This window comes from Ranitomeya imitator, chromosome 1 (assembly GCF_032444005.1).
Source record: "Ranitomeya imitator isolate aRanImi1 chromosome 1, aRanImi1.pri, whole genome shotgun sequence".
In the NCBI taxonomy this organism is placed as follows: domain Eukaryota; kingdom Metazoa; phylum Chordata; class Amphibia; order Anura; family Dendrobatidae; genus Ranitomeya; species Ranitomeya imitator.
The window spans coordinates 986,099,657-986,171,745 of record NC_091282.1 but is presented as its reverse complement, the minus strand read 5'-3'; positions in this window follow the sequence as shown (position 1 = coordinate 986,171,745).

Sequence of the window (72,089 nt, the reverse complement as noted above, 5' to 3'; positions counted from 1 at the left end):
CTGGGGAACACCTTGGAGTGTAACACACCATCTCTCTACACCCCATACCCAATTTGTAGGCCTAATGCAGTGTAGTTTTCTACAACTACTAAATGAGAGTCAGAAGACCGAAGCAATGTGGACGAAACCTGGGGCACACCTTGGGGCGGCAGACACCGTTAGTAGGCCCTACCAAAGTTGTACCCCCAATGCAGTTTTAAAATTCCTAGAGGCCGAAAACAAGACTATTGACGCTCAGCTTTTTTCAAAGGAACACAGCTGAATTGAGTGGCGCAGACAGACACAGGTAGTAGGCCTTAAACCAAAAATGTGGCTCACTGCAGCTTAAAAAAGGTTACAGGGGTACACAGGCAGCATTGCTCTGGGCAGTGGAGGACAATTTCAATAGTGGACCGAAGACAGACTTTGTACGCCTACTATTAAAAAAAGGATGCTCTATGCAATAAAAAATAGGTTCCAGGGGTACACGGGCAGCAGTGGTCTGGTCAGTGTAGGAGTAGTAGAAAGAACGGGCCGCAGACAGGCTTCGAAGGCCTAACATAAAACAATATTGGACTGTAGGCACTTTAACAATGGTTCCAGGGGTACACGGGCAGCAGTAGACTGGTCAGTGTAGTAGTAGTAGAAAGAACGGGCCGCAGACAGGCTTCGAAGGCCTAACATAATAAAATGGGCTGGCTGTAGGCAATTTAAAATTGGTTCCAGGGGTACACGGGCAGCAGTAGACAGGTCAGTGGAGGCCTAGTGGAAGGAGGGACCGCAGACAGGCTTCGAAGGCCTAACATAAAAAAATATTGGACTGTAGGCACTTTAACATTGGTTCCAGGGGTACACGGGCAGCAGTAGACTGGTCAGTATTGTAGTAGTAGAAAGAACGGGCCGCAGACAGGCTTCGAAGGCCTAACATAATAAAATTGGACAGGCTGTAGGCACTTTATAATTGGTTCCAGGAGTACACGGGCAGCAGTAGACAGGTCAGTGTAGTAGTAGTTGAAAGAACGGGCCGCAGACAGGCTTCGAAGGCCTAACATAATAAAATGGGCTGGCTGTAGGCAACTTAAAATTGGTTCCAGGGGTACACGGGCAGCAGTAGACAGGTCAGTGGAGGCCTAGTGGAAGGAGGGACCGCAGACAGGCTTCGAAGGCCTAACATAATAAAATTGGACAGGCTGTAGGCACTTTATAATTGGTTCCAGGGGTACACGGGCAGCAGGAGACAGGTCAGTGGAGGCCTAGTGGAAGGAGGGACCGCAGACAGGCTTCGAAGGCCTAACATAATAAAATTGGACAGGCTGTAGGCACTTTATAATTGGTTCCAGGAGTACACTGGCAGCAGTAGACAGGTAAGTGTAGTAGTAGTTGAAAGAACGGGCTGCAGACAGGCTTCGAAGGCCTAACATAATAAAATGGGCTGGCTGTAGGCAATTTAAAATTGGTTCCAGGGGTAGACGGGCAGCAGTGGTCTGGTCAGCGGAGGCCGATTGTAATGAGTGTCTGCCAGTTAGTAGTCCAAAACAATAAATAAATGTGAATGTCTCGCATTAAAACAAAACGAAAACACTAAAGGGTGCAATCATTAGGTTCAGGGGTGGGATCCTCTGCGTAGTTTCAGACCTACTAATTTAGCGCAAAGTATTTACTGTGGTAAATAGAGGACACTGCCCCTGACTATGTTAAGTACCATCATACATGTCAACACAATGGTATTGTCAGTGGCAGGAATGGAAGGATGTCAGCGCATAGACTAAACATTGGTGGAAGTGTGAGTGATAACTGTGGAAGTGGTAGAGCAATGTTTGACCTGGGGTTGGGTGAACTCTCTTGTGGCCGGCGGTACAGGCCCAGGGCCCCTCATGTTACAACAGTGTGTCTGACGTTGGGTGCGCACCACCACCGCCAGAGACACTTTATTGTACTATGAGGGACCCAGTGGCAGTGCCGTCGACCAAAAGCGGGCACACCCACCTCTTCAGACAAACAGCACTCTCACGGGTGCTTGCGCCAAGTCGCGATACCACGGCCCCGTGTGGGGAGTTTGGCCATTTAGGGAGGTGTAAACATGTCGTATGCTGGACAATCAGCTGCAGCAAATTAGACATTCGAAAAGTAATTCACAGTAGTCCACAGGCAAGAGCTTTTCATAGGAAAGCTAGGTGTCTGCCGGGCAAGGTGGGGCAAAAGAATTCGAAATCCAGTTGTGGTTCATTTTAATGAATGTTAGATCATCAACATTTTGGGTAGCCAGACGAGTCATTTTTTCGGTTAATATTGAACCTGCAGCACTGAATACTCTTTCTGATAGGACACTAGCTGCCGGGCAAGCAAGCTCCTGCAATGCATATTCTGCCAATTCTGGCCAGGTGTCTAATTTTGATGCCCAGTAATCAAATGGGAATGACGGTTGAGGGAGAACATCGATAAGGGATGAAAAATAGTTAGTAACCATACTGGACAAATGTTGTCTCCTGTCACTTTCAATTGATGCAGCAGTACCTGTCCTGTCTGCGGTCATAGCAAAATCACCCCACAACCTGGTCAGAAAACCCCTCTGTCCAACGCCACTTCTGATGTGTGCACCCCTAACACTCCTGGTCTGCTGCCCCCTGGAGCTCGTGTGAGAACGATCACGTGCGCTGTGTGCTGGGAATGCCTGAAGCAAACGGTCAACAAGAGTTGATTGTTTGGTTGCTAATATTAGTTCCAAGTTCTCATGTGGCATAATATTTTGCAATTTGCCTTTATAGCGTGGATCAAGGAGGCAGGCCAACCAGTAATCGTCATCGTTCATCATTTTAGTAATGCGTGTGTCCCTTTTGAGGATACGTAAGGCATAATCCGCCATGTGGGCCAAAGTTCCAGTTGTCAAATCTGCGGTTGTGATTGGTTGAGGGGCAGTTTCAGGCAAATCTACGTCACTTGTGTCCCTCAAAAAACCAGAACCCGGCCTTGCCACGCAACCAATTTCCAGTGCCCCCGGGAAAGCTTCCTCATTCAAAATATACTCATCCCCATCATCCTCCTCGTCCTCCACCTCCTCTTCGCCCGCTACCTCGTCCTGTACACTGCCCTGACCAGACAATGGCTGACTGTCATCAAGGCTTTCCTCTTCCTCTGGTGCAGAAGCCTGATCCTTTATGTGCGTCAAACTTTGCATCAGCAGACACATTAGGGGGATGCTCATGCTTATTATGGCGTTGTCTGCACTAACCAGCCGTGTGCATTCCTCAAAACACTGAAGGACTTGACACATGTCTTGTATCTTCGACCACTGCACACCTGACAACTCCATGTCTGCCATCCTACTGCCTGCCCGTGTATGTGTATCCTCCCACAAAAACATAACAGCCCGACTCTGTTGGCACAGTCTCTGAAGCATGTGCAGTGTTGAGTTCCACCTTGTTGCAACGTCTATGATTAGGCGATGCTGGGGAAGGTTCAAAGACCGCTGATAGGTCTGCGTACGGCTGGAGTGTACAGGCGAACGTCGGATATGTGAGCAAAGTCCACGCACTTTGAGGAGCAGGTCGGAGAACCCAGGATAAGTTTTCAATAAGCACTGCACCACCAGGTTTAAGGTGTGAGCCAGGCAAGGAATGTGTTTCAGTTGGGAAAGGGAGATGGCAGCCATGAAATTCCTTCCGTTATCACTCACTACCTTGCCTGCCTCAAGATCTACTGTGCCCAGCCACGACTGCATTTCTTGTTGCAAGAACTCGGACAGAACTTCCGCGGTGTGTCTGTTGTCGCCCAAACACTTCATAGCCAATACAGCCTGCTGACGCTTGCCAGTAGCTGGCCCATAATGGGACAACTGGTGTGCAACAGTGTCAGCTGCTGATGGAGTGGTTGGCCGACTGTGGTCTGTGGAAGAGCTGTCGCTTCTGCAGGAGGACGAGGAGGAGGAGGAGGGGGTGCGAACGCCTACAGCCAACTGTTTCCTAGACCGTGGGCTAGGCACAACTGTCCCGAAATTGATGTCCCCTGTGGACCCTGCATCCACCACATTCACCCAGTGTGCCGTGATGGACACGTAACGTCCCTGGCCATGCCTACTGGTCCATGCATCTGTAGTCAGGTGCACCTTTGTACTCACAGATTGCCTGAGTGCATGGACGATGCGCTGATTAACATGCTGGTGCAGGGCTGGGATGGCTTTTCTGGAAAAAAAGTGTCGACTGGGTAGCTCGTAGCGTGGTTCAGCGTACTCCATCAGGGCTTTGAAAGCTTCGCTTTCAACTAACCGGTAGGGCATCATCTCTAACGAGATTAGTCTAGCTATGTGGGCGTTAAAACTCTGTGTACGCGGATGCGAGGATAAGTATTTCCTTTTTCTAAGCAGAGTCTCATGTAGGGTGAGCTGGACTGGAGAGCTGGAGATCGTGGAACTTGCGGGTGTGCCGGTGGACATGGCAGACTGAAAGACGGTTGGAGACGGTATTGTTTCCACCAGTGCCCTAGATGCAATATTTCCTCCTACAAAACTGGTGATTCCCTGACCCTGACTGCTTTTGGCTGGCAAAGAAACCTGCACAGATACTGCCGGTGGTGCGGAAAATGGTGGCCTTACAGTGACGGAAGGGATGTTGCGTTGCTGACTAGCTTCATTGGCCGAGGGTGCTACAACCTTAAGGGACGTTTGGTAGTTAGTCCAGGCTTGAAAATGCATGGTGGTTAAATGTCTATGCATGCAACTTGTATTGAGACTTTTCAGATTCTGACCTCTGCTTAAGCTAGTTGAACATTTTTGACAGATGACTTTGCGCTGATCAATTGGATGTTGTTTAAAAAAATGCCAGACTGCACTCTTCCTAGCATCGGATCCCTTTTCAGGGATTGCAGACTGAGCTTTAACCGGATGGCCACGCTGTCCTCCAACAGGTTTTGGCTTTGACACGCGTTTTGTGCCAGAGACGGGCCCGGTAGATCGAACCTGTTGCGATGTTGATGCCTGCTGCGGCCCCTCCTCCACCTCCGCTTCTCAACTACTGCCGCCTGCACCCTGTTCCCCCAATGGCTGCCAATCGGGGTCAACAACTGGGTCATCTATTACCTCCTCTTCTAGCTCGTGTGCAACTTCGTTTGTGTCACCGTGTCGGTCGGTGGTATAGCGTTCGTGACGGGGCAACATAGTCTCATCAGGGTTTCATTGTGGATCAGTACCCTGAGAGGGCAATGTTGTGGTCTGAGTCAAAGGACCAGCATAGTAGTCTGGCTGTGGCTGTGCATCAGTGCACTCCATGTCAGAATCTACTTGTAATGGGCATGGCCTGTTAAGTGTTTCACTTTCTAAGCCAGGGACGGTATGTGTAAAGAGCTCCATGGAGTAACCCGTTGTGTCGCCTGCTGCATCCTTCTCTCTTGTTGTTGTTTTTGCTGAAGAGGACAAGAAAGCGACTTGTCCCTGACCGTGAACATCCACAAGCGACGCGCTGCTTTTACATTTACCAGTTTCAGAAGAGGAGGCAAAAGAGCTAGAGGCTGAGTCTGCAAGGTAAGCCAAAACTTGCTGTTGCTGCTCCGGCTTTAAAAGCGGTTTTCCTACTCCCAGAAAAGAGAGCGTTCGAGGCCTTGTGTAGCCAGACGACGAACCTGGCTCCACAGCTCCAGACTTAGGTGGAATATTTTTTTTCCCACGACCACCTGATGCTCCACTACCACTACCATCATTACCAGCTGACAATGAACGCCCACGGTCACGACCTCTTGCACCAGACTTCCTCATTGTTTTAAAAACTTAACCAAAGTAACTTTATTTGTTGCTGTCAAACAACTTACACGGTGACCTATAACTTCAGTATGATTTCAATATCCCTTTACAGGTTGGTGAGACCACAAGGAAAATCAGGCACAATGTTACACACTCTGTTTTCTGTGGCACCAAATCACAGAGATGCCACACACGCAGGACTGTCACTCAAGCACAAATATCAATATTAATCTCCCACCTATTTTTTTTTTTTTTTTTTTCAGGGAGACTTTATAAACAAAATAAAATAAAATGATTTTTTCAGGAAAAATTTAGAAACCAAATAAAATAAAATGATTTTTTCAGGGACAATTTAGAAACCAAATAAAAAAACACAAAAAGGCTTTCTATGGCCCACTGAGTGAGAGATGGCACACACAGGAGTCAGGAGAGGCACACAAGCCCAGAGGCCAATATTTTTCTCCCACTGATTGATGTAGTGATTTTTTCAGGTAGATTTTGGAACCCAAATCAAGCACAAAAAAAAATAGGCTTTTTATGGCCCACAATTTGAGAGAGAGAGAGATGGCACACCCAGGAGTCAAGACTGGCACACAAGCAGAAAGGGCAATATTAATCTCCCACTGTTTTATTTTTTTTTATTTTTTTCAGGGAGACTTTAGAAACCAAATAAAAAAAAAAAAAAAAAAAGCTTTCTATGGCCCACTGAGTGAGAGATGGCACACACAGGAGTCAGGAGTGGCACACAAGCCCTGAGGCCAATATTTTTCTCCCACTGATTTATTGATTTTTTCAGGTAGGATTCAGAACCCAAATCAAGCAAAAATATAAATAGGCTTTCTATGGTCCACTGAGTGAGAGATGGCACACACAGGAGTCAGGAGTGGGACACAAGCCCTGAGGCCAATATTTTTCTCCCACTGATTGATGTAGTGATTTTTTCAGGTAGATTTTAGAACCCAAATCAAGCAAAAAAAATAAATAGGCTTTCTATGGCCCACTAAGTGAGAGATGGCACACACAGGAGTCAGGAGTGGCACACAAGCCCAGAGGCCAATATTTTTCTCCCACTGATTGATTTATTGATTTTTTCAGGTAGGATTTAGAACCCAAATCAAGCAAAAAAATAAATAGGCTTTCTATGGCCCACTGAGTGAGAGATGGCACACACAGGAGTCAGGAGTGGCACACAAGCCCTGAGGCCAATATTTTTCTCCCACTGATTGATGTAGTGATTTTTTCAGGTAGATTTTAGAACCCAAATCAAGCAAAAAAATAAATAGGCTTTCTATGGCCCACTGAGTGAGAGATGGCACACACAGGAGTCAGGAGTGGCACACAAGCCCTGAGGCCAATATTTTTCTCCCACTGATTGATGTAGTGATTTTTTCAGGTAGATTTTAGAACCCAAATCAAGCAAAAAAATAAATAGGCTTTCTATGGCCCACTGAGTGAGAGATGGCACACACAGGAGTCAGGAGTGGCACACAAGCCCAGAGGCCAATATTTTTCTCCCACTGATTGATTTATTGATTTTTTCAGGTAGGATTTAGAACCCAAATCAAGCAAAAAAATAAATAGGCTTTCTATGGCCCACTGAGTGAGAGATGGCACACACAGGAGTCAGGAGTGGCACACAAGCCCTGAGGCCAATATTTTTCTCCCACTGATTGATGTAGTGATATTTTCAGGTAGATTTTAGAACCCAAATCAAGCAAAAAAATAAATAGGCTTTCTATGGCCCACTGAGTGAGAGATGGCACACACAGGAGTCAGGAGTGGCACACAAGCCCCGAGGCCAATATTTTTCTCCCACTGATTGATGTAGTGATTTTTTCAGGTAGATTTTAGAACCCAAATCAAGCAAAAAAATAAATAGGCTTTCTATGGCCCACTGAGTGAGAGATGGCACACACAGGAGTCAGGAGTGGCACACAAGCCCTGAGGCCAATATTTTTCTCCTACTGATTGATGTAGTGATTTTTTCAGGTAGATTTTAGAACCCAAATCAAGCAAAAAAATAAATTGCCTTTCTATGGCCCCCCTGAGTGAGAGATGGCACACACAGGGATGGCACTCTAGCAGAAATGCCAATCTTAATCTCCCACAAAAAAAAAAAAAAAACAGGGACTGTCCTACAATTACTATCTCCCTGCAGTAATCTCAGCCAGGTATGACAGGCAGCAATAAGGAGTGGACTGATGCACAAATTAAATAAAAAGTGTGGACAAACAAACAAGATAGCTGTGCAGAACGGAAGGAACAACAGGATTTGTGCTTTGAAAAAAGCAGTTGGTTTGCACAGCGGCGTACACACAGCAATGCAGCTATCAGGGAGCCTTCTAGGGCAGCCCAATGAGCTACAGCGCTGAGAAAAAAAAAAATGTAGCTTCCACTGTCCCTGCACACCGAAGGTGGTGTTGGACAGTGGAAATCGCTACAGCACAAGCGGTTTGGTGGTTAATGGACCCTGCCTAACGGTATCCCTGCTTCTGACGATGCGGCAGCAACCTCTCCCTAAGCTCAGATCAGCAGCAGTAAGATGGCGGTCGGCGGGAACGCCCCTTTATAGCCCCTGTGACGCCGCAGACAGCAAGCCAATCACTGCAATGCCCTTCTCTAAGATGGTGGGGACCAGGACCTATGTCATCACGCTGCCCACACTCTGCGTTCACCTTCATTGGCTGAGAAATGGCGCTTTTCGCGTCATTGAAACGCGACTTTGGCGCGAAAGTCGCGTACCGCATGGCCGACCCCGCACAGGGGTCGGATCGGGTTTCATGAAACCCGACTTTGCCAAAAGTCGGCGACTTTTGAAAATGAACGACCCGTTTCGCTCAACCCTAGCCCCTGCTCCTATCTGCCGTATTTTACTGATCAGTATTATACGGCTTTCTACGGCCGTAGAAAATCGCAGCATGCCGCGTTTGTCACTGTATTGCGCAAATAAAACGCCAATAAAAGTCTATGGAAGCCCCAAAAATACGGATTACACACGGACCAGCAGTGTGACTTGCGAGAAATACGCAGCGGTGTTAGAGAGAAAAGCCGGCAATTCAGCGCGGTGTACAGTAAAATCACACTGACAGCTTACAATAGAATAGGTATAATAAATGTGTACACATAGAATACGTATACATATATATAATGTCAGTGAGACACATATATATATATATATATATATATATATATATATATATATATATTAATATTTCATCCAGCGCGATATAGCAGAAAGCCGGTAATTCAATTACCGGCTTTTGCTATCTCCTTCCTAAACCCGACATGATATGAGACATGGTTTACATACAGTAAACCATCTCATATCACCATTTTTTTTGCATATTCCACACTACTAATGTTAGTAGTGTGTATGTGCAAAATTTGGCCGTTCTAGCTATTAAATTAAAGGGTCAAATGGCGGAAAAAATTGGTGTGGGCTCCCGCGCAATTTTCTCCGCCAGAGTAGTAAAGCCAGTGACTGAGGGCAGATATTAATAGCCTGGAGAGGGTCCACGGTTATTGCCCCCCCCCCCACCCGGCTAAAAACACCTGCCCCCAGCCACCCCAGAAAAGGCCCATTCCCGTGTAGCGGTGGGATATGGGGTGATGAAGGGTTAATGCCACCTCTCTATTGTAAGGTGACATTAAGCCAAATTAATAATGGAGAGGCGTCAATTATGACACCTATCCATTATTAATCCAATACTACTAAAGGGTTAAAAAACACACACACACATTATTAAAAATTATTTTAATGAAAAAATCACAAAGGTTGTTATAATAATTTATTCTACTCTCAATCCACTCACTGAAGACCCTCGATCTGTAACAAAGTCAAAATAATAAACCAACAATATACATACCTTCTAAAGATCTGTAAAGTCCCACGATGTAAATCCATCTGAAGGGGTTAAAAAATTTTGCAGCCAGGAGTTCTGCTAATGCAGCGCTGCTCCTTGCTGCAAAACCCCGGAGAATGAAGGTAAAGTAGGTCAATGACCTATATTTACCTGCATTTGCGGTGAGGCGCCCTCTGCTTGTTGTACCTAGATCGTGGGAACTTTCCTAGAAAGCTCCCAGGCTCAAGTTCATAAGAGGGCGCCCTCTGCTGGTTGTCCTCATATGAACTCGAGCCTGGGAGCTTTCTAGGAAAGTTCCCACGATCTAGGGACAACCAGCAGAGGGCGCCTCACCGCAAATCCATCACTATTTATCGAGAAACATGACAAGAAATCGAGCCTCCTGATGAGCCAGAGAGGCGAAACGCGTTGAGGCTAAGCAGACAACAGGCGGGCGGCAGTGCATCAGACCGATGAGCATTAAACATTGATGGCTTGGTGGGCTTTTAGCCCTGATAATACATAATGTATCCATAACGCATCAAATTGGTTTGAAATGGGATGTGTACCATTACATGTATGTATAAATTGATGCATGGTGTCAAATATGTGCAAGACACCGAAGTGGCAACCAATAACCAATACTATAGCCATCTATGCTAAATAATGGTGCCTAAGAGTTAATAATTCATCAAGGGACTCTAGAATATAAGACTTTATTACCATATGTAAAACAGTCGGTCTCTATTTCAGAGTTGGGACCAAAGATACTATTAGTATCCATATGCGGGCATTTCTTGCCTAAGTATACTCATTATTAGGCCCATTTGTGCAAAACTCTGCCACCGATATGCCTAAGTTCACATGTTCTCTTGCTGTTTTTAATATGCACAGTGTGGGGTGTAGGTCTCCCCAGATACAGGATTGGTCTCTGTATAGCTCATAGGGGTACCTTCAGTGCTACTTTGTTTCGGTAGTGGGACCCAGCGGGTCAATCAGGGTCGATCTAGGGACCCCAGGGCCAGCCATCGCGGAGCGGGGGCGCCACAACGTTTCCCCTAGGGTGCCTACCCCCGCAGATAGGCAGCTGTACAGTATAGACATGTACTAGGGATTTTTCTCTCGTCCCCCCACTATAGTTTTTTTCACGGTGTGTTGTTGTTTTTTTTGGTGTGCCATTGGTTGTTGGCATTTTAGATTTATATTTAATAAAATTATATTTTTAGGGTACTTTATGATTACACATGAGAATTTAAATCTCCCTTTTTTGGGGGGAGACTGAACCAAAACTCAGACCCTGTGCATAAAACAACACAATGTAAGTGGCAGAAAGTGGCTGGCTGATATACGACAAACTAACAGGACTGAAGTATATCCACTTTGTGAGAATTTGAATCTCACTTTTTTGGGGGGAGACTGAACCAAAACTCAGACCCAGTGTATATAACAACGCAATCTAAGTGGCAGAAAGTGGCTGGCTGACATACGACAAACTAACAGGACTGCAGTATATCCACTTTGTGAGAATTTGAATCTCACTTTTTTGGGGGGAGACTGAACCAAAACTAAAACAACACAATGTAAGTGGCAGAAAGTGGCTGGAAGATATATGAAAAAATACAAGGACTGTAGTACAATTTAAATCTCCCTACAATGATCTCAGGAAAAGTATGGCAGCAATAAAAAGGACTGCTGCACACAAAAGTGTGGACAAATAAACAAGATAACTGTGCAGAAAGGAGCAACAGGATTTTTGCTTTTAAAAAAGCAGTTGGTTTGCACAGCAGCATGCAAACAGCAATGCAGCTATCAGGGAGCCTTATAAGGCAGCCTAGTAAGCTACAGAGCTGATGCACAAAAATATAGCCTCCACCGTCCCTGCAAAAAAATGGTGGTGTTGGACAGTGTAAATCGCTACAGCACAAGCAGTTTGGGGGTTAATCTTCCCTCCCTAACTATATCCCTTCTTCTGATGAAGCTGCAGCAACCTCTCCCTATGCTAAGATCGGCAGAAGTAAGATGGCGGCCGGCGCGCACGCCCCTTTATAGCCCCTGTGACGCCGCAGAAAGCAAGCCAATTACTGTCATGCCCTTCTGTAAGATGGTGGGGATCGAGACCTATGTCATCACGCTGCCCAAACTCTGCGTCCTCCTTCATTGGCTGAAAAATGGTGCTGAAAGCGTCATACGAAACGCGACTTTTGCGTGCAGATCGCCGACCTCATGGCCGATCCCACACTAGGATCGGGTCGGGTTTCATGAAACCCGACTTTGCCGAAAGTCGGCGATTTTTGAATTTGTCCGTTCCGTTTCTCTCAACCCTAGCAGTGGGGTGACCAGAGGGAGAAGGCAGGAAACTGTCCTGCAGAGTAGCGACATTCTTGTATTTCTCCCTCAAAGAGTTAAGTGTTCCCAAGTCTGGATCTTTTTTAAAGAGAGTTCAGAGACAAGCCAAATAGCCATTTGCAACCTGTGTCATGCAAAGATCAGCATGGGCCTGACCGCTAGCTGGAACTTCACACTGCACATGCTGGCAAGGCATTGCGAGCAGAAGAGGCCAGTGGTTGAGTACCAGCTCCAACATGCCTGTCAGTACTCTGCTCAGCCTCTGCACATAACAACTGAAGAGTTGGCTTGGATATCTGACATTTGTTTGTATCTCCAAGACTTTGAGGACTCCACAAACATGGTGAGTGGCAATGCAGACACAGTCAGCATAATAATCCCGCTTCTATGCCTACTTAACTGCTCACAATTAAACATGAAGCTTTGCATGTGGACCAGGTGGGAATGGAGGAATACATAACACAGAGAGATTGTAGTCAGCCCAGCCTAATCTCATCTGCTCAGCATGGATTGGGTGACAATGAGAAGGTCAAAGCTGAAGAGGAAAAGGAGCTGGTCATTACGGCAACAGAGGAAAGTAGTCACACAACCTTCATCCTGTCTCTCCTACATAGATAGAAGGAGATGGAGAGTTGTCATCATGGTGGAAACAGAAAAGTGTTGGCTGTATGGTTGTTCACCCTGCTAGATCCACGCTACAAGGAGAACTTTACATCTCTTCTTCCTGAGGTGGAGAGGTTGTCTAAAATAGTGCTATACCCGAAGGCCATTGTAGAAATTATGTTGAAAAAGTTCCCATCAGACAACGCTAGTGGCAAGGGGCAAGCTTCCTTGCCCAACCAAGGAGGAGAGAACAAGTAGAAACATAGTAGAGGCAGGGGTATACTGTCAAAGGTGTGGGGCAATTTCATGACACCAGCCAAGGACCTTATGACATGCACCGTGGACTGGTAATTGGCTTCTATGCAAAACAGTGGAAGAAGCAGTGGTGTCACCTGAAAAAAGTGTTCATGTAGCCTGGGTTTCGGCCCACAAAGTCGGGTGCTTTGTTGCCATGTGCCTGATCATGCTGGTGGTGGTCAGGCTAGTAACTTTGCTACTCCTGCTGATGCGGGCATGGCAGATACTGCAAATGGCCTGTTTGGGTTTTTTGGCAGAGTCTTTAAAAAATAACCAGATGCATGTAAAGAAGCTGCGGAGACACTGCGGGCCAATCATCTGTGCCTTTAAAAAATAACCAGACTCGGGAAGATCTAACAGTTGGAATGGCAATTTCCGTCATGCTGGTGTTACTGGGAATGGATGCATGCCTTCTGACTGTGGCCACCACACTGCTTCTTCCTGCCTGTTGGGGTGCTATGCCTCCTTCCCCATGTGTGCTTCTGCCTTGCTCTGCATGTCCTCCTGCCAGACTGGATCAGTTACTATGTCAACCACCCCCTCGTCTTCCACACCCTGCTCCTCCTCCTGACTTTCTGGCAGTTGTGTCTCATCATCGTCCACCTCTTGTGACACTTTCCCACCATCGCCTTCATGTAACCGTAGCTACTCAAATCTTTGGGCATCGCTACATGCAAACTCATCTTGCCCCACTTCAAGTTGACCAGCCGAGAGTCCGGAATCTTTAAATGAAAAAGTGAACAGCTCTTCGGAGTGTCCAAGAGTGGGATCAGTTGTCTCAGGGCACTTGGCATGGTTGGAGGAAGGAGGATCAGGGTGAGTAATATGTGGTCCACACTCACAGCTACTCAGACTTGACCGTGTGGAAGACGTGGTGGTGGTGGCTAGAAGACTGGAAGCATTATCCGCCATCCAACCAACAACCATTTCACACTGCTCTGGCTTCAATAGTGGTGTGCTGCCGTCCCCTGGAAACTGGGACAGGAAGGTCAAGTGAGAAGATGTTCGTCTTTGTTGTGGCCCACTTTTAGCTTGGCCATGGCCTCATCCTCTGCATGCACCATCAGCATCACATTCACTTAAATGGACTACTGAAATATTTTAAAAGTTCAATACAAAGGGATTAATTTTGAGAAAACTTATATGTGATTAGGGTGCAGAAAAAACACACTTTTAATTCAATGGAATGTTGCTAATTTTTTTTATTTTGTTTTTAACAAATTGTATTAATAGCTAGGGTAAGACACACCAAAACCAGTTCAAAGGAACACTCAAATGCAACAATTTTTAAAACACTCATAGATGAGGCGTCTGACAGAAAAACCACATTGTTCAATATGTGGCCTTTTTTTATTTTTTGAAAAGACAATTACTGTCACGAAGTAGGCTAACCCAACGCCAAGAAAGTGGAATGTATGCCTGAAAAGCAAGGATTTGGACACCACAGATAGACCGGGCGTCTGACTGAGATAACAGACTGTTTCTATATGTGGCCTATATTTTTAAAAAATTTTGAGCCACAAAATAATCTATGGACCAAGGGTAGCAGACAAAAAACTGGAATGTATGCCTGAAAAGCAAGCATTTGGACACCACAGATAGACCGGGCGTCTGACTGAGATAACAGACTGTTTCAATATGTGACCTTTATTTTGTAAAAATTTTTCAACCAGATAATACTGTATAGACCAAGGGTAGCAGAAAAAAACTGGAATGCATTCCTGAAAAGCAATGATTTCAACACCATAGATAGACCAGGCGTCTGACTGAGATAACAGACTGTTTCAATACATGTCCTGTATTTTAAAAAAAAAAATGTAACCACAAAATACTGTATAGACCAAGGGTAGCAGATAAAAAACTGGAATATGTGCCTGAAAAACAAGGATTTGGACACCACAGATAGACCAGGCATCTGACTGAGATAACAGACAGTTTCAATATGTGGCCTGTATTTTAAAAAAAAAATTTGCCACAAAATACTGTATAGACCAAGGATAGCAAATGAAACACTGGAATGTATGCCTGAAAAGCAAGGATATCGACACCACAGATACACCAGGTGTCTGATTGAAACAACTGACTGTTTCAATATGTGTCCTGTATTTAAAAACAAAAATGTAACCACAAAATACTGTATAGACCAAGGGTAGCAGACAAAAAACTGGAATATATGCCTGAAAAGCAAGGATTTGGACACCACAAATAGACCAGGCATCTGACTGAGATAACAGACTGTTTCAATATGTGGATTGTATTTATAAAAAAATTTTGAACCACAAAATACTGTATAGACCAAGGGTAGCAGGCAAAAAACTGGAATGTATGACTGAAAAACAAGGATTTCGAAACCACAGATAGACCGGGCATCTGACTGAGATAACAGACTGCTTCAATATGTGGCCTGTATTTTTTTTTTTAAATTAAGCACAAAATACTGTATAGACCAAGGGTCGCAAACTAAAGACTGGAATGTATGCCTGAAAAGCAAGGATATCGACACCACAAATAGACCAGGCGTCTGATTGAGACAACTGACTGTTTCAATATGTGTCCTGTATTTAAAAAAAAAAAAATAACCACAAAATACTGTATAGACCAAGGGTAGCAGACAAAAAACTGGAATATATGCCTGAAAAGCAAGGATTTGGACACCACAGATAGACCAGGCATCTGACTGAGATAAGAGACTGTTTCAATATGTGGATTGTATTTATAAAAAATTTTTGAACCACAAAACACTGTATAGACCAAGGGTAGCAGGCAAAAAACTGGAAGGTATGCCTGAAAAACAAGGATTTGGACACCATAGATAGATCAGGCATCGGACAGAGTTAACAGACTGATCAAAATGTGGCCTTGATTTTTTTGGGCCCACCAAAATTGTGTGAATAAGTAGGCTATGACACTAAAAAAAATTGGAGAATGAAAATTGTAAAATATTTAGCGCAATGATATGCGATGCGTGTGGCGTACAAATCACAGTGATAAATATAAGAACTGTAACTAAATATGTTTGGCCAAGCTCAGATTTTTTGGTCAGCTAAATGGTGTCCAAAAATGTTGTAAGACACTCCAAAAAATACTATAGTACCAAAAAAAGGCCAGAATTTTCTGTGCACTCACATCTGATGCCTGGGACAAAAAATTTTTGTTAAATTATTCGATTTTCATCTGTTTTCACCAGCTGTGCTGTTGTTTGCTATGCTGCAAGTCTGTTCTTTTTGCATGTACCATTTTTTTGATCCTCAATGATGCTGACTTTCTGTAGCTTTTATTTTCTACCGTTTGTGATGTATTGACATGAACAAACTTGTTCGGAAAACATTCGCCAATCACAAAGTTGGCACGAACGTTGCACATTTGGATTCGTTTTCGGATTCACAAACATTTTCCTCAAAATGGGCAAAATTTGGCCAAAGTTTGGTAAATGATCGAGTTTCCACTAAGGCTGTGTGCAGTGGCATAACTACAAAGTTATGGGTCCAGATGCGAACTTTCAAATGGGCCCCCCATGCCAAAATATTTTCCACCCGAATTCACATTTTCCCTTTTCATTTCACACACTATAGTTTTGTTGCAATGTTTTATAGTGCAATATTTAATAAATATAGGCATAGTTAACAAATACAGTATTTAAAGCAAAAAATATTCAAATTATACAGAAACAAAGGACACACACCCTGGCACTGCCTGCCACCATGCTGCTCCAGGTCCCCTCTCACCTGCTGGCTGCTGCTGGTCACAGACAGTGGCACTGCCTGCCACCATGCTGCTGCGGGATAGGAAAGACAAATGGTTATCACTTGACTTTTTGTAAAATGGTGCTAGTGAAAGGCACCAAAGGTCCAATAGGCATAAGTTCAGAAAAAATCACTGCACGCGTACAAGAAAAATTATGCTTCAGGTGAGTATTTATTTGATGCTGATAGGTGAAGCGACAATTTAATGCTCCTGTACCTTGAATATATTGGCCATTTTTTACCCTTTCTCCTTGTCTTAGATGCCTCTATCTGGGTATACTACCCTGTCGCATCAATACAATTTCTTAAGTATCAACCTACATTTTGGAGATACCTTTTATAAATAATCTTATCTATAAATATTGTATATTTTCTACTATTGTTATATTTTTCTTATGGTTGTTGTATTTTCTTTTTTCCAGCGACTATATCATAAAGGCCATTAATTAGCCCGAAACATCTCATTAAATTGTCGCTTCACATATCAGCATCAAATAAATACTCAAGCATTATTTTTCTTGTACGTGTGCAGTGATTTTTTCTGAACCATGCTGCTCCAGGCTTCCCCTCACCTGCTGGCTACTGCTGGTTACACACCCTGGCACTGCCTGCCACACCAAGGCTGCCACTAGGAATTTTTGGGCTTCATACTGGCAACATTTTCGGGGCCCCCATTGAGACTCCACCCAGGCTTTACCGCTCGAACAGTCCACAGCCCCACCGCTCTCTCTTGGATAAACTCCACTTCTCACCAATCACACATTAACAGTACCCATCACCAGATCATATATACAGTCAGCAGCTTTTATTTTGGCCAAAAGATATTTTAAGCCACCACCACGACAAGGTAGACTCTTTTGGCCGAGCTCTACTCTACTCTATCCTATTAATCATTTGTTAAAATATCCAATACAATTTAGGTATATTTTTATTTATTTTTCAATTTTTCAAATGACCAATAATATCACATATAAGGGACAAATACCACCGCATCATTACCAGACACTATATTACCACCACATAGAGACCTATAATACCACGTACAAGGAACAAACACTGCCAAACCATATCCAGACCAGATATTGCCACCACAGTGACCAAATAATATCACATACAAGGGACAAATACCACCACAACATGTCCAGATCACATATTACCACCTCATGGTGACCAATAATACCACATACAGGGAATAAATACCACCACACCATGACCAGACCACATATTACCACCACATAGTCACCAAATAATAGCAAATACAAGGAACAAATACCGCCACATCATGGCCGGACAACATATTACCACCACATAGTGACTCAATACCACAATACTGTAGTATACTGTAATAAAAAAAACACAATACTAATATCACCATAAGTGCCATTATACACAGGAGATCTGTAGTTAGTATGCAGTGTCTGTGTACAGGTAATACAGTGATTACCAGTGACATTATACACAGGAGCTCTGTATACAATGTATAGTGTACAGGTAATACAGTGATCCAGGTGACATTATACACAGGAGCTCTGTATATAGTATTAGTGTACAGGTAATACAGTGATCAACAGTGACATTATACACACAAGCGCTGTATATATTGTACAGGTTATACTGTGATCAATGACATTACATACAGGAGCTCTGTATTTAGTGTCAGTATAAAGGTAAAACAGTGATCACTGGTGACATTGTACACAGGACCGCTGTATATAGTATACAGTGTATAGTGGCAGGGTACAGGTAACACACTTACTCACCAGTGAAATCTCTAGGTGAAGTCCTTCATCTTTGCTTTTCATCTTTATCTAGCACAGACCGCCATCACTTCTGCCAGCCAGGGTTCGTCTCTGCAGGAAATAACACAGTTAGCTAATAGCTAGAGCAACGCTTGCAGAACACATTACTTAATTTTTTCCCAACTCTTAAACTACACCAGATGAAGAAAAAAGGTGACAAAGTGTCGCTCTGCACAGTAACAGGACCACCTCCCACATTTAAAACAGTATCCTCAAAAAATAAAATAAATACATCACTGCAGTAATAATATCCCTTATTTAGCCTTTATGGTAATAATATCCCCCATCCTGGCCCCCATGTGTCTCATTACTGGCTGCAGCCATAAGTTCTCCATCCTGGCCCCATATGTTCTGCCATCCTGACCTTATGAGTATCCATTTTGCCCCATGTGATGTTCCATCTGCCTCATGATCCGGCCCCATCTGTCCTGTGATCCTGCCCCATCTGTCCTGTGATCCTGCCCCATCTGCCCTTTGATCCTGCCCCATCTGCCCCATGACCATGCTCCACCTGTCTCCATTGTATTTAGCCTGCCCCATGATCCTGCACCATGTGTCTCCATCCTGCCCCATGATCCTACCCCATCTGTCTCCATCCTGTCCCATGATCCTGCCCCATCTGTCTTCATCCTGCCCCATCTGTCTCCTTCCTGCCCCACCTGTCTTCATCCTGCCCCATGATCCTGCCCCATCTGTCTCCATCCTGCCCCACGATCCCACCCTATCTTACTCCATCCTGCCCCCTGTGTCTCCATCCTGCACCTGTGTCTCCATCCTGCCCCCTGTGTCTCCATTCTGTCCCCTGTGTCTCCATCCTGCCGTCGAAGCATATTGCAGCTTGCTGCTTTAAATAAAAATAAAAAACCTCTCTCCTTACCTGACTGAATCATCTGTCTCCATCCTGCCACATATTTCTGCCCCATCTGTCTCCATCCTGCACCATGTCTCCATCCTGCCCCCTGTGTCTCCTTCCTGCCCCCTGTGCCTCGCATCCTGCCCTCTGTGTCACCGATCCTGCCACCATGTCTCCCATCCTGTCCCATCTGTCTCTTACCTGCCCCAATCTGTCTCCATCCTACACCATGTCTCCATCCTGCCCCCTGTGTCTTCATTCTGCCCTCTGTGTCTGCAATCCTGCTCCCTGTGTCTCCCATCCTGCCCCCTGTGTATTCTATCCTGCCCTCTGTGTCTCCTGTTGTGAATTCTGTTGTCGGGCTCCCTCCTGTGGTCATGAATGGTACTTCGGCTGGTTCTGTCCATGGACTTCCTCTGGTGGGTGTTTCTGAGTTTCCTTCCACAGGTGACGAGGTTAATTCGTTAGCTGGCTGCTCTATGTAACTCCACTTAGATCTTTGCTCCATGCCACCTGTCAATGTTCCAGTATTGGTCTAGTTCACTCCTGGATCGTTCTTGTGACCTGTCTTCCCAGCAGAAGCTAAGTTCCTGCTTGTATTTCTTTGGTTTGCTATTTTTCTGTCCAGCTTGCTATTTTTATTGTTGTCTTGCTTGCTGGAAGCTCTGGGACGCAGAGGGAGCGCCTCCGCACCGTGAGTCGGTGCGGAGGGTCTTTTTGCGCCCTCTGCGTGGTCTTTTTGTAGGTTTTTGTGCTGACCGCAAAGCAACCTTTCCTATCCTCTGTCTGTTCAGTAAGTCGGGCCTCACTTTGCTAAATCTATTTCATCTCTGTGTTTGTATTTTCATCTTTACTCACAGTCATTATATGTGGGGGGCTGCCTTTTCCTTTGGGGAATTTCTCTGAGGCAAGGTAGGCTTTATTTTTCTATCTTCAGGGCTAGCTAGTTCCTTAGGCTGTGCCGAGTTGCATAGGGAGCGTTAGGAGCAATCCACGGCTATTTCTAGTGTGTTTGATAGGATTAGGGATTGCGGTCAGCAGAGTTCCCACGTCCCAGAGCTCGTCCTTTATTATCAGTAACTATCAGGTCATTCCATGTGCTCTTAACCACCAGGTCCATTATTGTCCATAACAGTACAGGTGGCCCAAAGTACTAATGCATCTCAATAGAGGGATAAGAGAAGTTCTGAGACCATTTTTCTTTCTTTGCAGTGTGTTTTGTCTCTCTTTTCCCCTTTACCTCTGGGTGGTTCAGGACACAGGTGTAAACATGGACATTCAAGGTCTGTCCTCTTGGATGGATAATCTCACTACAAGGGTACAAAACATTCAAGATTTTGTGGTTCAGAATCCGATGTCAGAGCCTAGGATTCCAATTCCTGATTTGTTTTTTGGTGATAGATCTAAGTTCTTGAATTTCAAAAATAATTGTAAATTATTTCTTGCCTTGAAACCTCGCTCCTCAGGTGACCCTGTTCAACAAGTAAAGATCATTATTTCTTTGTTACGTGGTGACCCTCAAGACTGGGCATTTTCCCTTGCTCCAGGAGATCCGGCATTGCGTGATGTTGATGCGTTTTTCCTGGCGCTTGGATTGCTTTATGACGAACCTAATTCAGTGGATCAGGCAGAGAAAATCTTGCTGGCTCTGTGTCAGGGTCAGGATGAAGCAGAGATATATTGTCAGAAGTTTAGAAAGTGGTCTGTGCTCACTCAGAGGAATGAATGTGCCCTGGCAGCAATCTTCAGAAAGGGTCTCTCTGAAGCTCTTAAGGATGTCATGGTGGGATTTCCCATGCCTGCTGGTCTGAATGAGTCTATGTCTTTGGCCATTTCGATCGATCGACGCTTGCGTGAGCGTAAAGCTGTGCACCATTTGGCGGTACTATCTGAGCGTGGGCCTGAGCCTATGCAATGTGATATTACTTTGACCAGAGCTGAACGGCAGGAACACAGACGTCGGAATGGGCTAAGTTTTTACTGTGGTGATTCCACTCATGCTATCTCCGATTGTCCTAAGCGCACTAAGCGGTTCGCTAGGTCTGCCACCATTGGTACGGTACAGTCTAAATTTCTTTTGTCCGTTACTCTGATTTGCTCTTTGTCATCCTATTCTGTTATGGCATTTCTGGATTCAGGCGCTGCCCTGAATTTGATGGACTTGGAGCATGCTAGGCGCTGTGGTTTTTTCTTGGAGCCCTTGCAGTATCCTATTCCATTGAGAGGAATTGATGCTACGCCTTTGGCCAAGAATAAGCCTCAGTACTGGACCCAATTGACCATGTGCATGGCTCCTGCACATCAGGAGGATATCCGCTTTCTGGTGTTGCATAATCTGCATGATGTGGTCGTTTTGGGGTTGCCATGGCTACAGGTTCATAATCCAGTATTGGACTGGAAATCTATGTCCGTGTCCAGCTGGGGTTGCCAGGGGGTACATGGTGATGTTCCATTTTTGTGTATTTCGTCTTCCACTCCTTCTGAAGTTCCGGAGTTTTTGTCGGATTATCGGGATGTATTTGATGAGCCCAAAGCCAGTGCCCTACCTCCTCATAGGGATTGTGATTGTGCAATTAATTTGATTCCTGGTAGTAAGTTTCCTAAGGGCCGATTGTTCAATTTATCTGTGCCAGAACACGCCGCTATGCGGAGTTATATAAAGGAATCCTTGGAGAAAGGCCATATTCGCCCGTCGTCATCACCGTTAGGAGCAGGGTTCTTTTTTGTGGCCAAGAAGGATGGTTCTTTGAGACCTTGTATTGATTACCGCCTTCTTAATAAAATTACAGTCAAATTTCAGTATCTTTTGCCGTTGCTGTCTGATTTGTTTGCTCGTATTAAAGGGGCTAGTTGGTTCACCAAGATAGATCTTCGAGGGGCGTATAATCTTGTGCGTATTAAACAAGGCGATGAATGGAAAACAGCATTTAATACGCCCGAGGGCCATTTTGAGTACCTGGTTATGCCATTCGGGCTTTCCAATGCTCCATCAGTATTTCAGTCCTTTATGCATGACATCTTCCCTTTTTTTTTTTGCTTTGCATTGGTATGTGGCTGACCACCACTGTTGCCGCGCACGCTGGGTTATGTGCGCCATTCTTTCTGTGTTCACTGTGATTGATAGGCTGCTGTGCACACACACAGCAGCCCTGCCCCGCCTTAGGCTCAAGTTAGTTGTGCACCTGTGTCTCAGCCTGTCTCACCCTTCATCTTTGGTGCGGGTTTGGCAGTGTGGAAGCCAGATCTGAAATGTCCGCACTGGACCTGATCGGCCTTTACCTGCGCTTGCCTTTCCTGGCACCAAGGGAGTGATTCTGAAAATGCTCCAGGTACAGTTCGCATTTAATGTGGTCCTTTTTTTTTTTTTTTTTTTATTATACATTCAGGAAGCCATAATGGCACAACGTAAATAAAATACGAAGATTAGGACTGCCCCATTATGAGATTGCCGTGAAGTGGCGGGGTAGCTCAAAGAATTGATCAATTGTTTGCTAAATGTCTCATATTTGAAATACAGTTAGAATTTATGTGCAATTGCACTTCAGTTATTGCGTTCTGACCATAAGCAGTGCTGGCTTCTTCCCTTTTTTTTTGCTTTGCATTGGTATGTGGCTGACCACCACTGTTGCCGCGCACGCTGGGTTATGTGCGCCATTCTTTCTGTGTTCACTGTGATTGATAGGCTGCTGTGCACACACACAGCAGCCCTGCCCCGCCTCAGGCTCAAGTTAGTTGTGCACCTGTATCTCAGCCTGTCTCACCCTTCATCTTTGGTGCGGGTTTGGCAGTGTGGAAGCCAGATCTGAAATGTCCGCACTGGACCTGATCGGCCTTTACCTGCGCTTGCCTTTCCTGGCACCAAGGGAGTGATTCTGAAAATGCTCCAGGTACAGTTCGCATTTAATGTGGTCCTTTTTTTTTTTTTTTTTATTATACATTCAGGAAGCCATAATGGCACAACGTAAATAAAATACGAAGATTAGGACTGCCCCATTATGAGATTGCCGTGAAGTGGCGGGGTAGCTCAAAGAATTGATCAATTGTTTGCTAAATGTCTCATATTTGAAATACAGTTAGAATTTATGTGCAATTGCACTTCAGTTATTGCGTTCTGACCATAAGCAGTGCCGGCTTCTTCCCTTTTTTTTTATCTTCCGAGAGTACCTGGATAAATTCCTGATTGTGTATTTGGATGATATTTTGGTCTTTTCGGATGATTGGGAGTCTCATGTGAAGCAGGTCAGAATGGTGTTCCAGGTCCTTCGTGCGAATTCCTTGTTTGTGAAGGGGTCAAAGTGTCTCTTTGGAGTTCAGAAGGTTTCATTTTTGGGGTTCATTTTTTCCCCTTCTACTATCGAGATGGACCCTGTTAAAGTCCAGGCCATTTACGATTGGACTCAGCCGACATCTGTGAAGAGCCTGCAAAAGTTCCTGGGCTTTGCTAATTTTTATCGGCGCTTCATCGCTAATTTTTCTACTGTTGCTAAACCGTTGACTGATTTTACCAAGAAGGGTGCTGATGTGGTCATTTGGTCTTCTGCAGCTGTAGAGGCTTTTCAGGAGTTGAAGCGTCGTTTTTCTTCTGCCCCTGTGTTGTGCCAGCCAGATGTTTCGCTCCCGTTTCAGGTTGAGGTTGATGCTTCTGAGATTGGAGCAGGGGCTGTTTTGTCGCAAAGAAGTTCTGATGGCTCGGTGATGAAGCCATTTGCTTTCTTTTCTAGAAAGTTTTCGCCTGCTGAGCGTAATTATGATGTTGGTAATCGTGAGTTGTTGGCTTGAAGGAGCCAAGCATCACGTGGTGGTCTTGACAGATCACAAGAATTTGACTTATCTTGAGTCTGCCAAACGGTTGAATCCGAGACAGGCTCGATGGTCGTTATTTTTCTCCTGTTTTGATTTTGTGGTTTTGTACCTTCCGGGCTCTAAGAATGTGAAGGCTGATGCCCTGTCAAGGAGTTTTGTGCCTGACTCTCCGGGTGTTCCTGAGCCGGCGGGTATTCTAAAAGAGGGGGTAATTTTGTCTGCCATCTCCCCTGATTTGCGGCGGGTGCTGCAAAAATTTCAGGCTGATAGACCTGACCGTTGCCCAGCGGAGAAACTGTTTGTCCCTGATAGATGGACTAGTAGAGTTATCTCTGAGATTCATTGTTCAGTGTTGGCTGGGCATCCTGGAATCTTTGGTACCAGAGAATTGGTGGCTAGATCCTTTTGGTGGCCGTCTTTGTCACGGGATGTGTGTTCTTTTGTGCAGTCCTGTGGGACTTGTGCTCGGTGCTAAGCCCTGCTGTTCTCGTGCCAGTGGGTTGCTTTTGCCCTTGCCGGTCCCGAAGAGGCCCTGGACGCATATTTCCATGGATTTTATTTCGGATCTCCCCGTTTCTCAAAAGATGTCGGTCATTTGGGTGGTTTGTGATCGCTTTTCTAAGATGGTCCATTTGGTACCTTTGTCTAAATTGCCTTCCTCCTCTGATTTGGTGCCATTATTTTTCCAGCATGTGGTTCGTTTGCATGGTATCCCGGAGAACATCGTTTCTGACAGAGGTTCCCAGTTTGTTTTGAGGTTTTGGCGATCCTTTTGTGCAAGGATGGGCATTGATTTGTCTTTTTCCTCGGCTTTCCATCCTCAGACAAATGGCCAAACCGAACGAACTAATCAAACTTTGGAAACATATCTGAGATGCTTTGTTTCTGCTGATCAGGATGATTGGGTGTCCTTTTTGCCGTTGGCTGAGTTCGCCCTTAATAATCGGGCCAGCTCGGCTACTTTGGTTTCGCCGTTTTTCTGCAATTCTGGTTTCCATCCTCGTTTCTCTTCAGGGCAGGTTGAGTCTTCGGACTGTCCTGGTGTAGATACTGTGGTGGATAGGTTGCAGCAGATTTGGACTCATGTGGTGGACAATTTGACATTGTCCCAGGAGAAGGCTCAACGTTTCGCTAACCGCCGGCGCTGTGTGGGTCCCCGACTTCGTGTTGGGGATTTGATTTGGTTTTCGTCTCGTTATGTTCCTATGAAGGTTTCCTCTCCTAAGTTTAAGCCTCGTTTCATTGGTCCGTATAAGATTTCTGAGGTTATCAATCCTGTGTCATTTCGTTTGGCCCTTCCTGCTTCTTTTGCCATCCATAATGTGTTCCATAGGTCGTTATTGCGGAGATACGTGGCGCCTGTGGTTCCATCCGTTGATCCTCCTGCCCCGGTGTTGGTTGAGGGGGAGTTGGAGTATGTGGTGGAGAAGATTTTGGATTCTCGTGTTTCGAGACGGAAACTCCAGTACCTGGTCAAGTGGAAGGGTTATGGTCAGGAAGATAATTCCTGGGTTTTTGCCTCTGATGTTCATGCTGCCGATCTGGTTCGTGCCTTTCATTTGGCTCATCCTGGTCGGCCTGGGGGCTCTGGTGAGGGTTCGGTGACCCCTCCTCAAGGGGGGGTACTGTTGTGAATTCTGTTGTCGGGCTCCCTCCTGTGGTCATGAATGTTACTTCAGCTGGTTCTGTCCATGGACTTCCTCTGGTGGGTGTTTCTGATTTTCCTTCCACAGGTGACGAGGTTAATTCGTTAGTTGGCTGCTCTATTTAACTCCACTTAGATCTTTGCTCCATGCCACCTGTCAATGTTCCAGTATTGGTCTAGTTCACTCCTGGATCGTTCTTGTGACCTGTCTTCCCAGCAGAAGTTAAGTTCCTGCTTGTATTTCTTTGGTTTGCTTTTTTTCTGTCCAGCTTGCTATTTTTATTGTTGTCTTGCTTGCTGGAAGCTCTGGGACACAGAGGGAGCGCCTCCGCACCGTGAGTCGGTGCGGAGGGTCTTTTTGCGCCCTCTGCGTGGTCTTTTTGTAGGTTTTTGTGCTGACCGCAAAGCAACCTTTCCTATCCTCGGTCTGTTCAGTAAGTCGGGCCTCACTTTGCTAAATCTATTTCATCTCTGTGTTTGTATTTTCATCTTTACTCACAGTCATTATATGTGGGGGGCTGCCTTTTCCTTTGGGGAATTTCTCTGAGGCAAGGTAGGCTTTATTTTTCTATCTTCAGGGCTAGCTAGTTCCTTAGGCTGTGCCGAGTTGCATAGGGAGCGTTAGGAGCAATCCACGGCTATTTCTAGTGTGTTTGATAGGATTAGGGATTGCGGTCAGCAGAGTTCCCACGTCCCAGAGCTCGTCCTTTATTATCAGTAACTATCAGGTCATTCCATGTGCTCTTAACCACCAGGTCCATTATTGTCCTGACCACCAGGTCAACAGTCTCCCACCCTGCTACCATGTCTCCCATCCTGCCCCATTTGTCTCCATCCAGCCCGTGTCTCCCATCCTGCTCCTGTGTCTCCCATCCTGCCACTGTGTCTCCCATCCTGCCCCCTGTGACTCCCAAGCTTACCCCCTGCATCTCCCATCCTGCCCCCTGTGTCTCCCATCCTGCCCTCTGTGTCTCCCATCCTGCCCCCGTGTCTCCCATCCTGCCCCGTATCTCCCATCCTGCCACTATGTCTCCCATCCTGCCCCATCTGTCTCCATCCTGACCCCTGTGTCTCCCATCATGCCCCCTGTGTCTCCCATCCTGCCCTCTGTCTCCCATCCTGCCCCTATGTCTCCCATCATGCCCCTGTGTCTCCAATCCTGCCCCCATGTCTCCCATCCTGCCTCCATGTCTCCAATCCTACCCTTGTGTCTCCCATCCTACCCAATCTGTCTCCATCCAGCCCCTATGTCTCTCATCCTGCCCCCTGCGTCTCCATCCTGCCCCGTTTCTCCATACTTCCTCCTGTATCTCCAGTCTTCCCCTATGTCTCCATTCTTCCCTCTGTGTCTCCATTCTTCCCCCATGTCTCCCATCCTGCCACCATGTCTCCCATCCCACCCCCATGCTACTTTCAATGAAAATAAAAATAACCTTTCTCTTTACCTGGCTGCACTCCTGCGGTGATGCTCCCTCTATGCAATTCAAGCGCGTACTCGCCAGCGAATGACAATGAGATCATACGCCGGCGATGTGTGCGCTGATATCAGCTGCCATCGTCTGATTCTCTGGCGGCTTTTAACTATTGCCGTGCGGGCCTACAAGGCAATAGAGTTTAACTGAACCTGCGTCTCAGATGCATGTTCAGTTACTGCACTGGCAGAAGCCTGCCGCTGGGACCTGATAAGCAGAAGAGACAGGGCCAGATGCAGGCTCTTCTGCTCATCAGGCTCCATATGCCAGTCAGAGCAGTAATGCCCTGATGGTGGCCCTGGCCCGGCGGGCCCCTAAGCACTCCGGACCCCTTCGCAGCTGCGACCCCTGCAACCGTGGAAGTTGCGCCAGTGAGTGTGTGTACACGATGGCTCTCATTGGCTGTAACATTACAGTGGGTAACATCGTTACTGTCGGTCAAAGCATTATGGGGTCACACTGTCATATGTCAGCGTGACCCTGCAGCTGTGACTGGGGCCCATGGTAAAAAGCATACCACAGGTCACAGGCGTCAGCTGAGGAGAGACTACTATTCCAATCAGTCTACTCCGAAGTTAAAAATAAAGAAATAAATATTGAAATAAAAATTAAAAGCACAGTATATACTCACCTTACACAAAATCCTTGAAGCCCTTGATTCCTGTAAAAATTAAAAAAAAATATATACTCACCTTAACTCCTAATCCCAGATGCCCATGTCACACGGAAAAGAGGAAAAATAATAAACCATCCTATTCCTCAATTATCCGCCGTAATCCATACTGTCTCAAAACTATTCGGATCATTTGTAGAGCAGTCACATCAGCTGATGCGACTGCTCTACCCGGCAGCCGGCAACACACTGACATGAGTGTTTAATCACTCCTGCAGTGTATAGTGCTGAGCTGCTGTAAATGAGGTCACTGGAGTCTATCAGTTGATGAGGCCCGGTGAAATCACTTATGGCACCGCTGTATGAGAAAGCAGAGGTGCCGTAAGTGAGATCATCAGGGCTCATCTACTGATGAATTCCAGTGAACTTTTTCACTGCAGCTCAGCGCTACACACTGCAGGAGTGATTGCACACTTCCGTCAGTGTGTTGGTGGCTGCCAGGTAGAGCCCAGGGTTTGGACAGGTGAGGAATATGGTTGCTTATTTTTGAAAATTATTTTCAGGTGATTTGGCTTCAGTGGACTGGGCAATGAAGTGAGTATGGTTTAATTTAGAGTCTTTCAAATAAAGGAATTTAATTTGTGTGTGTTTTTTTATACAATATCACTATGGGGTTAGTAATGGGGGCATCTTATAGACACCTCTCCATTACTAACTTCTGGGCTTGATGTCACCAGACAAAACAAAGGTGACATCAATCCCACAAATATGACCCCCACTTGCTACCGCTACAGGGCAATTGGGAAGAGTCAGGCCAAGCATCAGATTTTGCGCATCTAATAGATGTGCCATTTCTGAAGAGGCTGCAAACTACTATTTTTAGGCTGAGGGGGCAATATCTGTGGCCCTTTATCAGCCTGAGAATATCAGCTCCCAGCTGTCTGGTTTAGCTGGGCTGACTGTCAAAAATCGGGGGGACCCCACACTGTTTATTTAATTTATTTACCTAAATGACAGCTGACAGCTGAGGTTGCATCCCAGCTGCCTGGCTGGTTATCAAAAATACAGATGAACCCACATCAATTTTTTTTAATTATTTATTTAGAGTGCAATTGATGGGTCAATTGATGCCACTTTTCTTGGTGTCACCCCGCTAATTTGAGCTGTTTTGGCACCATTTGGGCCCCCCTAAAGGTGTTGTCTATGCGGTTGGTTTTGCCTCCCATTGAATTCAATGGTGTTTGGATATGTTCAGTTAACTGTTTGGCAAAAATCGGGAAGTTCAGCGAACATAGCTGAATCAAACCTTAAAAAAAGGTTCACTCCTCTCTAGTGACATATATCTGTTATTTCATCTTTAAGACCACCAAACTGTACACTCAAAGAAGAAGTTTTACAATGTACCACTGCCATGAAAATGTCTTTTAAAGTAGGTTCCTCAGGTAGCTGCATGTCCCCTTGGTGCAGATTAGGCTGCGAAGTAGAGAATACTGTTTCACATGTAGCTTTTCAGTCTTTTTACCTCAAAATCAATGCAGCTTACTCTCCTATCTCCTCCTCACCTAATTCCTCTACTCCAGAGTCAGTGCATAGCTGCAAAGTAGCTGCTGTATGAAGGCCCCCATCACCTGCTGAGACCTGCGCTTCTGTGCAGTCAAATCGCACCAGTCTCTCCACTATGTCCCTCCTACTTGTCTCCCCTGCTCATTCTAACTCCAGCATGATGATTGCAGCACCATTTTGGAGCTGAGGGCCCGCTTCTCACTCCATCTTTTTGTTGCTCTTTCTGGTAATTTGTTTGCCCTGGGCAAGGTACCTCCACACTCGGCAAGTTATCCGGTAGATGTATAGTGATTTTCAGAGTGATCTTCAATTCCTATGTCAAAAAATAACTAGATGCTCTGCAGGAGCTCCTCCATCTGCTTGCTCTCACATGCTGCGATTGGCCATGCCCCCAAGAAATATTTTACTTAGTAAAGAAAGTAATCTGAATATTGACTTAGCCCCCTGGCTAGCTTTTTATTAGGTACAATCCTAATATCCGTAAACCCCCTTATGAAGCTAAGAGACTGTACAGGCAATAGGAGATCTTTTTTTAGCATTTCTTTATTATTTAGCATATTTCTTCTTCAGGGCAAGAACAAGATTCTTGATTAAACTTGTTTCCTTTGAAACATAAATATTAGGAGGTAAGTCTTGCTTGGCTCTGTTTCTTTATGTACATTAACAACTTTTCTTTTAGTCTATATTTTACTCCTTATAAGATACTTAAAGGGAACCTGTCACCCCGAAAATCACGGGTGAGGTAAGCCCACCGGCATCAGGGGCTTATCTACAGCATTCTGTATTGCTGTAGATAAGCCCCTGATGTTACCTGAAAGAGGAGAAAAAGACGTTATATTATACTCACCCAGGGGCTGTCCTGCTGCTGGTCAGGTCAGATGGGCGTCTCCGGTCCGCTGCGGCGCTTCCCATCTTCATTACAAGACGTCCTCTTCTGATCTTCAGCCACGGCTCCGGCGCAAGCGTACTTTGCTCTGCCCTCTTGAGGGCAGAGGATAGTACTGCAGTGCGCAGGCGCCGGAAAAGGTCAGAGGCCCGGCGCCTGCGCACTGCAGTACTTTGTCTGCCCTCAACAGGGCAGAGCAAAGTACGTCTGCGCCGGAGCCGTGGCTGAAGATCAGAAGAGGACGTCATGGAAAGAAGATGTGTCCCGTAGCTCCAAGGCAGAATCAGCTGCCATTTTCCGATACTCGTAGCGTCTCCATTTTTCGTGATCTGGGGTCGGTTGAGGGCTTATTTTTTGCGTGCCGAGATGTCATTTTTAATGATAGCATTTTGGTGCAGATATGTTCTTTTGATCGCCCGTTATTGCATTTTAATGCAATGTCGCGGCGACCTAAAAAACGTAATTCTGGCGTTTTGAATTTTTTTCTCGCTACGCCGTTTTGCGATCAGGTTAATGCTTTTTTTAATTGATAGATTGGGCGATTCTGAGTGCGGCGATACCAAATATGTGTAGATTTGATTTTTCTTTATTGATTTATTTTGAATGGGGCGAAAGGGGGGTGATTTAAACTTTTATATATTTTTTTTTCACACTTTTTTTGACTTTTTTTTTTACTTTTGCCATGCTTCAATAGCCTCCATGGGAGGCTAGAAGCAGGCACAACTCGATCTCCTCTGCTACATAGCAGCGATCTGCTGCGCCCAATCAGAAGCCGCGACGTCATTCGCAGGTCCTTAATTCCTAGAATTAGGAGTTTTGTGAATGAGAATGACGTCGCGGCTTCTGATTGGTCGCGTGCCGGTCACATGGGCGACCAATCAGAAGCCGCGACGTCATTCGCAGGTCCTGAAGGCGCTCATTTTAAACAAAGAAGCCGGCCGGTTACCAGTGTGATGTCCAGGGGCCGCCGGAGAGGTGAGCATATCAATATTTTTTATTTTAATTCTTTATTTTACACATCCCTACTGATCCGATACCGATACCCGATACCACAAAAGTATCGGATCTCGGTATCGGAATTTCGATACCGCAAGTATCGGCCGATATCCGATACTTGCGGTATCGGAATGCTCAACACTACTAGTGACCAAAGAGTTTTTGGAAATGCCTCGCCAGATTTATAGAGATAATCTTACAAGGGAGGAAAAGGGGCGTCTGCATGTCCTACGGAGTCTCCCTGATGTGGTATTTAAACCAGCGGACAAGGGGGGAAATGTGGTGATTTGGCCAAAGGTTCTCTATGATAAAGAGGCCTACCGCCAACTCAACAATCAAACATGCTACAAGAAACTCACTTTTAACCCCTTGTCCGCTTTTTCCCATCAACTAAATGATATTCTAAACGGTGCAAGAGAGGAGGGGACAATTACTAGTGAGCTGGCTTCAGCCATGGTGATCGTTGAGCCCACTATCCCCACATGACTTTTGGATATGGGATGGACCCCACTCCTTCTTAAAACCACCATAACTACTGTAAACCTAGGTACTAAAATAAATACACAAAACACATTATTTTGGTTGTCAAAATGGCCACAGCTTTTATTCAAATCACAGGATTAAATAATCACAGTAGGAGTCAGGTGGAGTGCTAGTACATTGGGATTCACAAGTACTGCGATATCCCCAGCTGTCTGACATACAGCACCAGGACAGACAGCCATAAAGGGGCGGCACGCACTGGCTTGCCATTCAAGCAGAGCCAGTAAACTTTCAGGGCACCAATGACCCTATTATCCTCACTCCTGTGCTTAACCACTGTGCCCGCCCCTGATTGATGTTACCATTACAACGTCCTTGAGGCTGGCCACCAAAGCCGAGCCTGCTCACCACCATGAGGTTTTACATCCTCTATTAGTTAAAATGAGTCCACCTTAACTGGTCTGCAACTTCCACCTGACTCCTAAACCGCAAAGCCGTGACAGGTTATAAATTTCAAGTCTCATTTGACACTTTTTTTTTTTTTTTTTTTTTATAATTAAATCATTTTTGCAAACTTAAAAATTAGGAGTCCCTGCAAAAGCATTAATGGGACTAAACTTGGCAAACCCCCGACTCACAAAGAGTCATCCTACAGCGCTCAGGAGAGGAAAAACCCCCTGTGGAGGAAACCTCCAGGGAACCATGGCTGAAGGATTGCCCTTCCCTTGGGCTTAGAAGGTTGCCACAAATAATAACTCTTTATAGCCAATATACAATTGAACCTGGTACAAGATATACAATGACAAATTCAAAAATACAATAAAGCATTTATCATTATACAAGCAATAATTAAAAAGTTTAAGGACAGAGATTATAAACAGGGCGGGAGGGCGGGTAATGTTTCCTCCTGTCCATCGTGTGAGAGAAAGAGGGAGAGCCAGAGTTGCCTCCCCTATATAAGCCCCACCCTCCTCACAGTAATACACCAGGCACAAACATCTAAACTCCTTCCTCTTAAAGCAACATCACTCTTGTTTAAAATCTACACTGCAATACAAACAAAGGCTGCAGGAGTTCTCAGTCCACCCATCCCCAAGTCATGTCCACCTCCATCTAGTCTCCGGTGGTTTCTTGACTTTTGGATATGGGATGGACCCCACTCCTTCTTAAAACCACCATAACTACTGTAAACCTAGGTACTAAAATAAATACACAAAACACATTATTTTGGTTGTCAAAATGGCCACAGCTTTTATTCAAATCACAGGATTAAATAATCACAGTAGGAGTCAGGTGGAGTGCTAGTACATTGGGATTCACAAGTACTGCGATATCCCCAGCTGTCTGACATACAGCACCAGGACAGACAGCCATAAAGGGGCGGCACGCACTGGCTTGCCATTCAAGCAGAGCCAGTAAACTTTCAGGGCACCAATGACCCTATTATCCTCACTCCTGTGCTTAACCACTGTGCCCGCCCCTGATTGATGTTACCATTACAACGTCCTTGAGGCTGGCCACCAAAGCCGAGCCTGCTCACCACCATGAGGTTTTACATCCTCTATTAGTTAAAATGAGTCCACCTTAACTTGTCTGCAACTTCCACCTGACTCCTAAACCGCCACCAGCGAGGCCATTTGACACCTTGAATGGACTCGACCCCCATCACCCATGCCTAATAAAGTCATCAACCAGATCTGCATGCTATGGAAAGACTGTGCATATAAGGAACAAACTTCCAGGACTGCAACAGATTAATTTTAACAATGCAACACTACCAAATTATGATCGATAATATGGTAACTACAGCAAAATACCAGCCGCTAAACATCCTGCAATGTGGATCCTATAATAGGGAATGCAGAAACTAAACCATAACAAAGGGGTAGCCACAGTCTGACTACCTGTATAATGACATCTGTGATGCCTCAAAAACTATTATACTGCATGTATTGTAGCCAACTCTAATAACTCACTAATTCACAGATTTCAGTTCAAGAAACCACCATTACATACAGTAGCTGGGCTGTGCAGTAACCAATTCTTAAACCCACTTACTATTACTACCCAAAAAGTGATGAGTGTATATAAAGAGAAAGATACTATAAACAAGGAGTAATTAAAAGCTATACACAATATAAAATCGACATTATAACCGATCATTAAATAATTTAAATAATTTCTGCAATATTTGGACATGGTAAATGAAATAAGCCTATTGCAGAAAAGTCTACAAAGACATTATTAATAACCTTGCCACGCCATTGTTAATTGCTTTACAGGCACTTGATAACATATACCATTAACCTTCTCCAACTGGGACAAAGGCATTGGGAATAGGCACATTGCCCTTCGTGTTAATGCACTTGATGTCTTCACCCCTAGCCGCTCCCACTGGCTCAAGGGCATCGGGATGCACTTTATTACTTTTCTCTTAGTCACTCCCACTGACTCCAGGGCACCCATATTAGGTACATTGCTCTTCAGTTTGATGCCCCAGATTACTGCATTGTCCAGACAACAACCTTGAAAGAAATAGGAGTTGGTCAATATAAACAGTCAAAATCTGTGCCTCAGCATTCTCAAGTCACAGGTACTATTCAGGACCTCGTCCAACACCCCAGGCATATGACCTGTCCAGGTGCTATTCAGGACGTCAGTCCAACACCCCAGGCATATAACCTGTCCAGGTGCTATTCAGGACATCAGTCCAACATCCCAGGCATATGACCTGTCCAGGTGCTATTCAGGATGTCAGTCCAATACCCCAGGCATATAACCTGTCCAGGTGCTATTCAGAACGTAGTCCAACACCCCAGGCATATGACCTGTCCAGGTGTTATTCAGGACCTCGTCCAACACCCCAGGCATATGACCTGTCCAGGTACTATTCAGGACCTCGTCCAACACCCCAGACATATAACCCAATTTGTATGCATGTAGAATATGATTGCCATGACCACAGGGACTTTACCCTAACAGGGTCTTGTAAGATATAAATGCTTCTGGAGACCGGGGGGCCATACCGTGATGGTCACTCCTCTACACCAGGGGGCCATACCAAAGATGGTTACATCTCCATTCCACGGGGTCATACTAAGATGTACACCCCTCCATCCAGGGGCCACACCCGAGATGTTTACTCCTCCACACAAGGGGTGATACTATGATGAACACCCCCCCTAAACAGAGGGTCCATACCTGAGATGGTTACCCCTACTGACCAAATTATAATTAGCTTCAAGGACCCACTAAAAAAGAAACAAATAAGTGCTTTTTTTTTTTTTTTAAATACACACCTTTATTAATACAAACATACAATAACCCAACAAAGCATAAATAAACTTAGCTAGCTGGGAGGAGTCCTTGAAGCTCATAAGATCTGGAGATTACCAAGCATAAAGTGAACATTAAATGTACCAACAATTACTCCCAGCCGTTACCCCACTAGCTCGGGAGCACCATAACCACAGGGTTCCAATGTTCACTTGAACTTCCTGAGGATCCGACAAACCTTTGCCGAAACTCCCCTCCACATTTCACCAGATCCGAACCATATTTAATACCAAAAGGAAGAATCCATATCCCAATGGATCCCCCAGACCAATTTGTAACGAACTTCAATGAACCCCCCAACTGCCCGGCTCCAGGTAATCCACTTAGTCTGTGCTATCCACCATCTTAGGTAATATAAAATTTAGCACTCAGTGGATATACACCATTCCTGCAAATATATGAAGGGGACAATATAAGAATTAAAAACAGCATAAGATGTGTCCCGTAGCTCCAAGGCAGAATCAGCTGCCATTTTCCGATACTCGTAGCGTCTCCATTTTTCGTGATCTGGGGTCGGTTGAGGGCTTATTTTTTGCGTGCCGAGATGTCGTTTTTAATGATAGCATTTTGGTGCAGATATGTTCTTTTGATCGCCCGTTATTGCATTTTAATGCAATGTCGCGGCGACCTAAAAAACGTAATTCTGGCGTTTTTAATTTTTTTCTCGCTACGCCGTTTTGCGATCAGGTTAATGCTTTTTTTAATTGATAGATTGGGCGATTCTGAGTGCGGCGATACCAAATATGTGTAGATTTGATTTTTCTTTATTGATTTATTTTGAATGGGGCGAAAGGGGGGTGATTTAAACTTTTATATATTTTTTTTTTTTCACACTTTTTTTGACTTTTTTTTTTACTTTTGCCATGCTTTAATAGCCTCCATGGGAGGCTAGAAGCAGGCACAACTCGATCTCCTCTGCTACATAGCAGCGATCTGCTGCGCCCAATCAGAAGCCGCGACGTCATTCGCAGGTCCTTAATTCCTAGAATTAGGAGTTTTGTGAATGAGAATGACGTCGCGGCTTCTGATTGGTCGCGTGCCGGTCACATGGGCGGCACGCGACCAATCAGAAGCCGCGACGTCATTCGCAGGTCCTGAAGGCGCTCATTTTAAACAAAGAAGCCGGCCGGTTACCAGTGTGATGTCCAGGGGCCGCCGGAGAGGTGAGCATATCAATATTTTTTATTTTAATTCTTTATTTTACACATCCCTACTGATCCGATTCCGATACCCGATACCACAAAAGTATCGGATCTCGGTATCGGAATTCCGATACCGCAAGTATCGGCCGATATCCGATACTTGCGGTATCGGAATGCTCAACACTACTAGTGACCAAAGAGTTTTTGGAAATGCCTCGCCAGATTTATAGAGATAATCTTACAAGGGAGGAAAAGGGGCGTCTGCATGTCCTACGGAGTCTCCCTGATGTGGTATTTAAACCAGCGGACAAGGGGGGAAATGTGGTGATTTGGCCAAAGGTTCTCTATGATAAAGAGGCCTACCGCCAACTCAACAATCAAACATGCTACAAGAAACTCACTTTTAACCCCTTGTCCGCTTTTTCCCATCAACTAAATGATATTCTAAACGGTGCAAGAGAGGAGGGGACAATTACTAGTGAGCTGGCTTCAGCCATGGTGATCGTTGAGCCCACTATCCCCACATTCTACCTCCTGCCAAAAGTCCATAAGGACATGCGGATGCCCCCCGGTCGCCCCATAATTTCTGGAAGAGGTAATTATTTAGAAAAAGTAAATCAGTGGATTGATTCAAAGTTACAGCCCCTAGCCGAAAGCCTCCCCTCATTCCTCAGGGATACTGGTGACCTATTAAGGCGAGTTGATAGTATTCACCTTGAGGAAGATGAAATACTGGTGACAGCTGATGTTAAATCACTGTACACCAGTATTAGACACCAGGATGGATTACGGGCCATAGATTTCTTCCTGGGGATATCTAATCTACCCAGGAATTTGGCTACTCTGGTTTATAGGTTATTGGAATTTTCTCTAACTCATAATTTTTTTGTCTTCAAGGGGTCCTTCTTCCTGCTGCTCCAGGGGACAGCCATGGGAGCTCCCTTTGCCCCGGCTTACACCAAATTGTTCCTGGGGCTGTGTGAGGAACCTCCCCCTGCCAGATCAGTTGTCGTTGATGGGCCGCGTCCTCTTCTGGGCGCGGTACATCAATGACATACTCATGATCTGGCAGGGATCAATGCAAAGTCTTCGGAATTTTATGGTATTATTGAATACCAATGATCTGAATATTGCACTAACCTATAAGTCTGACAAAGATACTATCGAATTTTTGGATGTCATAATTAAAAGGGAGGATTGTGGGGAATTGCAGACAGACATCTACAGTAAGCCCACATCTACGAATTCATTATTGCATGCCTCCTCCTCCCATCCAGGTCACGTGATACAAGCTATTCCCACGGGCCAGTTTCTCCGTTTACGTAGACTATGTTCAACTGACAGGGCCTTCTCTATCCAAGCTGAAGATCTGAAGCAGAGGTTACTGTCACGGGGATATAGTAAACGTAGTATCAAAAAAGCATTTAATAGGGCGAGGCATACCTCGAGACATTTTTTACTCTATGAAACTAAAACCGCTAAGGATCAGGAGATTTGTGCGGTTTGTGACAACCTATCATTCTTAGTTTCCCCTCATGAAACAGATTCTGGCCAAATCATGGCATGTCCTTAGGGCTGATCCTATAGTGGCACGATATCTCCCTAAGAATGTGGCGATTGCTGTGAGACGCTCTAAAAATTTGCACGACATGCTGGTGCACAGTCACTCTAGGGGCATGCCTGGTAAAACGTTTTTGGATTCCACAACCAGAAACGGGGTTTGTGGCCCATGCGGCCGCTGTGTCGCATGCCCTAATATTGAACGTATTGATGTTTTCTCTAACTCGGATGGATCTCGCCAATTTACAATCAGGCAGCAGATCACGTGCACTAGTAAGAACGTTATTTATTATGCTGTCTGTACATGCAATAAAATATATGTGGGCATGACGACAAGGCAATTAAAGATACGAGTGAGAGAGCACGTATGGGGTATCGGGGCAGCGGCCCGGGTGGATGACATCTCTTCGTTAAAGACGTTGCCGCGTCATTTCAAGAAATTTCATGACTGCGATGCCAGTTTTCTGAGAGTGAGAGGTATTGACTTACTGGAAGTGGAAATTCGGGGTGGTGGTACCTTTCAACGCCTCTCTCAAATGGAATCAAGGTGGATCTGGACCTTAAAAACAGTCCATCCAGCAGGACTGAATGACAATATCAATTATGCCCCATTTTTGTAATCACGTTGGTCCTGCAGCGTATCAGAACGTCGTCCTGAGAGTGCTGTTTTAGCTATTGTGTTTTTATTGTTCGTTTTCAACTGTTGTACTTTCTCTTCTAGTTTCGGTAATGGTTTGACCCCGTGGTTAGTGTTTCTGATGGAAGTTATCTGCCTGATGTCCGTTCCTTGCTGGGCCAATGCCGAAGATCCTGAGGGATTTTTTGTTTAATATGGACTATAGTTATCGTACCTGATGGATACCGCTCTTTGATTGCGCTAGTATTAATGCTATATTATACCTATGTGTTACACTCTAGTGTATCTCTATGCATTATTCATCCTATATCATATAGTGTAAATATACCTGAGTTTACATATGCGGCAATTACTAAGTGTCTTATTGGGGTATTATTTCCACTCATAATTGGAGGGATAGTGAATGGGGTATGTAATTGCTATTTGTGTATACTCAGGTATATGTTCCCAGATGTATTTATATATTTTTATTGTAGTTTGTTACTATACTTTGGTGAATATTGTACCCCAAGAATATGGCTATTCCCCTTTATGGGTGGTGGTTTCCTGAGTGGGCACCTACTGGTGTGACCGATAATTGGTAATATCCAGTATTGTATGATAATAGTTGTAGAGAATTGTGTTCCAAATCAAACTTTATTGTACTGGCGGGGCATGGACGGTTATATTTTGGCAGCCACACTTACACATTCCCTCATCTGCAGTAATCGGCCCTTTGCGCCTGCGCGGCCCGGGTCTCAGCTGGGTGGTTGGCGGTCACGTGGGGCCCCCGTGATCGCTCTCCTCTGGCCGCAGTATCTGTGTGCACGCAAGCGTTCTCAGTCGTCATGACAGCGCCATGTCATTTCTGGGTCAGGTTTGGCAAGCACTTCCGGGTTCAAACCTTTTTAAGACACAGTCCAGCATAGTTTCGATGCCCCATGACAAAGGTTGTTTTGCCGAAACGCGCGTTGGGGTGGAGGCGTGTTGCAGGAAGGTCCATCTACACTGCGGTGGGTACATGCTGACAATTGCCGTATCTCTGTATCTTTAATCTTGGGAGGACTATTAGTAGCATTATAGCGGTTACACATAGTGAGGAGTTATTATTATCTACAGCCCTCTCTGACAGCAAGTTGTAGTAATTGTTGGTTAACCCCTGATTTGCAGTGAACCCATTTTGGAGATTTATGTGTCCACGCTAATTCATGGTTCCAAATCAGTGCAGTATGATTATTGCAAATCATTTATGTGCTTTGATTATATCCTTATAGATTGACCTTCTGCCTACATGCCTCTTGCTAATTTGTTTTTCACAGCACTGTTTTAGATTTCGCTCTGTGTATTACCTCTGTACACCTATGGTCATTGTTTTAATAATAAAGTATTGATATTTTATATCGTATATCTTTACCTAGTATCATCTTTTCTTTTGGGCATATGATCAGGGGTTACTATGTCTGTCAGAGCCCAAAGGGTTCATCACTGGGCGTATTGTGGTGACAAACCTCCCTGCTCACAAATGTTTGACTTGTTGCATCTGGTCCAGAAATGGTTGCAGCCGAAGTCCTCCACTCCAGCCCAGATGGTATAGAGGGTCATCATGAACAAATTTATTCGCTCTCTTCCCAGGCCAATACAGACCTGTTGTGCCCAAGGAGACCCCCGGAATGTGGATGACCTGGTCTGCCTTGTAGAAAGGTACCAAGTGGTCAAGATGTACCTGGGGAAGCCAGGGGGTGGTACATATCCATACTGGGATGCCCAGCGGGAGCCTGAGTCCCAAAAGAGGGCTAACAAAGCCACCACTGGTGGAAGTCCGAGGTCCCTAGGAGCCGCTGAGGGGCTACCAAAGGCTGCTGGAAAGACCTGACCTGCTGGAGGTGTCAAGGTCCTGGACACATAGCTGCCCATTGTCCTATGTCTGCCGAACAGATGGATTGTAGCCTAGGCAGGCACTGCTCGTATTATCCCTACTCAGCCTGCAGTGTGGGCCATCAGCCGAGAGACGGGCCGCAGTCATGCCCCGTGACCATAAGCGGAGTACTGGTATCAGGACTTTTAGATGCTGGGAATTTGGTGACCCTGATAAGTGCCATGCTACCCAACTGTTGATCCCAGGGAAACATATGGGTGTACGCTGTATCCAAGGGGATGCCAAAGACTACCAAGTTGCCAGAGTGTTGATTAAAACAAGCCGCGGTACAGATTTCCATGATAGTAACATAGTAACATAGTTAGTAAGGCCGAAAAAAGACATTTGTCCATCCAGTTCAGCCTATATTCCGTCATAATAAATCCCCAGATCTACGTCCTTTTACAGAACCTAATAATTGTATGATACAATATTGTTCTGCTCCAGGAAGACATCCAGGCCTCTCTTGAACCCCTCGACTGAGTTCGCCATCACCACCTCCTCAGGCAAGCAATTCCAGATTCTCACTGCCCTAACAGTAAAGAATCCTCTTCTATGTTGGTGGAAAAACCTTCTCTCCTCCAGACGCAAAGAATGCCCCCTTGTGCCCGTCACCTTCCTTGGTATAAACAGATCCTCAGCGAGATATTTGTATTGTCCCCTTATATACTTATACATGGTTATTAGATCGCCCCTCAGTCGTCTTTTTTCTAGACTAAATAATCCTAATTTCGCTAATCTATCTGGGTATTGTAGTTCTCCCATCCCCTTTATTAATTTTGTTGCCCTCCTTTGTACTCTCTCTAGTTCCATTATATCCTTCCTGAGCACCGGTGCCCAAAACTGGACACAGTACTCCATGTGCGGTCTAACTAGGGATTTGTACAGAGGCAGTATAATGCTCTCATCATGTGTATCCAGACCTCTTTTAATGCACCCCATGATCCTGTTTGCCTTGGCAGCTGCTGCCTGGCACTGGCTGCTCCAGGTAAGTTTATCATTAACTAGGATCCCCAAGTCCTTCTCCCTGTCAGATTTACCCAGTGGTTTCCCATTCAGTGTGTAATGGTGATATTGATTCCTTCTTCCCATGTGTATAACCTTACATTTATCATTGTAAATGTAAATGATGTTGGGGTAGTCATGAACTTACTACAACCTGTTATTATCGGGCAGGATTTCAGCCACTTCTGGGACTTGTTGGAAAAGGCAGGGTTGCCCAGTGGCTCCAGCAGGAACCAGCGTCACCCTGAAGAATGCCTTTCGCAGTTGGGGGTGGAGGAGATCCCCTTGTGTGTCCTAGGTGGTGATGATTTCGAAACGGTGACCAATGAGGCCAAGGTTCCTGAGCTGGGTGTTTCTGGGGAAAATTTTGGGACTGCTTAAATGCGGGATCTTACCCTAAAAGGGGCCTTTGAAAATCTGTCTGTGATTGATGGGGTTGCTCAAGAGCCGGAGGCTGACACCAGGTACCCACACTTTGCAGTCAACAGCGAATTGCTGTATGGAGTGACTACACTGAAGGGAGGTGAAATAGTGGAGCAGCTGTTGGTTCCAGGCCCATACCGGCAGAGGGTTCTAAACATGGCCTATTCGCATGTTTTGGGGGGACATCTGGGGGTGGAGAAAAAACAGGAGAGAATAACGCAGAGGTTATATTGGCCGGGATGTTATTGGGAAAACCTGAATTATTATAGGTCCTGCCTCACCTGCCAGATAGTCCCTCCCTCTGCACACTTCTGATGTCCTCTAGTCCTGTTACCGGTAATAGAGATCGTGCAGCATGTGCATCCATACAGTGGTCAAAAAGGTAAGGTACCCACATTCAAATCCAAAGCAGCAAGCAGCTTCTGTCATAGACGGAACTGTAGAGCTACAAACGATCCAGATACTGTTCTTGTACGGGAGTACTTTTTTTTCTGGGATCCATAGGCTCCCTGCCGAACCAACCTCTGCCTTGTAGGTCATAATCTGCCGTACTCTTATAGCCTACAGGATGTCAGTGTTATGGCGCATATGGCACAATGACATCACTTTGTGTGCAGAGAATTGTACTCCATCACTCTGATTCAAATTTTATTTTTTTCCAGAGTATACCACTTAGTGTGGCCTAATTACTTTTAGAGGGAGCATCACTACTTTAGTGGGGCACTAAGAGATAATTAATACTTTTACAAGTGGCATTCAGGAGGCATACAAATGTATGTATGTAGGTATTTCACAAATCCGTTCATTCCTCAACCATGAATCTGCAAAAACCCTAGTCCATGCCCTCATCATCTCTCGCCTTGACTACTGCAACCTCCTGCTCTGTGGCCTCCCCTCTAACACTCTCGCACCCCTCCAATCTATTCTAAACTCTGCTGCCCGACTAATCCACCTGTCCCCCCGCTATTCCCCGGCCTCTCCCCTCTGTCAATCCCTTCACTGGCTCCCCATTGCCCAGAGACTCCACTACAAAACCCTAACCATGACGTACAAAGCCATCCACAACCTGTCTCCTCCATACATCTGTGACCTCGTCTCCCGGTACTTACCTACCCGCAACCTCCGATCCTCACAAGATCTCCTACTCTACTCCCCTCTTATCTCCTCTTCCCACAATCGTATACAAGATTTCTCTCGCATATCACCCCTACTCTGGAACCCTCTACCACAACACATCAGACTCTCGCCTACCATCGAAACCTTCAAAAAGAACCTGAAGACCCACCTCTTCAGACAAGCCTACAACCTGCAGTAACCAACGATCGACCAAACCGCTGCATGACCATCTCTACCCTCACCTACTGTATTCTCACCCATCCCTTGTAGATTGTGAGCCTTCGCGGGCAGGGTCCTCATTCCTCCTGTACCAGTTATGACTTGTATTGTTTAAGATTATTGTACTTGTTTTTATTATGTATACCCCTCCTCACATGTAAAGCGCCATGGAATAAATGGCGCTATAACAATAAATAATAATAATAATAATAATTCTGTCATGTGCACAATCTCTAAATGAATCTATTAACAATGGTTCCACTCTTGTTAGTTATCTATGGTAACCCATAGATTTTGTATCAATGTAATTTAAAAAGGCTGATTTGCATCAAACCATCATTTTAACTAATAAATGATGTTTGTAAACTTTTGCAAGTGAACGGATCTGGCATGTTGGATTTTTTCACCCGATGATCTACACTGTAGATCAAGGGTCCCCAACCTGTAGCTTGGGAGCCACATGTGGCTCGCGGTCCAATGAGTTGTGGCTCACGGCTGTCTGCCAGCTTTGTGCATTAGCTCCAGATTTAGTAAACGGGTATGAAGAGCACATCACGAAATGGTGAAATTTGTGAGTAGCCCTGCACAGAAGAGCAGGTTTGGGTACACTCCTACTGGTCTTGGGGGTTTAGAGATAATTTAAGTATGGTACGCTGGAGACAGGATGATACTACCGGTCAGAGGAGGTGCTTGAAGTTGAATGCGATTGTGTTGGGAGTGATGGAAGAATGCTGAATGGGGGTTTGGTGGAAACCCCTGGATCTTGGTATGCTAATTCAGAGTGATTTGTGTGGAAAAGCTTTGGTTATCATTATACCCATAATGGGGGCTTTGGTTGCCCCCCTTAGGTACCGAGATGAGATCCTCAGACCCCTTGTGAGACCATATGCTGGTGCGGTTGGCCCTGGGTTCCCCCTAATGCAGGACAATGCCAGACCTCATGTGGCTGGAGTGTGTCAGCAGTTCCTGAAAAATGAAAGCTATAGACTTGCCCACCCATTCCTCAGACCTGAATCTAATTGAACACATCTGGGACATCATGTCTTGCACCATCCACCAATGTCATATTGCACCACAGACTGTCCAGGAGTTGCTGGATGCTTTAGTCCAGGTCTGGGAGGAGATCCCTCAGGAGACCATCCGCGCCTCATCAATAGCATGCCTAGGCATTGTAGGGAGGTCATACAAGCATGTGGAGGCCACATATACTTCTGAGCATCATTTCATTGTCTTGAGGCATTTTCACTGAAGTTGGATCAGCCTGTAACTTCATTTTCCACTTTGATTTGGAGCATCATTCCAACTCCAGATCCCCTTTGGATATTAGTTGTGATTTACATTGATCATTTTTAGGTTTTATTGTTCTCAACACATTTCATTATGTAATGAATATAGATTTACAACTGGAATATTACCTTCAAAAAGAACCTGAAGACCCACCTCTCCCGACAAGCCTACAACTTGCAGTAACCACCGATCGACCAAACCACTGCACGAAAAGCTCTATCCTCACCTACTGTATCCTCACCCATCCCTTGTAGATTGTGAGCCCTCGTGGGCAGGGTCCTCTTTCCTCCTGTACCAGTTGTGACTTGTATTGTTCAAGAGTATTGTACTTGTTTTTATTATGTATACCCCTCCTCACATGTAAAGCGCCATGGAATAAATGGCACTATAATAATAATAATAATAGTAATTCAGTGATATCTAGGATGTGGGATTTTAGTGTTTCCTTTATTTTTTTGAGCAGTATATATATATATATATATATATATATATATATATATATATATATATATATATATATGTGTGTGTCAGTGACACATATATATACATAGATAGATAGAAGAAAAGCCAGCGATTCAGCAGCCGTGATAGTGTAAAATCACTGCAGGAGTCGACAGGGTAGAAGAGATGGATTACATACTGAAATTACAAATAGAATAGGTAGATATATAGATGTCAGTGACAAATACAATTAGTGCAGTGTGTGTAGAGCTTGCTGTGCATGTATTTAATTAAAAAAAGATTATTTTTCTGAAAAAAATGTAGTGTGCTCCCGCATAATTTTCATAACTAGCAGAGGGAAAGCTGACGGCTGGGGGCTGATGTTTACAGCCTGGGAAGGGGGTAATACCCATGGAGCTTCCCAGGCTATTAATATCATCTCACAGCTGTATACTTAGCCTTTACTGGCTATTATAATGGGGGGTCCTAAAAAAAATGACGTAGGGTCCCCCTATAATTAACAACCAGCAAATGCAATGCAGATAGCTGCGAGCTGATATTAATAGCAAAAGAAGGCCATGGATACTGCCCCCCGAGGCTAAAAACTTCAGCCCCAGAAAAATGCATCTCTATGATGTTCCAATTCTGGCACTTAGCTTCGCTCTTCCCACTTGCACTGTATTGGTGGCAATTGGGGTGATAATTGGGGGGTTGATGTATTTGTATTGTCAGGTGACATCAAGCCCCGAGGTTAGTAATGGAGTGGCATCAATAAGACGCCCCATTACTAACCCTATAGTCACATTGAATAAAATCACACACACCTAGAATAAACTCCATTAATTGAAAAAATGACACAGACTCCTTTAATAATCTTAATTAATTCATACTTACAGCCTTGCCTAATTCCACTAAAATAAAAAAAACAACAATATACCACAATTGTCTGTTTTTCTATCCCACTGCGTAATCCATGTCTGGGGAGAAATAGTTTTCAACATGGATGGTGCCATGATGTACATGTCCAGCCTGAGAACCACTAGAGACTGAACTGCTGCTCTGGTCACTGAGGCTGCGTTTCCAGCTGGGCTGAATTACAGTGACCTCGGCAAGATCCCTGCTAGCACCGTGAGAAAGTGGCACGGTGCAGAGGCGAGTTCACCGGCAGAATTTCATTGCAGTGAATTTCAATTTTGGTGAACCGCCTCTGCTTCGATTTTCTCATGGTGCTAGCGGGGATCTCACCGAGGTCACCACAGTTCAGCTCAGCTTGGAACGCAGCCTCAGTGATGTCACCGCTAGTCACTGAGGCTGCGCTCGCTGCAGTTTAGTCACCAGTGGTTTTCAGCCTGAACATCTTGGCACCATGCTGTCTTCTGATGGCGTGGGAACCGTGGCTCTCTAACCGGCGGGGATGATGTCACCGCCAATTAGAAGAGCTATGCCAGTGTTTCCCACGCTGTCACACAGCGTGGTAAACATCGGTGTTTGTTTTTGTGCTGTCTATGTTCGGCTATATATTGCAAATTTGGTGATCATGAGCCGAACCGAACATTGAAATATTCGCTCACTTCCAGTTGAGGCCAGAGCAGTGTCAGAGAGGCAGCACTGGAATAGGAGAAAATGAGCAACAGCTGATTTTATGATTTTGCTAAGCAATGTCCATTAGAGCAGAGGTCCCCAACTCCAGTCCTCAAGGCCCACCAACAGGTCATGTTTTCAGGATTTCCTTTGCATTGCACAGGTGATGCAATTATTACCTGGGCAAGACTAAGGAAATCCTGAAAACATGACATGTTGGTGGGCCTTGAGGACTGGAGTTGGGGACCCCTGCATTAGAGGCCAGAGAGCTATAAGGGTAAAATCCCTTTAATAATCATAGCAGAGGCATTATATAAATTCTCAATTTTCTTAAAACTGTGCATGTACAGTGGTTATAAAAAGTGTATACACCCCTATTAAAATGCCAGATTTTTATCATGTAAATCATACCATGAAGAATCATTTCAGAGCTCTTCCACCTTTAATGTCTCCCATAAGCTATACAGTTCAATTGAAAAAAATCAGAAATATTTTCGAATTGAAAAAAAAGACACACTCTTCAACTAGCACTTAGCGTTGGAATTTATGACAATATTCAAGCCTTTTGAATAATCACATGGTTACTGTGCACTTAATCCCTTTTTTCAGATTTACTTGAGCGAGGAAAAAAAGTGATTTTGAAAATGGCGCCAGGGGCGCCTGCGCAGTAGCAGCTATCAGTTTGGATAGATTCAATAGCTGCTGTTGCGCAGGCGCCGGTGGTGCCATCTTGCTGGAGAAGAAAAAATAATGTCCTCCACCAAGATGGCGCCGCCCGCCCATGCGCAATGGCAGCTGTTGGCGATCTCCGAGAGCTGCTACTGTGCAGGCGCGTGCGACACCGTGTTTGTAGAGAACATTTTTTTTCCTTCTCCTGCAAGTTGGCGCCGCCGGCGCCAACGTAACGGCAGCTTTCGAATTATACAAACCGATAGCTGCTACTGCACAGGCGCTCTGGGCACCATTTTCAAAACGATTTTTTTTTCCTCGCTCAAGTAAATCTGAAAAAGGGATTAAGTGCACAGTAACCATGTGATTATGCTGCAGCGCAGTTGCCACAGCCAGCACCTGTCTGCAGAAGCTTTATTTTTTTTGTTCAGTATGTGATGGTATTTATTATGAAAACTACTAGGCAGATCAGTGAGAGATCAGTGACCAGTCAGCAGTCTACATTATGAATATCTAATCAGAGCAGCACACTCACCAACCCCGCTTTAGGGCACGAGAATCTCATTAACACAAAACTGAGAATAAAGATTAAGAAACAGCCACAGGACGGATTTCATCAACCAAGGTATCATTTTATTCAGTATAACGGTGCCGACCTGGGGGTGGCTCAATCATGCTTTGGGGTTGTGTTGCAACCAATGGCAAGGGGAAAATTTCATGGGTGCAGAGAAGAATGGATTCGTTTAAATGTGAACAAATTCTTGATGCAAACATAACACCATCTGCAAAAAAAGCTAAAGTTGAAAGGAGGATGGCTTCTGCAAATGAATAATGATCCTACACACGTCAAAATCCAACTATGAAAATTTTTATTATTATTATTATTATTTGTTGTTATAGCACCATTTATTCCATGGCGCTTTACATGTGAGGAGGGGTATACATAATAAAAACAAGCACAATAATCTTAAACAATACAAGTCATAACTGGTACTGGAGGAGAGAGGACCCTGCCCACGAAGGCTCACAATCTACAAGGGATGGGCGGGATTACAGTAGGCGAGGATAGAGCTGGTCATGCAGCGGTTTGGTCAATCGGTGGTTACTGCGGATTGTAGGCTTGTCAGAAGAGGTGGGTCTTCAGGCTCTTTTTGAAGGTTTCAATGGTAGGTGAGAGTCTGATGTGTTGTGGTAGAGGGTTCCAGAGTGGGGGTGATACGCGAGAGAAATCTTGTATACGATTGTGGGAAGAGGAGATAAGAGGGGAGTAGAGAAGGAGATCTTGTAAGGATCGGAGGTTGCGTGTAGGTAAGTACCGGGAGACGAGGTCACAGATGTATGGAGGAGACAGGTTGTGGATGGCTTTGTACGTCATGGTTAGGGTTTTGTACTGGAGTCTCTGGGCAATGGGGAGCCAGTGAAAGGATTGACAGAGGGGACAGGCCGGGGAATAGCGGGGAGACAGGTGGATTAGTCAGGCAGCAGAGTTTAGAATAGATTGCGAGAGGGGTGCGAGAGTGTTAGAGGGGAGGCCACAGAGCAGGAGATTGCAGTAGCCAAAGCGAGAAATGATGAGGGCATGCACTAGGATTTTTGCAGATTCTTGATTGAGGAATGTACGGATTCGTGAAATATTTTTAAGTTGAAGTCGGCAGGAAGTGGAAAGGGCTTGGATATGTAGTTTGAAGGAGAGATCAGCATCAAGGATTACCCCGAGGCAGCGAGCTTGTGGGACTGGGGAGAGTGGGCAGCCATTTACTGTAATGGATAGGTTCGTTGGGGGGGGTCGCGTGAGATGGGGGAAAGATGATGAATTCTGTTTTGTCCATATTAAGTTTCAGAAATCTAGCAGAGAAGAAGGATGAAATAGTGGACAGACATTGTGGGATTCTGATTAGTAGGGTGATATCTGGTCTAGAGATGTAGATCTGTGTGTCATCAGCATAGAGGTGATACTGAAAGCCATGAGATTCTATGAGCTGTCCCAGGCCAAAGGTGTAAATGGAGAAGAGCAGGGGTCCTAGGACTGAACCTTGTGGGACTCCGACAAATAGTGGGCGAGGTGAGGAAGTGGTGTGTGAGTGGGAGTCGCTGAATGTCCGGTCTGTTAGGTATGATGAGATCCAGGATAGGGCCAAGTCTGTGATGTCAAAGGATGAGAGGGTCTGTAATAATAGGGAATGGTCTACTGTGTCAAAGGCAGCCGACAGGTCGAGGAGGAGGAGGACAGAGTAGTGTCACTTGCTTGTGTCGCTTAATGTATAGAGTTAATCAAAGTAGCCTTACTAGTAAAGAAGTCCATGTTTGGAACAGAGCCTAAGTATAAATGCATGCACGTCACTCAGTGTACAAAGGCAATAAAAATGAAACCTGTGTTCTTTTTGGAATCCTGGGGAAATCTTACTCAGTGCGACCATTAATTATAATTCTTCACCATAGAGGAGAGTTAACGGTTTACAGGCACACAGCTATGACACAGTTTTGAGCTGAAGTTGATCACAGGGGTTTTGTTCAACCTACTTTTCATCACACAGGATCACTTCTCTTCATGCAATGCTTCATGAATATATATATGAAAGTCTCTTTACAGATAACTTCTCTTCACACACAGTGTCTTAACCTAAAAAGAACTGTACCTTGCTCTTGCAGTGAGATGGGGGAGAGGATTAGTCCAGTGCTGTAGCTCTATCATTTCTATCTTGAGGTAAAAAAAAAGATGCTACTGGCTGTCGCGATTGCTTCTATAATTACAGATATTGCTTCCCAGGAAGAACTGATCTATTCAGCTTGTCTCTAAAGCTGGGTTCACACTAGTGTTTCAGTCCGCAGCATGGTGCTGTGGACTTCTTTCCTTAAGCTCTGCCCACTCCACATGCATCCTGCATACCTATCTTTAACATTGGGTATGCAGGGACATGCATTGTATGCAGATGCGTCCGCATGCGTCATTTTGAAGTGCCCTCTGAACGCAACATGTTGCATTTTCTTGCATTTGACGGGCACATAAAATCAACACATGCGGACGCATCCGCATACAACGCATGTGCCTGTGTACCCGATGTTAAAGATAGGTGCAAAGGACACATGCGGAAGTAGGTGGAGCTTAAGGAAAAAAGTCTGCAGCACCACGCTGCGGACTGATACGCTAATGTAAACTTAGCCTAACGTACGCCTTCCTCTTGGATGTCCAGGACACAATAACCACTTTCCCAGTATCCACTGGGTCTGAACTAACCGCTCCTTCTCTACTGTAACCATTTAACTAGGGTTGGGCAAACCCGAGCTGTAAAGTTCGGGACCCATACCGAACACATAGTGTTCGGTCACAAGGTCCTGAACACAGGTTTCCATTGGAAACCCGTGTTACAGTTCAGGTCCACTTCAGGTCCAGGGCCTGTAAAAGAAAGAATAAAATTAATAATAAACATTATAAATATTATACTTACCTTTCCAGCGAGCAGCCTCTCGTCCCGGCCGCATCTGCTTCCGGGCCCCTCATTACCTTCCAGCGATATTCACAGCAGTCTTCGGCTTTTTCATCACCGCATGAACACTGCTGAAAAAAGAAGAAGATTGCCTAGTGCAATAAATACCGCCGGAAGGTAATGAGCGGCCCCGGAAGCAGATGCGGGCGGGAGACAGCAGGGCGGGCGGATGCATCTCTGGACAGATAAGTATAATTATGATGTGTATTATTCATTTTATTCTTTCTTTTACAGCCCCCTTCCCACCCCATCCCATATCTGTAAAGTCCAAGTTTGGGGTTTGGACGCAAGTTTGCGTCATCTCTGGCCCTGAACGTGAACTTTACAAAAAAACTTGGGCGATCCCGCCGATCCTGATCATTGGGAGGTTCACCCAGCACTAATTTTAACCCCTATAGTTGCAGAATGATTCTAAATGAACAGTGCAGCTTCTATCTGTCTCATGAAGAAAGATTGTATGTTATAATGGTCCCCTTGTTCCTAGTAATAGTGATCATTGCGTAGAATGGCAATATAATGCTTCAAAACATGTGTGAGAATGATGTAACACTGAACTCCATGTATTTGTAGAGTTGATGTATATCTAACCTCTGAGTGCAAGTATGTGCATGTCAGGAAGTTGTTAGATAAGAACAATAATCTCAGGAGAAGTCAATGGAATAATCATGTGCAAATTATTGATATCAAGTAATGGAGATGATTGTTTGGTCTCTGTATTACACGTGTTTCTACAATAAAACAATAAATCCTTAACATGATTCTGCACTAATTATAGTAATCAATAGGAATTTCATCATTGAATAACAATAATATGTCTACAATGTAGTAGCGGCGTGAACAAACACAGTGCGCACAATATGAGCAAGCAGAAAAAAGGCAGAAGATTCAAGAAGTATTTCTTTGCAACAAGGTCCCATAGCAATCTTCATTCACAACTCAAAATATGACAGGAATCAGGAAATATTACTTCGGGTTGCATGCTTCTGTCCTGATCTATCAAATACACTGCATAGTAATAGCAAATTACTGGAAACTGCACTTTGAACTTAGCCACTGGCAGATATCCCAGTTAAACAAAATATAAAGATTTGCTTCCTCTGTGGGGCCTCCTGCACAGGGTGTCCCTATAGACTCTCCATAGATAGTTGCAACAGGTTGGAATGAGGCCCCAGGTCAGGAAAACAAGCTATGACTAGTATTATTTCCTACAGCCCGTGTTGTTTATTACTGATCTCTTGGCATGTCTGTCTCTAGTTTGCTTAGCTGTATTACTGAAAACTGTCCACAATGAGGAAATGCTTTTTTGAGGCAATTGTAATTTCATCATTAAAAAGTGCAAAGTACCACAACCAGCTGGACTTATGTTATGCTCTCTGTTGTGTTTCAACCCCTTAACGACCAACCAATACAGTTAAAACGGCGATCAGTAATGATGACTGAATAGCAATGCACCAAGAGCGTAATTCCCAAAGGCACATCTCCCAACCGTCCCATATTCCGCGGGGCAGTCCCGATTTTGACAGTCTGCCCCGTGGTCACGAGCTGGACCGTACTTGTCCTGCACTGCAGAGCCACAGATACCTCCACCCTCAGAGAGCCGTACACCACATTTATGGCTGCCGCTGCTCTGTGCGCACTGGACATGTGATGAGGTCACAGGAGGGGAGGAGTCACATGATTGGGACCTCTGTGTATGCATGCAGGACTCTGCTGTGCTGTCATGGTGCTCACTGCTGGATGAGAGTAAGCTTAGTGGATGTAGTAGAGCCTGTGTGTGTACAAGGTGTATGGAGCAGAGCCAAGTGTGTGCAAGGTGTACAGAGGGGAGCTGGGTGTATATGAGGTGTACGGAGTGGAGCCATGTGAGTGCGAGGAGTATGGAGCGGAGCCGTGTGTGTGTGAGGTTTACGGAGCGGCCCCGGGTGTGTACGAGGTGTGCGGAGCAGAGCCACGTGTATACAAGGTCAACGGAGAGGAGCTGTGTGTGTATGGAGTGGAGCCGTTTGTGCGAGGTGTATGGAGTGGAGCCATGTGTGTACGAGGTGTACATAGCGGACCATGTGTGTATGAGGTGTACAGAGCAGAGCCTTGTATGTGCAAGGTGTATGGAGCGGAGCCAGGTGTGTATGAGGTGTATGGAGCGGAGCCGTGTGTGCAAGGTGTACAGAGCGCAGCCACATGTGTAGGAGTTACTATCTGTGGCCATTATACTGTACGCAGTTTCATGTGTGGCCATTATACAGTATGGAGCATTGTGTGGCCATAATGTTTTGTTTATAATTATTATTTACTAGATGGTGGCCCGATTCTAACGCATCGGGTATTCTAGAATATGCATGTCCACGTAGTATTTTGCCCAATCACGAAGTATATTGCCCAGTCACGTAGTATATTGCCCAGCCACGTACTATATTGCCCAGCCACGTAGTATATTGCCCAGCCACGTAGTATATTGCCCGGCCACATAGTATATTGCCCAGTCACGTAGTATATTGCCCAGCCACGTAGTATATTGCCCAGTCACGTAGTATATTGCCCAGTCATGTAGTATATTGCCCAGTCACGTAGTATATTGCCCAGTCACGTAGTATATTGCCCAGTCACGTAGTATATTGCCCAGCCATGTAGTATATTGCCCAGCCATGTAGTATATTGCCCATTTGCATAGTATATTGCCCAGCGACGTAGTATATTGCCCAGCAATGTAGTATATTGCCCAGCGACGTAGTATATTGCCCAGTCACGTAGTATATTGCACAGCGATGTAGTATACAGCACAGAGCCACGTAGTATATTGCCCAGCCACGTAGTATATTGCACATCGACTTAGTATACAGCAGAGCCACATAGTATATTGCCCAGTCACGTAGTATATTGCCCAGCCACGTAGTATATTGCACAGCGACATAGTATACAGCACAGAGCCACGTAGTATATTGCCCAGCCATATAGTATATTGCCCAGCCACATAGTATATTGCCCAGTCACATAGTATATTGCCCAGTGACGTAGTATATAGCAGAGCCACGTAGTATATTTGCCAGCCACGTAGTATATTGGCCAGCCACGTAGTATATTGCGCAGCCACATAGTATATTGACCAGTCACGTAGTATATTGCCCAGCCACATAGTATATTGCACAGCGACGTAGTATACAGCACAGAGTCACGTAGTATACAGCACAGACACATAGTATATTGCCCAGTCACGTAGTATATTGCCCAGTCACGTAGTATATTGCCCAGCCATGTAGTATATTGCCCAGCCATGTAGTATATTGCCCATTTGCATAGTATATTGCCCAGCGACGTAGTATATTGCCCAGCAACGTAGTATATTGCCCAGCGACGTAGTATATTGCCCAGTCACGTAGTATATTGCACAGCGATGTAGTATACAGCACAGAGCCACGTAGTATATTGCCCAGCCACGTAGTATATTGCACAGCGACTTAGTATACAGCAGAGCCACATAGTATATTGCCCAGCCACGTAGTATATTGCACAGCGACGTAGTATATTGCCCAGTCACGTAGTATATTGCACAGCGATGTAGTATACAGCACAGAGCCACGTAGTATATTGCCCAGCCACGTAGTATAATGCACAGCGACTTAGTATACAGCAAAGCCACATAGTATATTGCCCAGTCACGTAGTATATTGCCCAGCCATGTAGTATATTGCCCATTTGCATAGTATATTGCCCAGCGACGTAGTATATTGCCCAGCAATGTAGTATATTGCCCAGCGACGTAGTATATTGCCCAGTCACGTAGTATATTGCACAGTGATGTAGTATACAGCACAGAGCCACGTAGTATATTGCCCAGCCACGTAGTATATTGCACAGCGACTTAGTATACAGCAGAGCCACATAGTATATTGCCCAGTCACGTAGTATATTGCCCAGCCACATAGTATATTGCACAGCGACGTAGTATACAGCACAGAGCCACGTAGTATACAGCACAGACACATAGTATATTGCCCAGTCACGTAGTATATTGCCCAGTCACGTAGTATATTGCCCAGCCATGTAGTATATTGCCCAGCCATGTAGTATATTGTCCATTTGCATAGTATATTGCCCAGCAACGTAGTATATTGCCCAGCAACGTAGTATATTGCCCAGCGACGTAGTATATTGCCCAGTCACGTAGTATATTGCACAGCGATGTAGTATACAGCACAGAGCCACGTAGTATATTGCCCAGCCACGTAGTATATTGCACAGCGACTTAGTATACAGCAGAGCCACATAGTATATTGCCCAGTCACGTAGTATATTGCCCAGCCACGTAGTATATTGCACAGCGACATAGTATACAGCACAGAGCCACGTAGTATATTGCCCAGCCACATAGTATATTGCACAGCGACGTAGTATACAGCACAGAGCCATGTAGTATACAGCACAGACACATAGTATATTGCCCAGTCACGTAGTGTACAGCACAGACACGTAGTATATTGCCCAGCTGCGTAGTATATTGCCCAGGCACGTATGTAACAGGTTACAAAATAAAAAAGAAACATATACTCACCATCCGAAGAGCCCGTTGTAGTTTCGGCGCTTGTGTGCGGTGCTGTTGTGAATTCTGTTGTCGGGCTCCTTCTGTGGTCATGAATGGTACTTCGGCTGGTTCTGTCCATGGACTTCCTCTGGTGGGTGTTTCTGAGTTTCCTTCCACAGGTGACGAGGTTAATTCGTTAACTGGCTGCTCTATTTAACTCCACTTAGATCTTTGCTCCATGCCACCTGTCAATGTTCCAGTATTGGTCTAGTTCACTCCTGGATCATTCTTGTGACCTGTCTTCCCAGCAGAAGCTAAGTTCCTGCCTGTTTTTCTTTGGTTTGCTATTTTTCTGTCCAGCTTACTATTGTTATTGTTGTCTTGCTTGCTGGAAGCTCTGGGACGCAGAGGGAGTGCCTCCGCACCGTGAGTCGGTGCGGAGGGTCTTTTTGCGCCCTCTGCGTGGTCTTTTTGTAGGTTTTTGTGCTGACCGCAAAGCAACCTTTCCTATCCTCAGTCTGTTCAGTAAGTCGGGCCTCACTTTGCTAAATCTATTTCATCTCTGTGTTTGTATTTTCATCTTTACTCACAGTCATTATATGTGGGGGGCTGCCTTTTCCTTTGGGGAATTTCTCTGAGGCAAGGTAGGCTTTATTTTTCTATCTTGAGGGCTAGCTAGTTCCTTAGGCTGTGCCGAGTTGCATAGGGAGCGTTAGGAGCAATCCACGGCTATTTTTAGTGTGTGTGATAGGATTAGGGATTGCTGTCAGCAGAGTTCCCACGTCCCAGAGCTCTTCTTTTATTATCTGTAACTATCAGGTCATTCCGTGTGCTCTTAACCACCAGGTCCATTATTGTCCTGACCACCAGGTCATAACACGGTGCACCCGGCAGCTTCCAGTCCCAGGATTGGTATGAGCGCAGGACCTGTGATGACGTCGCAGTCACATGACCGTGACGTCATGGAAGGTCCTTCTCCCATAGCATCTTTGGAAGCGGAACCTGCCACTTGCAGTGCCGAGGACAGGACGCGACGGCGGAGGGTGAGAATAACGTTTTTTTAATTATTATTTTTAGATTGTTTAACTATTGATGCTGCATATGCAGCATCAATAGTAAAAAGTTGGTCACACAGGGTTAATAGCTGCGTAACCGGAGTGCGTTACATCGTGGTCCGGTAACGCTGGCATTAACCCTGTGTGAGGGCTGACTGGAGGGGAGTATGGAGCGGGCACTGACTGACTGCGGGGAGGAAAGAGCGGCCATATTGCCGCCAGACTGCGGGTGTCACTGATTGGTCGTGGCAATGGTCATGGGCGTTTTGCCACGACCAATCAGCGACTTGGATTCCATGACAGACAGAGGCCGCGACCAATGAATATCTGTGACAGAAAGACAGACCGACAGACAGAAAGACAGAAGTGACCCTTAGACAATTATATAGTGAAACAGTGTGATCAGCAGTGCTAAATGGGTGTGTTTGGGATGTGGAAATGAGTGTGACTAGTTGTGAAATGGGTGTGGTCAGAGCACACAGCGTGCCACAAACTTTGTCCCTCTTTCCCTTCTTCAAAAGTTGGGAGGTATGCCACAGGTGACAGTTGCACATGACAGCTGACACCCTGCGGCATTGGCCCAGATGGCTTTGGAACCAAATGGGGCCAAATAACCCTTTAAATACCGCTGTGATTCGTGACAGGGGTACCTAAGCGATTAAACGGTGGTTAAAAGAACTCTTTGACAGGATCGACCCCCCAACGACTGTAATTTTTGGTGCCAATCAATGCTATGGTGCCCTGAGGTCATATGTTGACCCCATGGTACCATGTCCTGTTAGACTCAGCTATAAGCAGAGTCTAACAAGCTCTGTCAATGAGTCACTGATAGGTCTCAGGCACTGCAGTGCACGAATACTTCAATGCGTGAGACCAGCGATCAAAGTACAAAATATTCTTGTCCCACAGTGAGACCAAGTGAAAAAGGAAGAACAATTAGATAAATTGTATAAAAAAGTTGAAAAAATACAAAAAAGCATTCACTAATCACGAAAAGCCATTTCACCACTAAAAACGCAGGTTTTGCTTTAAAACAAAAAAATTCACATAATTAGTATGACAGTGTTCAATGCGATCTATAAAACTTCTGTTATTTATTTTGCACGGCAAACACAGTAAAAAAAAAACATGCCAAAAATGTCACTTTTTCATCATAGTGACACACAAAAAATGTGATAAAAAGTGATTAAAATGCATATGTAAAAAAGGTACAAAATGAAAGCATCAAAACCGTCCCACTAGAAAGAAGCCCTAATATGCTTCATTCGGGGGAAAAAATAAAAGTTGCAGCTCTCAGAATATGACAATGCAAAAACAAAATCAATAAAAAATTGTTTTTAGTGTGTAAAAGTAGCAAAGCATTAAAAAACTATATGAACCTGGTATAACTGTAATCGTACTTATGAAGCGAAGGCTGGAACAACCACGGTGCAGGGAGAGTACCGTACACAAGATGGGGTGCAAACAACAAAGGGTAAATTTATTGGAAGGCAAGAAATGAAGTGAATGAGGAAGGTGCAAACAGGGGTATGCAATGGCAAAAGATAATTTACAAGAGTTGTATTTTTTAGCTGGGCCGTCAAATAGCACGGTGCTCCAACTATTACAAAATCTATATATGTCACACAAGCAAACAATAAACAAAGAATGATGCTGCTCTACGTATAGCCTCTCTGGCCTTTACTAAGCAGGTTCTGTCTGTTGAAGCCTACACTAGGCCCTGACATGTGTACAAAACAGGAACAAACACAAGGTGATGCTGGGGACTCAGATCCAGTCCCTGGGGGCTCCCAACAGTTTAGTACGGTGTTGCGCATGGCTCTCTGCCAGCTCTGTGAAACGTGGTCTTCTCCTTGCTTCTGGTACCGGGAGGTGCTCCTGGAAACTGTAAATACCTTTCTCTGTATCTTCATGGCTTCTCAAACTAGCACAGGACAGCCACCCTTGCTACGCCTGAAGAGTCTGTCTAATTTCAAGAGTCCACTCTGTCCTAGGCTGTGGGTCCTCTTTTACAGCTACAAGCACAAAGTTCTCTGCACAAAGTTCTCTCCAGCAGCTTCAGCTCACACATGCTGTCCAGGCTTCTCCCCTCAGCACAGTGCAGTTCATTCTCACTGTCTATTGCAGGGGGGAAGAAGAACATTCCGTCACACCAGACAAAGGGGTGCTGTCTCTTAAAGTGACAGCGTGTTCCTTACTGTCCATAACCGCACTACCCCCGTACACTGATAGGAAGAATAAATTGGTCTTATCACTTTTACCACATAGTTAACAGTGCATAGTTAAACAAAAATAAAAATAATAATTGAATTGCTGGCTTTTGTTCATTCGGCATATAAGAAATGTGGTTAAACAGCGATGAAAAAAGTTATGTACCCCAAATGGTCCCCACAAAAATCTCCAACTTATCACACAAAGGATAAGCCCTCATACAGCTCTGTTTGACAAAAAATAAAAAAAAATACAGCTCTCAAAAACAGCTATTTTTTTTATAAACAAGCTTTTTTACTGTGTGATAACAGCAAAATATAAAAAACCTGATATAAATCTGGTATCGCTGTAATCGCACCGACCCGAAGAATAAAAACATCTAATCACTTACACTGCATGGTGAACCACACAAAAATAAGAACTATTCTTGTACTGCAGTTCGTACTGAGGACTAAGAACCTAGTGTTCGAAACGCGTTATGACTGCCGTGTGATCTTTTCTCCTTTTTTTTTGTCAGCCTTTGCTCTTTTAAATCATGGAATAAAGATACAATATTTTTATATTTACGTCCTGGAGCTGGAAATCTTGCTTTGTTTGGTGCTTCATCCACGTCACAGCGGAGACGTCTTTTCCCTGCACGGATGCTACAACCACAGTTGCGACTCCGAATCCGACTCCTGGATTTCATCAGGTTCCGACTCCGGCTCCGACTCCGGCTCCGACTCCGACTCCGGCTCCGACTCTGATTCCTTCATAAATGGCCAATTCGTAACAATAAATTTACTGTTGTCAAATATTAACATCGTGCTTATTCAGTTTCTCACCATCATATAAGTAATCAGACCACTTAGAGCAAAAACTATATTTATTAGAATACAATTAGAATATATCAAATAACTTTTCTAAACTTTTCTAAACTGTTGTAAGTAAATATGCAATAAACACTGTTATGCAGTTAATAAGAAGAACTCTATAAATTTTTCTCAGAAAAAGTATTGCCTCTGTCAGATCCTCCTTCATGGATGCCCTCAAATCTGATCTAATTATTTTGAGAGCAGAGAACAACCTCTCTACACTAACTTGGGTTGGTGGTAAAGCAGTAACCACTCGGGCAACATCTCTGACAATGTCAGGATACAGAGGAATCGCTTGTTGCACTTTGATGAACGGTCAAATTTCTCAATTTCTTTTAGTGCACATGAAAAATTCTGCTGAAATGTACTGGCTGTGTTCTTTGATGGGGATGACTCTTCTATGCGGGAACGCTTTGCACGGTCCTTGTGATCCAAATATTTTTCTAAATTAAATTCATCAGTTGATGAGGGTGAAGATGTGGCAGGACGACCAAATTCTTCTTGTTCCTCCTGACTGTTCTGCAACCCTTTCATCCTTACTGCTATTTCAAACAAAGCTTCTTTTCCTTTAGTTAGCTGTTGATCATCTAGAAGAATCCGATGCATTGGGTCTACATAAATTGCTGCCAGAAGAATGTTATTTTGTAATAGTAGCTCCTCTCTCCATTTCATTGATGTAGCAATGCCACTTGCAATTAACCCTCCTATTTGGGACAGGGGAAACACCAGGTTCTTCCCCTCCTTTAAGAAAATATCTGGAGTTAAAGGGACTCTGTCACCTGAATTTGGCGGGACTGGTTTTGGGTCATATGGGCGGAGTTTTCGGGTGTTTGATTCACCCTTTCCTTACCCGCTGTCTGCATGCTGGCTGCAATATTGGATTGAAGTTCATTCTCTGTCCTCCATAGTACACGCCTGCGCAAAGCAATCTTGCCTTGTGCAGGCGTGTACTATGGAGGACAGAGAATGAACTTCAATCCAATATTGCAGCCAGCATGCAGCCAGCGGGTAAGGAAAGGGTGAATCAAACACCTGAAAACTCCGCCCATATGACCCAAAACCAGTCCCGCCAAATTCAGGTGACAGGTTCCCTTTAAGTCCTCTGCTTGTAATTTTTTAGTCACTGTAAATGGGTGCTCTAGCAATTTTTCCAGCTCAGTCACCTGATTCCACTGACTTTCATTTAGCGTGAATTGAGGGTTAGCCATGTCTACAAGAAAGGTTTTCAGTTCAACCAAGCGCTGAATCATTAAGTACTGCCCCATCGTGTGGCTTGATCAATAATTGCCCCTTTTCCAGCACATCTCTTCAAAATTGAGTCAACTTTAGGGGTTCTGACAACAGTAGCCAATTTTCTCAACTTGCCAATCAGTGCAGCAGCATGTCCTTCTTGCAGACTGTCTTTTATAGCCAGCTGTAGCGTATGCACAACACAGCGCATGTGATGAATGAAAGAACGTATTGACACAGTTTCAACAAGATCATATAACCCCTTAGTGACCGAGCCAAATTTTTGAAATCTGACCAGTGTCACTTTATGTGGTAACAACTCTGCAACGCTTCAACAAATCCCAGTGATTTTGAGATTGTTTTTTCGTGACACATTATACTTTATGATAATGGTAAATTTTGTTCAACATTTTTTGTGTTTATTTATAAAAAATATCAAGAATTTGAGAAAAATGTTAAAAAATTAGCTATTTTCTAAATTTGAATGATTATCCCTTTAATCCAGATGGTCATACCACAGCAAACCATTAATAAATAACATTTCCCACATGTCTGCTTTACATCAGGACCATTTGTAAAATATTATTTTATTTTGTTAGCAGTTTAGGAGGTTTAAAAATGTAGCAGCAATTTTTAATTTTTTCAAAGAAATTTACAAAATTTATTTTTTTAGGGACTTATCCATGTTTGAAGTGACTTTAGGGGTCCCATATATTGGGAAACCCACAAACGTGATACCATTTTAAAAACAGCACCCCCTGACATATCAAAAACTGCGGTCAGGTAGTTTATTAACCCTTCAGGTGCTTTACAGGAATTAATGCAAAGTGGTATGACAGAAATGAAAATGTGTAAATTTACCACCTAAATGTCTCTAACTTCTAAACAGATTACTACAGGCGTCAGACTCTAAGGCCGCTATTTGGCCATGAATTGCCATGGCAAACATCAGGACAACAAAATCATGATATGAGGGCACCAATTGGGACAAAGAAGAAGCCCCCACGCTCTGTTAACCATTTATAATGATGTAGTCACTATTGACAGCAGCATCTAAGGGGTTAAACAGATTTAGATGGTGCAAATACTGATCGTGGCTGGTACAGCAAGTTGTCAGCTATAGTGTACAACTGACAGATGCTGGATTGTCACCTGTATGGGGATACTATTCTCTTATATCTCAGGTCAGTTAAAAGACGTATTGGAGGTCATTAAGGGGCTAAACTATCATGTTGCTGTTCATCTGAAGCAACTTCAGTTTGCTCCTCAGTTACAATACCTTGTTCCTCTATTTCAAACATTTCTGTGTCTGTGGACCCAGAATGTTCTTCTAGCTGCTGATCACCATCATTACTCTCATTCATTAGCTTAATAGTACTTATCATATTTGAAGCATTGTCAGTTACGACACATAGAGCTTGCTCTTTTTTAAGTTCATAGTCTTGCAGAACCTTTTCCACTAAGACCTGGAGAAACTCACTGGTGTGATGAGCTTTGGTGTCTTTTACTGCCAATGTCTTGGTAAGGTAACTATTTCATTTTTGTCATAAACAAATCGGACATTGATGGCAAAATAGTTCACTCTGTGACGTGTGCAAGCATCCATTTTAAGAAACAGAAAGTGTCCCTTGAGAGTTTTTTTAAGTTCTTCCTTTTGTTTAAAAGCTTCTTCGATTACTAATTTTCTAATACTCTCTCTCTCCAGAGAAACACCAAGCTTGCAGGCCATTTCCCCATTCAGACACATAAAAGCTGGTCGTGAAAATAATGAAATAGGCACACTATCCTTTACAACAAGCTCTATGGTCTGTTTTTTTAAATGTATCTACTGTCATTGTCACAGTAACTTTGTCACTGACAAAATATCTTGCAACTGATCGCTGCAAAGTTCTCTGCTCCTGTGTTTGGCTGGAATTGCTGGGCACTGGTTCATTGGTTTGGATGCAGTCTTTCTCATCCACTGCTTTCAGTACTTCTGGATGAAAGCGCTGTAAATATCTCTTTAGATTAGAAGCTCTGGTAGGAGCATTTTTATCTTTGCCTGAATATGCACTGATCTTGGCTTCACAGCATTTGTTTTCGTCTGGATCATTTGTCATACACTGACAGACATAATGTTTTCTATCTTGAGTGATGGTGAAATGTTCAAATACAGCTGATTAAATGTGACGCTTCTTTGACATTCTCAGGATTTTAATTCTGCATTCACAATCCAAATGACAATTGTTTTTCCTAAAAACAATTGTACAAAATTATTGCCAGGTCGTACAACTGATATAGTGGTCAGTAATACTGGTATTCCTCATGTACTCACGGTTTACTGATGCAAAGTTTGTTGAAAGGATAATACTTCTTACAGTCTTCCTCTTCTGAGTAGCAGCTGTGAGATGCTTGGAAGACGCACACCAAACATCTAGTCTAGAGGAGGAGCTTTACTACTAAGAATTTGCAACACATTTTCATTTTCAGTTTCATACATTGTAAGTAAGGGGGTTGTGGCAGCATGAGGTTAACCAAGTATAAGATTACATAAGGGCAGTGGAGAACAGTGACACACAAGAAGTAAGAAATGTCTCTATCTCCAGCAGAACTGCTTATCACTGTTGTTCATAGTTTGATAGAACATATATATTTGAGTAACATTTATAAAATTCATATGAAAGTTCAATTATGAAATATTAATACATTTTTTTTAAAGCTGGAGTCGATACATTTCTACCGACTCCGACTCTACTCCAACCAAAACTAAGTCTGACTCCGACTCCACAACTCCGACTCCGACTCCACAGCCCTGCTTTTTAGAGCACAAGTGTCGACCACAGTTCTGTGAATGCCTAAAAAGAGGAATAAAACTAGGACAGACGTCAAAAGGCATACAAAGTGTTTCTATCTCCCTCATTACAGTGAGTCGTTTCTTCTGAATCACATTTTTGTGGGATTTACACGGAAACATAAGTGCTTAGTATAGAACACAAGAATGTGATCACTGCGTTATACTGACCGTGATCAAAAAATGTTATGCACCCAAAATGTTACCAATACAAACTCTAACTTATCACGCAGAAAACCAGCCCTCACTCAGGTCCGTCATCTGTCACTGGAAATATTGGGGCTCCCATGTTACTGGTACATCAAAAACATTAGAAAATCGACACTGCTTCCACGCCGTGAAATAAAATCCACTAAAATCTGTGCTCCCAAATAGAGATAAGAGAACATGCTCATAAAACATTTGCCAATCTCAAATTCAGCATGAACGTTGCACATTCGGGTTAGTGTTCTGATTCCCGAGCATTTTCTGCAAAATTCGGCCAAAGTTCGGTAACTGATTGAGTTTCCACTAATGGTGTTGTTAGGACTTTGGCTAGGATAGTGGTGCCGTATGATGATAATTACATTTTTTATTAATTAATGTGCGGAAATTTCAGCAGCTAATCAGTGCGCAGAAACCATGCATAACATCCAGATACAAGGGCTTCTGTTATTGGCTGCTGAAGTCACATGTGCCTCTCAATATAAAAGGCAGGCATGTTGTTTTTTGCAGAAATTAGCAATTGGATACAGTAAAACTTAACCTTTATTAGGTTTGTTAAAAGTAACTTACAAGACTACAAAGAGGGGGATGGGGACCCTGGTGCAATGGTGTACCCTATTACCAACACAGAATGGGGAGACAAAAAACAGAAAACAAAACACAAAATATTAAAAACTGACAGTACTATTGGTCTCTAAACCTGTGACCTCACAGCCAAAGGACTGAAGCAGAACTCCACTTGTGTAAAAAGCCAGAGTGTGTCTCTGTATAGACCAATTCTACAAGGGGCAAATTCAGAAGGAGCCACAAATGGAACATTTTCTCAATATTTTTTATGGTCATGATTCCATACAGGGTATGTCTCTGTGTAGACCAATAACCCTGCCTTATGTTGTGAACCCAGACCTGTATCTAATATTGAATACGTTTATAAACAATTCTTTTGTCCAACATATAGCCTTTCAAATTATTTTTCCTTTGGCTCTTGATATTGTATCAAGGGACTACTTCAAAGTCCATATAATCAGCTATCAACAAATTGTTTGTTCATCATGTACTTTAGTCACTGTCAGTAAATATAGCAGCATATCAGTGAGGCTTCAAAGCCAAAATCATAACCACAAATATAAAGCCATATATATAAGGAAATATAAGAAACAAACTTGGCACTCAATATTTTCGGAAGAAAGGTAAGGTTGTTTATTTCACATCCTGACAAACAGATCAATTGCTGAACGTTTTCGGTCCAACACGGACCTTCATCAGAGCATATACAGAAACAAAAATTAAAATTACCAGGAAATAAAAGAAAAATAAAGAAAATGAACATTATGGTATACAGTATGTTTCCCTACTTGTCTATCTATGGTTTAGGGATTAACAGGGACAGTTAGTTTGGGACAGCCTTTGCCGAGTGGGGGTGCCACATGCGCAGGTTTCTCCTAGGGTGCCAACCTCCACGATAGGTAGGAGACAAGGAGAGTAGGCTTTTGCATGTACAGAGCACAAGAGGTTCCTCTCCCCCTTCCCCCCCCCCCCCTTTTTTTTCAACCTTTCAATTATGGTAGGTGGTGTTCCATATATATAAGACTTTATTGTGGATTATTGTATCCTAATTCCATTGAGCTATATGTAATGTATATATAATAGCTATAATTTTATATAAAATATTTGTATTCATGTAGCCACCTTTCATATTCCAATACAATACACTCATTTCAATGGCTTTCTCGTCCTGCTCATTCTCCATTCTATATCTGCCATTTTCCCGCAGTTTGCACATCAGGTCCCTGACTGCCTTTGTTGGTGCTATTATGAAAGTGTTGAGACAATACTGAATCATGTCAAATGGTGAATAGGACAGCGCTGATATAAAGTTCATCTGTCTTATATTAAGTGCCTTGCTCCTAATGAATTTCTGTTATACATATTTAGACATTTATCAATGTATGTGCGGCACAATTTGGGACGGTTTTTGTTGTGTTAGGCAATTCAGTAACACAATGTACATAGCAATCAGAGCACATACAGTGATCTGACAATAACCCAAAATAATAGAACGAGCTCTGAGACGTGGAAACTCTGTAGACCGCAATTCCTGATCCTCTCCAAACACAACTAGAGGCAGCTGTGGATTGCGCCTAACGCTCCCTATGCAACTCGGCACAGCCTGAGAAACTAACTAGCCTGAAGATAGAAAAATAAGCCTACCTTGCCTCAGAGAAATACCCCAAAGGAAAAGGCAGCCCCCCACATATAATGACTGTGAGTAAGATGAAAAGACAAACGCCGGGATGAAATAGATTCAGCAAAGTGAGGCCCGATATTCTAGACAGAACGAGGATAGGAAAGATAACTTTGCGGTCTACACAAAACCCTAAAGAAAACCACGCAAAGGGGGCAAAAAGACCCTCCGTACCGAACTAACGGCATGGAGGTACACCCTTTGCGTCCCAGAGCTTCCAGCAAAACAAATAGACAAGCTGGACAGAAAAAATAGCAACAAATAGCAAAGAAGCACTTAGCTATGCAGAGCAGCAGGCCACAGGAATGATCCAGAGAAACACAAGTCCAACACTGGAACATTGACAGGAAGCATGGATCAAAGCATCAGGTGGAGTTAAGTAGAGAAGCAGCTAACGACCTCACCAGATCACCTGAGGGAGGAAACTCAGAAGCTGGAGTACCACTTTCCTCCACAAACGGAAGCTCCCAGAGAGAATCAGCCGAAGTACCACTTGTGACCACAGGAGTGAACTCTGCCACAGAATTCACAACAGGTTTTGTATGGTTTGATACTCACCAGAGGGTGACATATGTCCCACAATATAGGTATGGGGGTTAACAAGCTATTGATCCGGATGGGCGCATGGTCTCCACCCATGTGAACGCTTGCTTTTCACAGCAGCCGGGCCTTGCATTCCACTAAAGCAGACGAGCGCTCCGAGAATACCAGAAGTACGTTGCACAACCCACAGGCGAATCAAACGCCAGGGGCGGAGCTTCCCCGATGCACAGCTGGGCTTAATCTTTAAATATCACAGAACTGGGGAGACCTGTAAAGTGGCAAATGCAGGTCACTATACTCCCCTGATGATTCCGTGAGGATGAAACGCTTCGGGAGACGCTATTCATAGCAGAGGCTTCAACTTCATCTCACCGTCTTTGAGAGATCTAACATAGGGCAGAGTCTCTCCAACTTGTGGTGAGATCTCTAAGTTTATGCTGTTCTATATATGTCAGCATTTAAATAAATCATCTATGGTAAACTGATATAGTGACCGCAAAATAACCATAAGGGGATGCTCATGAGTATTTGATGAGGAAGCATGGTTCCTTATATACCGTATTTTCCGCTTTGTAAGACGCACTTTATTTCCCCCAAATTTGGGGGGGAAATGGGGGTGCGTCTTACAAAGCGGATATACCACTTACAGGTTGGGATGAGGGGGTGTCTGCTGCCGCTGCGGCCCACCACCGCCGCCGCCCGCCACCGCTGTCACCTCACCCGCCACCGCTGCTGCCCCGGGTGATGCTGGAGGCTCCGTTGCTGCGGGGGGCTCTGGCGACATTTTGTGAAAGACCAGAGCCCCCTGGAACTTCTTCCATGCGTTCCTGTATGACTGACTCCGGGAAAATGGCCGCCGGAATCTCGGGAGATGAGATTTCAGCGCTGAGATCTCATCTCTCGAGATTCCAGCAGCCATTTTCCCGGAGTCAGTCATACAGGAACGAATGGAAGATCTCATCTCCTGAGATTCCGGCAGCCATTTTCCCGGAGTCAGTCATACAGGAACGCATGGAAGAAGTGCCAGGGGGCTCTGATCTTTTGCAAAATGTCGCCAGAGCCCCCCGCAGCACCGGAGACAGCCTTGCAGACCCCCTCATCCCAGCCTGCAGCACAGGAGCACCCTGCAGACCCCCTCATCCCAGCCTGCAGCACAGGAGCCTCCTGCAGCATCGGAGCCCCCTGCAGACCCTGTCATCCCAGCCTGCAGCACAGGAGCCCCCTGCAGCACAGAAGCCCCCCTGCAGACCCCCCTCATCCCAGCCTGCAGCAATGCTCAACTCCTGCCTCCATCAACGACCCTGGGACCCTGATCCACCGCAGCCACAACCCCTGGTAAGTAATAAGACGCATGGAGTATAAGATGCCCCACCAATTTATTAAAAAAAGTTTTTTCCTATTTTTCTCCTCAAAATTTGGGGTGCGTCTTATAATCCGGAGCGTCTTACAAAGTGAAAAATACGGTATATGGCTTTATATTTGCGGTTATGATTTTGGCTTTGAAGCCTCACTGATATGCTGCTATATTTACTGACAGTGACTAAAGTACATGATGAACAAACAATTTGTTGATAGCTGATTATATGGACTTTGAAGTAGTCCCTTGATACAATATCAAGAGCCAAAGGAAAAATAATTTGAAAGGCTATATGTTGGACAAAAGAATTGTTTATAAATGTATTCAATATTAGATACAGGTCTGGGTTCACAACATAAGGCAGGGTTATTGGTCTACACAGAGACATATCCTGTATGGAATCATGACCATAAAAAATATTGAGAATTGTTCAATTTGTGGCTCCTTCTGAATTTGGCCCTTGTAGAATTGGTCTATACAGAGACACACTCTGGCTGTTTACACAAGTGGAGTTCTGCTTCAGTCCTTTGACTGTGAGGTCACAGGTTTAGAGACCAATAGTACTGTCAGTTTTTAATATTTTGTGTGTTTTGTTTTCTGTTTTTTGTCTCCCCATTCTGTGTTGGTAATAGGGTACACCATTGCACCAGGGTCCCCTTCCCCTCTTTGTAGTCTTGTAAGTTACTTTTAACAAACCTAATAAAGGTTAAGTGTTACTGTATCCAATTGCTAATTTGTACTTGACTTTTTGTTGGATAACTCACCTTGCTTGATAATAATGTTGTTTTTGCACCATTCTGTCAGTGTAACAGCGCAAAGAGGATGCTCCTGCTGCTGCTGCAAATAGTCAGATAGTTAGCTAGGCAGATTATTTTCAGCTTGTTCAGCTAAATAGGATCCTGTGTGAAAATGACCAACCAGCATCTAAATTGTTTGTGCTGATAGTGTGGTGCAGCCAAGAGTCCAGATTTCAAAATCTAAATCCTTACTGCTAATAGTGTAGTCCAGACACCCTAGACACATATCTAATTCTATGGTAAATCCTTTCTACTAATAGAGTGGTCCAGCCAGAAGTCTACATTTCAGAATTTAAATCCTTTCTGCTAAAAGTGTGGTTCAGCCAGGAGTCCACATTCCAGAATGTAAATATTTTGTGCTAACAGTGTGCTCCAGCCAGGAATCCACATTCAGAATCTAAATAGTTTGTGCTAATAGTGAGGTCCAGGCTAGGAGTCCACATTTCATAATCTAAATAGTTTGTTCTAATAGTGTGGTCAAGCCAGGAGTCCACATTTCAGAATCTAAATCCTGTGTGCAAATTGTGTGGTCCAGCTGGTATTGTATATTTCAGCATCTAAATCCTTTGTGCTAATTGTGTTGTCCATCAAGGAGTCCACATTTTAGAATCTAAATCCTTTGTGCTAATTGTGTGGTCCAAACATCAGTCCACATTTTGGCATCTACAGTATATTGTTTTCACTAATTCTGTGGTCCAGACAGGCTTTCTCTGTAAATAAATGCAGATTGTTAATTTTCAGACAGGTGTGGGCCTAGGGTTGTGAAACAGCTGTTTAAAAGAGGGAAAGTGTACATCCAACATGATTGGGAAAAAAGGAGCTTGTGGTGGTAGGGGAAATAGGCTTCGTATTCAAGGTATACATGAGGTAGGTGGCAGTGTTACTGAAAGCTCTACTGCACAAACTCATCCTATTCAAAGGTAACTGACATTTTCTGTTACTGGACGGGCCACTCAACTCCTTTTCTTTGGCAGACGAACAGCGGTATACCTTGTACATGAGGGCCAGAAAGAGCATGTGCTTCAGTGGATGGCAAGTGCTGCATGCAGTGACCTCTACTCCTCTTCCTCCATCTTAACATCACACATAGTACAGTAATCAGAGGTGGCACCCCAATTACCTTTGTTTCTTCCCACGTCACAACTCTCCAATCGCCCAACTGACCCAGAGTACAAATAGTATTATTATGCAGCATGGATGCATGGGACAGGGCTCGGACCAGCATTTCTAGCTTAAACATTGATCAGTCACAGGTGGATGAGTGACAAGTGTAGGCTTGGTGCTCTGAGAGACCGGCCAAATTCAGACAACACGCATGAAGGAGACCTAACTTGAAGTTCAAAAATTTCCAAAAATTAGGGGCAGACACCAGGAAAAGTGGCATCCATTGATCTACAGTAGAAATTTTATAATGGCACAGCAGCAGTCAGGCATGGGCGACTTATGAGCCAGCATCTGGGCCAGCATTTACAGCTTTGATTTTTAGTACAAATTAAGAGGTGGGTGAGGGACCGGTGTAGTCCTGCTGTGGTGGAAGCCCTGATACCTCATACAACAGCTGAAACTGCTTTTCTGCTCAGCCACCCTCAGGTGGCACAAATATCAGCTTTGTAGACTACTATTGTTTAATTGTTTAAAAAATGTAAGGCTAGTAAAACAGGTAGCTGAATGAAAGTAAATGCAGGCCTACCTTTCTGGGAGCCCTACTGCTACAGACAACACACATGAAGGAGACCCAACTTGGAGTCAAAACATTTCCAAAAATTAGGGGCAGACACCACTAAAATGGCATCAAATTCCTAATAGTAGAAATAGTATAATCGGACTCTTGGAGTTTCCACATTTCAAAAAAACGTTAATAACATCAGCAGCCAGGGCTGCCACTAGGAATTTTGGGGCCCCATACAGGCAAAATTTTCAGGCCCCCTTGAGACTTCTCCTAGGCTCCACCCCAGCTTCGCCTCCACCCTTCGAACCTTCTACAGTCCCACTGCTCACTCTTGGAAAAACTCAACTTCTCCACCACATCCTCATCAATCAGATTATAACAGTTCCCATCAAACACCAGATCACATACAAAGTCAGCAGCTTTTGTTCTGACCAAAAGAATTTTTAAGCCGCTACCACGACGTGGTAGACTCTTTTGGCCGGATCCTACTCTACTCTAACCAATTAAATGTAAATGTATTTTTTGGTATTTTTCATTAAGGGAATGAGTCACATACATTTTTTTAAATGACCATTAATACAACGTACAAGGGACAAATGTCTCACACTATGACCAGACCACATATTACCACCACATAGTGACCAAATAATAGCACATACAAGGAACAAATACCACCACACCATGACCAGACCACATATTACCACAACACAGTGACTGAATACTACAATATTGATCATTAAAAAATCAATGCTAAGTATTACTAAGTATTAGTAGTACTAAGGGTACTAGTAGTATTAGTAGTAGTAGTAGTAGTAGTAGTACTAAGGGAACGATCTTCCCTAAGCTAGAAGATCGTTGGGTACAGCCGGGACCAGCTGCTTGGAAAGCATCACCAAACCAGGGATTCAAGCTTGAGGAGGCTAATTTGCATATTCCAGGTGCCTTCTGGGAAAAGCGAAGAGTCTCCCTAAGCTAGAAGATCGTTGGATACAGCCGGGACCAGCTGCTTTGGAAAGCATCACCAAACCAGGGATTCAAGCTTGAGGAGGCTAATTTGCATATTCCAGGTGCCTTCTGGGAAAAGCGAAGAGTCTCCCTAAGCTAGAAGATCATTGGGTACAGCCGGGACCAGCTGCTTGGAAAGCATCACCAAACCGCGCGCCGTAATTTTTGCCTGTAGGACATTATTGCAAGAGAGCTTGGCTGAGTAGATTACACAAGAAGGAAAACACACAGCAAGTCAGCAGGATCTAGGAGCAACATGGCAGATGTGACAACCTACATGGTGAGCTGTAGCATGTGCTACATGTTCACAGATCGACCAGAAGAAGAATCAAATTTCACCTGTCAGAAGTGTAGACTAGTGTCCCTTTTAGAAGAAAAGGTGCGGGGTCTGGAAGAAAGAATAGCAACTTTGAAACTCATCAAAGAGAATGAAGACTTTCTAGACAGAACAGAAGCATCTCTACTGGTCACAGAAGGTGAAAAAAGTGTCAGAGAACCTCCAAAAGCAGATGAGTGGAAGCATGTGACCAAAAGAAGCAAGAAGACCATGGAGAAATCACCAACCACACAACTGAAGAACCGATATCAAATCTTTGTAGAGGATGAAGATGGCACACCTAAGGATGAAGCAATACCAGCAAGCAAAAAAGAAAAGGGCACACAGCAACAAGTGACAGCAAAAAGTACAGCCAAGAAGCAACGAAGAGTGGTGGTGGTGGGAGACTCACTACTGAGAGGCACAGAAGCAGCCATCTGCAGACCGGACATAACTGCAAGAGAAGTATGCTGCCTTCCAGGTGCGATGATCAAGGATGTGACCGATAGGATACCAAAGCTCTTCAGCTCCAAGGACGTCCCCCCATTTCTTCTGATACATGTTGGCACCAATGACACGGCAAGGAAGGACCTACCGACAATCTGCAAAGACTTTGAAGAGTTGGGGAAGAAAGTAAAGGAACTGGATGCACAGGTAGTTTTTTCTTCTATCCTTCCAGTAGACGGGCATGGCACCAGGAGATGGAACAAGATCCTTGATGCAAACAATTGGCTAAGACGATGGTGCAGACAACAAGGATTCGGATTCCTGGACCACGGTGTGAATTACTGGTACGATGGACTCCTCGCCA